Genomic DNA, 59,083 nt, shown 5'->3' with positions numbered 1-59,083 from the left:
CTCGAGTGACTGAAACTTGACTTATACTTGTCTCAAATGCCTAATCCTGGACTGAGACTTTTCTGGAATTACTCGAACATGACTTAGACTTGTCTCAAATTGCTTTATTTAGACTTGTCTTGAATAACATACAGTCTATGCAAATTACTCGACCCTTGACTTAGACTTGTCTCCAATTAATTGAACTTTGACTTCTTTTAATTGACTTGACAGTTGAGTTGAACATTATTGAAATGTCACTTGACCTGCAGGACCAAAACAATTCAACCGACAACACGCTGCAACATCAACCAAGTGTCTTGATTTTAATTTGCAGAAAAAAAAATCTCATGATCTAATATGAAGCAGTTGGGAACAATCTGTGTCCTCTAATTCAATTAAATATACGTCTCCTCAAGGGTTGTTTTTCCAGCTGAATGTGAATTCCCAGGTAATCCTTTGCTATACATATGCTTTCTGACGTATTATCGGCCTTTTCTCTTTACAATTTACTAAATATAGTTTTTCCTTTCACATTTTTGTACAATTCAGTAAATGACACAGGGGCTTGAATTCAGTGCATTCATTATGACTCAATGTTCTTAACTAAGCTACGCATACATAAATGCAGGATTCATCATTCATATTAAACACAGCCTTTTCTACCAATCATCTTGACACATGAGAAACATACATACAAATCCAAGCTGTATCAGACAAGTTAATCTGATATTTTATTCAACTTTTGTCATGATCACAGATTACATTTCAATAATTAGAAGTCACTCCAACAGAACATTTGTCATTTAAACGCCAACGTTGCCCTCCATTTTCCAAGAGCATTTGGCACAAAGTAAAAAGTAAGATCATGTTGGGTAAGTGTGGGTGTGCTTTCGAGTGTGCTGTGCTGACGGGCAGGTAACAGGTCAATGAATCTATAAAGCAAAGAGAGCATTCAAAAATATCAATGAGAAAATAGTTCACGCAGCGCACTGTTCTAAACGGAGAGATCATGAATCAATAAAACCTAAGGTCCATGATACACAAACTATGCTTTAGGCAGTGTTCAGCAGAGATGTGCATTGGCTAATCCATTGCTTTATGTTCTCTCTGTAGTGAGATTTGTGATTTTTCTACTGTTTGTTCTTTTTTCTTTCTTGGAACATCCTCACATAGCTGCCTAAATTGAATTGTTTGGATAGTGTCTTTGTATATGGTAACAAACGTGGAAAACAGAAGTGTGTGAGGAGGCAAAATCAGAAACACTGTGATATTTTTGGGTTAATTAACTGTCTGTAGTCCCCAAACTTCTACACTTTTTATCTTGGCCTTCATAATCTCTAGTAATCCACCTGTGTGTCTGCTGGCAGTTCTTCATTTTAGTTTCCCTGGTTGTGGAGGAAGAAAACTGCCATCACAGGCCCTCCAAATTGGGGCCTTGACCCTTGTGTAGCGACAGTTCTTTCTGTGCCGTGCTGTTTCTTCACCTGTATCTCACACCTGCCAATCCTAAGTACGTGACATCATTATCTCCTGCATTTTTCCATGAGCTGTTTCAGTTTGCAATATGAGAGAGAAACCTGCCTCTGTTTTCAATTCAGAGGGAGGCTAAGCTCTGGGTATGCCTATAGATTGAGGACATGATGGTTCTGATGAGCAGAGGAAATGAAATAATACAAAAAAAAAAGACAGACTGTTCTCCCACTGTAGCTTGAATGTGTGAATATAAGCTGCATGATAAAGATTATATATTCTGAATGTAATGCACATATGTTAAAATGGGGTATCTTTGCATGACATGGAAACACAGAATTTGCATCTGAAAGAAATTAATTTAGTGTAATATATGGTTTCTTGATGCTCTGTGTTAGAAAGACATTCTGACAATTCACTGACAGATGCATCTCTTATTGCACACACTGTGTATATTTACAGTATATGTACATTTACACATACAATCTGATTTACCTTGGTTCCTTTACTGAAGCTGGATTAAATGTCATTTTGTAGCCTTTGTTGTGTAGTAGGTAACAGTTACTTTTCTTGGTCTCCAAAAATAGTTGTTTGTTTGAGTTTTGGCATCAACACCAAAGACAAGATTCTTTGAAGCAGTGTGTTTCAAAAAGTAATGTTTTACTTCATACTTACAACCTCCTTCCACATCAGATTCAAGAGTACAGATTACTTCTTCTTCGCTTGGTTATCCAAAGAAATGGTTTAAATCCATGTCACTGATTTTACATTTATCTCGACTGGATCCATTTCCAGGTACATAGTGAGGTGATTCTGGTCCTTTTGAAATTATTTCCTCCAAGAAAAAGAGATTCTTTGGCCACTGAGGGTTGAGTATGACGAAACCTTAGCGACAATCAGTACCTCTTGTGTTGAGTTATGTTACCATGGCCCCCTTTTTCCCTTCCCTACACAATCCCTTCACTGCGCTTGCTCCTCCACACCACCAAAGCCGTCATGAGGAGGGTGACCAGGATGGGCACTACAATGAAGGGGCCCAGGATGCGATTTGGCGGGTCCTCGAGAAGCCGTCCAGACAACGAGCAGTCGTGGAAGTAGTGCTTGTGGACTCGGATAAAGAACTCATCCACCAATCTGTTGGGCCAGAAGCAGTCCAATCTTCGCGCCACCAGGTATGTGCAGTTTGTTAGCTCGCCGTAGAGTCTGTTACCGACAGAACAAAAGAGGGAAATAGTTACACAGTGAAGATCAACTGAAGGTTTCCACCTCCACTTATCTTTGTAAGTTTTGTAATGTCTGTCAAACTGTTCAATCTCACATGGCAAATATGAAGGAGCTACTCAAATTTCTTTGGTCATTTTTTAAACACAAAAAGGACCTTAGACTTTCAATTTTTAACACTGAAACATAAGCTAATCACTGGCTTTGGTAACTTATAGCTTTTTAGCTCATTAAGCTAACGGCTAATGCCTCTGGTTTACTTTTTAACATTAGCACTAGTAAGAATAATAGGTAAAAAAACCTGACTCTTTTTTTCAAATGTCCAATTGCCAATGGTTTGGAAAGGCTCAAGAAGACAGTTAAGATTTAAGTGTCATTTACATTAATTTTCACTTGGAGAGGACTGCCATGCCTAGTTATGGTTGCTCGATTTGACTATTCAGAGGAGAAGTTTATCTAACGGTCAACAATAACATTTGCTGTAAAAAACAACTCTTGTTGTTTTATTTACTCAAACTACTAGGTGTTTGATAAGATGATGAACTCTACAACCGTTCATTTTATAAAACCTTGTCAAGCCCAATGAAGAGTATGACTCTTGTACCAGATGGCAGATGGCTCAGATGCAAAACACTTGTCCTTCACTGTTAGAGACACTCACAAAAAAAAGCCAAGGGAGAGGTTGTACCTATAGTCCATTATTGTGTGTGTATGTGTGTGTTTGTGTGTGTATGTGTGTGTTGCTCCTCCATGGTGAGTCGATCTTCATCATAATAGAGGTAATGGCCCATGATTATGTGTGAGCACACAGAGAACACTGTAACTGCACAAATTAAGGTCATCACACATATAGTCTATAAGGTACAGGCAGCATTTCAGACTTATAGACACCACACACAGACATGCAGGACTTCCCTACATATCTTTTAGTTTCAGATTTTTTAAAGTGACTTCCAAATCTCCAATGAAAAAAATCAAATACTATCATCTTATTACCGCACATGTTATTTAGCTGACGCTTTTATCCAAAGCGACATACGTACACTTTAATATAGTAGTCAGGACTAAGTGAACAATTTGGATGTTGAGTATGCCGAAGGACATTACCCAATGTTGACTGTAGGGACTGGGGATTGAATCGCTGACCCTTCGATTGTTAGATCAGCGCATAAACACCCTGACAGTTCCCTACTTGCACTTCTAGCAGACTTGGAGTAACATAAGCACTTATATGGAGTTGTGTCTCTGGCAACCTGACTAACTAAAGTACAATATTCACTCCATTTTTAGTCTCCACCAATTCATGAGGGAAATATGTTTAACCAATAAATGCTACTATATTGTCAAACTAGATGCTTACTCCATTTTCCTGCCATATGATGCTGGGATGGAGGCATAGACTAGAAACAAGTTTAGTAAGAGCAGTGAGTGTGAATACATTTATGACCATAGAACCCCGAATATGTACACTACTGTGTGATAACTCTGTATGGGGTACACAACACAATAGTTAGCGTTGCCCTCCCATCCAAACATTATATGTTGTGTAGAACGTCTCCTCTACCAGTCCTCTGTTATCAGCAGAGCTCAGATTTAATGTTTGTTTAATATTCTGACAGATTTTGTTAGTGCCTCCCCACACAGAGTTTCTTTGTGGAAGTTTTGGGGATGTAAACAGCTTAGGGCTGGTTGGCATAGGACCAGCACTGCAGAGCACTACGGTAGCTTTGGGTGGCAAACTCAGTCTGTCTGGGCGTGTTTTCTTTCCTCTGCTATTTCCTTGAAGTTCTAACTCAGTTGTAGAGGAGAAAAAAAAGAAGGCTGGTTTAATGAGCTCTGAGTTTTCTGGGAATGTATATGAGTCAACGAGTAAAAGAAGTCACATCAGAGTCGAGGCAGGGGTGGTTACACAAAGAGGTGTCAGTTATCATTTCACCTCAGCTAAGGTCATATGGAACCTGACAGGGCGCAGATTTTACAAGAAATGTAGTGTGTATGTGCAAAATGTAGTCCACTGTCATTTTCATATTTCCTATTAATCATCTAACTTAATTCAAGAGAATACATGAAGAGAAACAGCCTGTGTGACACAAAGTCATGGCAGGTATGCGCCCTTCTGGTGGAACTAATGGTATTTTTAAAGAAATATTATACGTAGAAGTTTCAGCTGGATCTTAGGAGCAGCCTTTGTGCCACGAATAAGAAATGCAGTGCTGTGCAAATGGGGACTGGCTCTGGTTTCAGACAGAGGGTGAAAAGAGTTGCTGCAACACAGGCAATATGAGTAGAATAATTCATTTTTGAACATAAATGCATGTCAACATGTCAGAGTAGAGGCACAAAATACACATATATACCTGCAAATGAACAAATATGTCTTTAATTTATTATCCTTTCACAATTAAATCACAAGTATAAGCTGCAACAGTTAACCTGAGGTTGGAAAAAAAAGAGAATGAAGATAAATTCATTTTTCTGAAAACCGCAAAATATATCTAAATGTTGTGTCGTTTATCTATCCATATATGTGTAAGCAACCTAAAGAGTGGTAACATGATTACTGCTGGCTGCTATATGTGCAATTATATTCCGGATGTGGGCAGTTGCCCATTTTAAAGTAAAAAAATGTATTTATGACCTAGCCTTTAGTTACATCACTAGGCTGAACAAAGGCCAAAGCGATCCGTTTACCCAGAGAGCTAGACACCCTATGCTGGATGCTTTTGTTAGCACTAATGGATGCTCGGATAAATCTTTATTCAAGTAGTCTACTCGTATGAGCACCAGCAGCATGGCATACATTTGTATCCCAGTTAAGATTTGCCAGATTAAATCTCAGGACAGAGAAGAGAACATTGAGATGGAAAGACTTGGTGTATTTATACAAAGACGGAGAAGCTTCACACAGGATTTGCTATTCCAAACAGTAACAGAGTTTGTGGCCCTGGCTCCTATTCTAAATCACTTTAGATGTCCTGATAAACTTATGCTGGCCTTTTACAGCACATTTCTGTTTAAAGGTTAAAGCAGTCTCCAAAGTCGAAAAGTGGGATGGTGGTTGTATAAAGGAAGTGCATAACTCCACTGCAAGAAAGAGAAGAGAAGTCATATTTCGAGTCGTCTATTGGAGAAAAGGCGTATTTACATTTTGACTAACTGTTCAAAGCCTCAACATAGATGTATTAAGTATAGAAAAACATAAAAAACAGTTCCAAGATGACCGCCCATGGGAGGGAAATCATCTCATGCTGTGAGTTTATCAGCAATGTAAAATTCTGTCTGATCCACTAAACACATGCACCGTCCATAGTCTGCCACAAGCAGAATCCTCAAAAAGTGATTCTGCATTATGTGCCAAAACTTCTACAACTTTAATGCAACCCTTTTTATGACCCCATGCACACTTATATTAGGAACATGATAACACATGAGCAAATTTAGCATATCAAGCTGTTTGTTTGAATACTTAAAGAGGCCCTGTTATGCTTTTTGGGGTTTTCCCTTTCCTGTAGTGTGTTATATAGGTATTGTGCATGTAAATGGTCAGCATAGGCTAAAATCTCAAAGCTCCATCCAGAGGGACTTTATTTCCCACACACACCCCCTGCCTTAAATGCCTCCATTGGACTCTTTTGTTTACTTCCCTGGCATAATGACATCACTAAGTAACATTCTATTGGCTAGCTCTCATTTTAAATGATAGGCTAATGGGTGTGACATCTCTAAGCGGTCGACCAACCACAACAGAGCCGGCCAGCTAACCAATCAGAGCAGACTGGGCTCTGGTTACAGACAGAAGGTGAAAAGAGGTGCTGCAGAACAGGCAGAATAATAAAACTAAAAAGCTTTATACATTGTGAAACGTCAAAGTAGAGGCAAAAAAATACAAACCTCACTGCTTACAGATGTATTCTCCTGTTGTGAGTGCAGTTTTTGTTCTTTTATTACTTGGCTAGGAGAGTTGTCAGATTGCATGCATTGTGAAGTTTCTGCATGGAACTGTGCCCACTCTCATGTCAAGTGTTTGTTCGATTTTGAACAAAAATCCCAACAAGTGTGTGGGAGGTGAAGTACGCAATAGGAGTGATACAACAAAAAGGTGTAGGAGAGTTCTGTGAAAAGATATTTGGAAATGACTTCACAGCCTGTGAATATATTAGTTTTCAGGTTGTAATCTAAAGGTGCAAACATCAATAAAATACCTTCATAGAATGAGTAGGTATGTGAGCGGAAAATCAGCTCATAACCAGCTCCTAATAAGGAGGAAAAACAGAGCTTGACACATACATTTATAGAAATAAAGAGATGCTGACATGCATATCAATGATGATTTAGAGACAGGAAGCCTAATTGACTATATATGTAAAAGATGAAGGACAGAGGGCTGGATGCTGTTTGAGGTAGTTTGATCTGTTGACTGAAGAGCAGAGTGTGAATAAATAAAAGCTGCATAATGAATAAATAAAAAGTGACAGAGAGCAAAGCTGCTCCAGTGACTTGAGAAATGAGAAAGGACTGTTCCCTCATTCTACTAACGGACTATTAATGACAGGGATGATAGGATATGCACGGAGGTTACCTAAATCAGCACACATGCAAGTAAACCACATTCTCAATTACATTTACAGGGAATCACATTTTTGCTCACGGATAAAAGTCGCTGTTTATGACAGGTGCAGTCAACGTTAGAAGTAAAACAATACAAAAAAACGTATATATATTAGTGTGTTACAGTCCTTATTTAGTCTTTTTCTTAATAAAACATATAAAATCACACACATTTCTGACTAAACTTCTTGAACACCAGCCTTGAAATATCCTTGACTAATTGCATGCTGTCACCTCTGTCATCTGCCGGCTTTTTATATGTCACATTTCTCTGAAAAAGAAATGTGGGAAGCATAATTAAAGCCTTGATGTTATGTTTGATGTTGCCCTTTTTACAAGCCTTGAGTTGTTTTATATTCAAGAGTAGTTCATATTAAGCAGTGTTAAACCTGCTTTGAAACAACCATCAGAGTGGCAAACATCTATGAGGAAGCACAGGGGATTCCAGGAAAAAGAAATGCAGTTGTCTGAACAAGGCGTTTACCGCATATACCTGCAAGGACGAATTGTAGATTACTTTTGAACAATAACAGCATATTACTGCAGGGCTCTCACAACTAGCTACTGTTGCATGTTAATACAACTAAACACTTAAATACTTTTCTGTCACAAATCATACTTTCTACATATGAATATTTGTTCCTATAGTCTTTATTATGTTTGCAGAGTAGTAATACAACTACTTATCCCAAGTCAAATCTGAACTTTCAGAACTGCTGTTAATGTGTACAGAGCTTCAGTGTTGTGTATCTTAGGTGGGTTTTTAAAGATTTGATGAAGATTTTTACCTGAAAATTAAAGTTAACTAAATATGTTTCAACAAAATTGTCCGAGTATAGAGTGATGCAGGGATGACATATTTAGCATCTCCCCGGGTTCCCTTGACAAAATGCCAATAGGACTTTTCTATTGGATTTTGGTATATTGCAAAACAATTGATCCGTGGTAGACACGTTTACATGTTTACATGTCACCTGTTTAAGATACTTTTCAGCACAGATTATGATTTTTGAATTGTAAATGCAATCGGCAGGAATAAATAGCTAATGTAAGGATATAAACAAACAAAATTACAGCCCATTACTTAAGGTCAACAACGCTAAGCTAAACGTGGCTAATGTTAGGCGTAATGAGGTTTCGCAGTCTCATTTCGATACTTAGTAGCAACCGCTCATTTTTAGAGAGGTATTAGCTACAGACAGTTCGGCAGTTGGGTATTTACTGACATATTTGCTGTCATAAACTAAAGTTGAAAATCTCATAGGATTGCATTACCACAGACCTAAAGATCTACCCAGAAACGTATTTAAAACAAGTGAACTCCGAAGTGCTAAAATGCTAACTTCCTTTTGGGTTCAAGACTCATTCCTTCAGCTCTGAGGTCAGGGCTCACATTAGATCCCCTCTCTGAATTATTATCCCAGGCTTTGCCTTATTTAACGTTTCATGAACAATGTATATCATTTTTCTAATTAAGTGTATGCTGATAATGAAACCTGACGCTGATCATCCATTCTGCAGGTCTTAATGAGAGCAATTTACTTCATTACAATGTGGTGTCATAAACATAACTCGGCTCCACACCCCCGGGAGCTATATAATGAGTTTGTTTGGAAGTCATTTTCTTTTTTAATCTACAGCTATTAGTAAGTTATCGCTTCTCCTTGTTTAATAGCTTGTGTAAAGATCAGACAGATGGGACATTTATAGGTGATTACATTAAAATATTAAATAGTGAGTGCTGCCATCCTGAAAATACAATAATACCATTTTTTCAAAAAACAGCAAACAGAAGAACCAAAAGAAGGGTCTAGTATTTTCCGAATAAGAAATGTAGCATTCCCTGTTACGGGAAAACCTAATGTCTATGTATGACCAATTCATGGATTATGCAAATATAGTGCAAAAAGCGTATGAGATTATAGGAAGTCTTAATCAGCAAAGATGTTCATTATAAGTGGGAGGAACATTTGATAAGGGATCCCTGGGAAAAATGGGCCAGGCATCAAAGAAATGCAGGCCAGCTAAGAAGAGGATAACACCTACAGATATTAATCTGCTGAAATCTAAATCTTCTTTACATGTTTAGGGCCAGATGAGCACCATCACTCACATTTGTTTCTATAAAGATTCCTGCACAGAAAAAGGTAGGGATTCCTCCGTCTGAAAACAAAGAAATTATAAAAACCAAACAACAAAAACTGTCACTACCAAGCACATCAGACAAAATGTTCCCCCTTTTCTTTCTACTTTGTTATTCTGCTAACTTCCCGCATCTCTTCTCCTTGGGGGGAGATAGAGTTTGTGCACAAGTGTGTGTGTGTGTGTGTGTGTGTGTGTGTATGTGTGTGTGTGTGTGTGTGTGTGTGTGTGTGTGTGTGTGTGTGTGTGTGTGTGTGTGTGTGTGTGTGTGTGTGTGTGTGTGTGTATATTTATGAAAGTCTTTCTCTTTCCTACAAAAGAGCAAACGTGATCAAACATTCTGCAGTTTGAAAGCTTGAAGATACTTTTTTCGAATGATGTAAGACCCTAAAAAACCCGCTCACAAACACACATTTGGTCTTCTCACTGTTCATATTTGTTCTCACTTTTCTTCTCTCATTGTTTATCCATATCAAATATTTCATTTATCATTATGTGAACAGATGGAGCTTTACGTTTGTTTTTGACATGCATGGGCTTGTGTGAATAATTGCATATGTTCTTTATTTGTATTTGAGGGCTTTGTGTGTGTTTATATCCTGATATAAATTTGCTCAGGTTATACACTTTATATGTGTGTGTGTGTGTGTGTGTGTGTGTGTGTGTGTGTGTGTGTGTGTGTGTGTGTGTGTGTGTGTGTGTGTGTGTGTGTGTGTGTGTGTGTGTGTGTGTGTCCAGTCAGTGACCTCTACTGTTTATGTTTCTTCAACAATACTGTCTGATTGTTTTACTTGTAAACCACAGTAAGGGTGGTCCCCAAAACGGATGATCTTTCTGGTACCGTTTAATACCACAAAGACATGGCTGTGTGTGTGTGTGTGTGTGTAAATGTTTGTTCTGCTTGTACTGAAATATCTCCCTGATAGACTGGCACACATAAACTGAAATGCTGCAGCACGTAATTTAAGTCAAAGTATTTACAAATGCTGACCTGCTGGTGCTACTTATCAAAACAGACATTAGTTCAAACTGTCAAACAAGAAGCGTGACACATGTTTGCTTCCAGGTCTTAGAAGCAATACACTCCAGCCTCAACACCAGTTCAAGGCAAACATGATGAATCTTGCAAATCTCCTTAAGCTTAAAAGGTGTTTCCTCAAAAGCATAGTGTCTTAAGATAAACCTTAGGAGGTTAAGAGCCTCTTCAAAAGCTCTGGAATCTGCAGTGGGAACCAAAACTGATTTATGATGTTTTATTACATTTGTATTGCTTTTGTTACATTTGTCCAGTTTTCTGTTATTAAGTGAGTCATACTTTTAACATTGAATTACCAATGTATTTGCCAAGTTCTATTGGGATAAGTTCAAGTTCTTCAGGTTTTACATTAGCTTTCATTGCTATTTATGTTACATTGTCGCTGTTAGTGACATGTTTATGTACAGCAAGTCCAACAGAAATAATTATAGATTGACATTCACAGTAGATGAAGAAGATAATACTGGTTTATTATACACCATTAACTAAACCTAGCGGTAACTCCCAGGTAACATAAAGGACAGCAAGCTTTAGAAACTTCACTGAACATTTAAGGTAGTAAAGATGGACGTTAATAATGAGGACGGAAATACGTTTGACATGTATGCAAAAACGTTTGCGATATTCATTAGTTAGACAACTTGTGTGTTTGCAACTTGAATCATAAAATGTATAGCAAGCTAATTTTTTTTTTTCTTAAATAAGGAGCATTTTTCTGTACTGGCGGAACATGTTAAATATTATAAAACTTTCGCAACAAATTCTAGATAATAAGAGGTGAGTAAATTGAATGTATCTGAATTTGACTAACTATAAGAGGAAACATCTACAAGACGTTTTTAAAAAGGAGGAAAAAAGTGGGAACATTTCTTTATGGTGCAATAGCATATGTGCATGAGTAGAAGAAAACTCCCAAATTGCAAATTCATTTTTTCTGCTACGACTGAAACCCAGCAGGAGCAATGAGAAGTGAATGTTTTAAGCAATGATGCAAAGGAGATGGCTCAGTTAGAGCAGGAGAACATCTTCTTCTCCGCAATATATACTCATCATATTTGACGTGTTCTCAAATACGACGCTGTGTGCAAATGCCATCACACTCAAAGCTAATAATACAGGAGGAGGAAAATGATAACGAATTTTGACAGCAACTAAGTAAGAGAAAAGCAGAGGATGTGTTTGTTCTCTAGAAGGAACAAGAACAAATTCAGAGGTTACTCCTTTCAGTAAAAGAGAAGTATGGAAGGAAATGTGTGCCATGTGTTTGAAGATCTTCAAGAAGGGCTGAGTATTCCTATCAAACTTTAATACATAAACCTCCCCAACCGAGGCAAATATGCAAATCATTGTCCTAATGCTATTATAAATGCATTGCATAACAGCTGAAGCAGCGCGACAATCCAGGCAATGCTGGATTTTATCCCGTCATTATAGCTGTAAAAACATACAGCGTTCCAATTCCAATCACAGAATAATCGGCCGTTTAATCACAGGGCTCTAAAGAAAAGGGAACTTCAATTAGCTTTCCAGACTGCTGAGCTCCCAGATTTTTCCGGCTTGGGTTCGCACGTCACCTCGATCTGAGCTCACTCACAAAAAGGTCTTTAAATTATTACAGACGGCTGACAGGCGCGCATGACTGACCGACTAAATTACCCTTCAACAATCACATGCTAAAAAGCCCTTGTAAAACTAAGAAACAAAGCTATTTTTAAACAAAGAGCCTGCAGTATGCAAAACAGAAACAAAGGCCAAAGGAAAAGAGAAATGGATTTTAATTAGGATTAATCAAAAACATAATATCCGTCCTTGGAATTATTGTGCTGCTGTATTCTGATTCTGCATAAACCAGGACTGAGAGCAAGTTAACTTAAAATAACTACTTGGTTTAAGATGTGACCAAATCCATCATAGCTCATTGTTCTGAACATTCTACACGGCACAAGTGAGAACATTGTATATTCATCCATCCAAGTCATCAGGTTCGATAAGCAGGAGATAAAAAACGCTTTTTGGAACTTATTGTTTTAGCTCGTCAAGAATTTATAGCTAAAGGGTTTGTTTGATTATAAAATGTTAATGAAATGAAAGACAGCTTAAGTTGTTCTTCCTGTTTTTATCAACTATGCATAATGTTGGAGGCTACAATGAGCCAGTAATGTTATAATGTGCAATAATTACTTAACCAACCTAACAGATGGAGCGATGGATGAGAAGATACAGCCTGAAGGGTCCTGTACTAAGGTTGGCCAATGGATGGACTAAAGCATATTTAAAAGTTCCTATACATATTAAAGGAAGCCGATTATCTCGAGTTGTTGATGTTAAAGTTTTAATAAAACTACATTTGATTCTTTTTGCACACACTTTTATTAGATTTCCATCTCAATGCTTTTAAGTAAAAAAGGTCTTAAAGACACAAAACTGGCTCAGCAGTATTTACCCTTCATCATAGCATATCTAAGTTAGCAAACATAAGCTAACTTTAGCTGCATACTATATTGTTCCAGAACAAAAAAGGTATTTAATGTATCAAATTTGTGATGAAAGTATTGCTTTCTCTGTTAAAGGAATATATTATTTTAGTTTTAAAGCACAATGACATATTTAAAGCTTTTAGCTAGCATTTCCTAACTTTTTTGCTTTTTGCTAACAAGCATAGGCTATTGTTTTTTTTTGAAGATCCAGAGTTACTACTGTCAAGCTAGTGGAGCACACTGACAATTGTTGTAACAGTGAAGTTCAAGAGTAAAGTATACTCTCTAAAATGAATAAAAATAATAATTGTATTGGATCAGAGAAGCTGTTGGCACCAAGTAATTGGACAAGAAAGCTAAATACAAAATCCTTTATCATTCTCTATTTTTCTCACTTATCCATTTTCCTTTCACTGTTTCTTTAATGTGAATAACACCAGGGTATACGCTCTCTTTGCCGCAGAGGAGTCTTTACAAACCATCAGCTTTACAAAGCTGACTAAATCTGTGAACATCCTCCCGACGTAGGCAGTGACCTAGGTGGCATGTGCATTATTGAGGAGTCTGTGGTATTCTGACCTCATATAGCGGCTCCCAGGCACCAAAAGCTATGAAAACTTTAGTGAGAGATTTACCAGCTAAATGAGGGGGAAAAAAGCATGAAGGAAGTGCAAGATGAAAAGTGGAATAAAGAAAGGGAAAAGTGTTTATGGGATGAACTGTTGGATACTTGTGGCTATAAATGGCCAAACCTCAATTAACTGAGCAGACAGTTCAAACGCTTTGATATCTGCCTCCTCACCACAGATCAGCTGCTTCAGTGAATTGCTGCTGTCTAAACTGTGAAAAATAATGGTTATCGGGGATGTATACGTTTATGATGTAAAGATGTACAAATGTATTATATTGTTTTCATATATTTGCTATTAAAATGTTGTTGTATACACAGTAAATCCAGATAATAAGAAAGAAATGATGAGGTGATGATCATTTTCTTTTCAAAATGCTCTTAAGCTATCGATGACGTGCATTTTGGCATTACAGATCTGTTCACATGCTTCAAGTAAGTACGTCATAGCCTAATATGGTTTTGTAAAAAGGACGGGGAAGATGTTCAACCTCTCATTCATACATCTATTCGTTCACGTGCTGTTGAATCAAGTGCCAGGTCATTTCTTTAGATGCATGCCCTGAGAGCTTTAATTTTCAAATCAACATTCTGGAAGTACAAATTGAACCTAGCTGGTGACATGTTATTATTCCAATCTCGCGCTGGACGTCAATGTCTTTCCATCTGCCTTCCATCTTTATTGGCAGACTTTTCATATTTTCCATCTGCCTTGTGTCTTGTACATACATGAGTGCTAGCAGACCGAAATGATAAATTGAAAGTCTTCTTTGAATGATCACATATCTAAACATATCATCAAATACATGCAATCAGGGGGTTAGAAAACCTCACATGCTTTTCACAGCACAGCACAATGTCCTAACCCTGAGGCAGTTTTGACAATATTAAAAATAACTATTCATCTACAATTTTCCATGTTATGCTTGATGTATGCTGTCATTAAGGAAATTAATATATATATTAATTAATATATTAGTATTTTTTGTCCCATTGTTTGCTAATTAAGCTCTCTTTTCTGGGTAAAGTGTGAGGAGAGATATTGCGGAATGGATGTAGAAGGTCATATAGCATTTATAAATGAATGGAAGTCCTACTTTCAATCATCTAGACATTTTATTGATATAGTTTATTTGTGTTCGTAATTTATTTTTGGACATTTAATATGTCACAGTAGCCAAAATCTACATTTAAACACATGTATCACAAATGTATAAAAGGATGTCATATTCTCAAATTGTCTGCTGGGAAAAGCCTATCAAGTAAGGATACTATTTTGAAAGTCAATTTCCAATTCATTCTATTTTGAGTCAACCTGATTCAAAATGATTTGATTGTAATAACTGTGATTAGGACAGTTACTGTTTGCTTGTATCTCAAGTTGACTACATTAGAAATAGAAAGGACGGGATTCATTTTCTGCTGATGAGCTCAGAGATGTTCGCTCTCACATAGAATTTAGACAGACATCACATTCATTTCTTCATCAAGTCATTTGTATTGCTCCTGAATTGCTTCAAGACTTAGTAAAGGTGTCATTAAAGGCATTTCCATGCCTTTTTCTCATTGCATAATGGGATTTAATATGGACACAAAATATTGACTGATAAACAAACTGCACCATCCTAATAATAACAACAATTCTGCTTAAAGAGCTGTAACGAATGTATTAGCAATCTCACTGAATTCAAAGGGGACAGATAAACATGCACTATCTTAGTGTAAGCATCTGTGGGAAAAAAGGGTTTACTGAAAAATAAACCTGCAGCTGTAACTTCTCAAAGCAGAGGAGTTATGATGTAAAACAATGAAAGTCAAATTGGCACTTATGTGAAAATCTTGTAGGTATAGTGGAAGAAGGTCTGTGATCTGAGTAGTATACACATATGCAGTTTATAATATATACTGCAGTCTACAGTACTTTGGTATCATAAGCTTGTAAAAAATTCATGTAAAAATATACTTATGGCGTCTGCTTTAGCGGAAGAAAACGCATGAGATTTCACGCAGAGAGGTACAGATTTTAGAAGCTGCCCGAAGGAGGAGTGAAGGATAGTTGAGTTTCTGAACAGAACAATGTTAAGTGTTCCACTTTAATCAAAAATGCATTTGTGTTATGCTAATTTAACCTACAATGTCTGACCTTGACTATGCTGTCTTTTATCTGTGCAAAGTGTGTCGCTATAGAGGTGTTTTTCACATACTAACATTTTGAGATTCATGATTGATTTGGTTTGTCACACATTTTGAGAAAGATAATTGCTGTCTTATATGGTGTCAAAAAATACCTGAAACCTCAAAGGCAGAGAGAACTTGATAGTACAGAGAGCCAGAGTTAGCCTTAGAATACAGAAATTTTGGCAGCAAACATGTTGTGTAGTGTGCATGTAAACCAGACCCTGCAGTTTTTCTCCAATATTCATCAAAAAAAGATAATATTGTATGTTTCACAACCACTAACGGATGTCACCCAGTTAAACCCAGCGATGTGCTAAAAATGGATTTCCTTAACACACTGAATACCATCAGCAAAAAAAAAAAAAAACTACACCCTTGTGGCACTCCTAATTTATTATTTACAAGCCACAAAGGGTGCAGTGTCAGGTATGACTTTATCCACTTACTAACAGACTATTTATATTCACACTACAAAGTGCAAAGTACTGGCTGAATGACTGCTTCTTAACCCAAATTAACAGCTTGGCTTTTCCAAATCTACTATGACACAGTTGGATCTGACCCAAGACTGAATAAAAGGATTTCACAAAATAACAGTTTGTACCTTTCGTGAGAACAGAGACAAAGCTGCCCATGAGACAAGAACAACTCGGTCAGAGTCAGGCCGATCGAGACTGCCGTAATTGGTTTAGTCTTCCAAGATTTCTGATTCCATTGTGAGCGATAATATACCCAGGTAATTCAGGATGGGGGTGTAATTAATTATTTTATTGTACTAAATTATATTGCTGGCAATATAATCCAATGTGAGTACCTGTGGCGTCGGGAGTTTATTACAGTGAATGCAAAAGATAATATTTTCACACACACAAAAGGTCTCTGTTTATGCCCAAGCCGTACATCTTTTGTTCTTTCCCTCTGTATCCCTCCTGACCCCCACCATTTGCTTCCACTCAATCTCTTTCTCTGTTGCCTCTCACCCAGTATCTAATCAGCTGTTGGAAGGTGACCAAAACGTTGGACGATTTGTAGACATCCAGCCCGAAATAAACAATCTACTCCTTTTTCTCTGATAACAATGCATCTTAGTAGGGAGTTAACTTCCATTTTGTAAACTTACACTGGATCAAAGACGCCAACTAAGGGTAATATTTATGTTGTGTGGAGATCACTGTGCTGGCCTTTAATCGGCTTTTGTTGTACACTTTACGATCGCATTTATGCATTTAATGCTCTTACTGCATTACAACTAGCAAATAGAATTAAACTGCTGATTCAATGCCTTATGCAAATTTAAAATGGAAAGCTCATTATGTCATTGTTTGTATTAGTGAGAATGTTAATCTGTTTGCGTTTGTATTTGGACTGAATCCTTGATTTGTGTGTGTGTTTATCCAACTCACTCGACTGTGTCCTCCCAGCTACACCAGTGTCCCTGGTCCAGTTCTTCCATGTCCAGTCTGAATTTGGCCAGGCAGAACTCTTCAATGGCGAATTCGTAGTGGGGTCCACACCCTAATGTCGACACACACTGACACACTGATAAGAGAAAGAAGGGGGGAGGAAACAGAGATGTGGATGAGAGAAAGGAGAGACAAAAGGGCGAAAACTCCAAACTGTGAGTACCAAAGTACTTTCGCAATGTATTTGTTCCATTGTTATTGTGTCATCCTTCAACGACCTGGTTTTAAGTTGTTCCAGGGTGAAAACTCAAAGCAAAGCATTTGGGATTGAAAGCAGTTACGGCCTGAAAATGCTGCCCTCCCTTTTTGGTTCACTGCCATTTAAGATGTTTCTATGGGATATGACACTAAAACACCATCTGCTAACCCAGTGTGAGGTATATCACGGCCTTACAAGACCCCAACAACAGCAAACACACACACACACACACACACACACACACACACACACACACACACACACACACACACACACACACACACACACACACACACACACACACACACACACACACACACACACGCAGCGTTATAAACAGAAACATTTGTTCTACAGTGAGTTCTTGATGGATATTTTTCAACTTTTCAATGAGCAGGAGAGCTTTATACATTGAAAAGGTCAAAAAAAGAGTCTTTGGGGGCTCATGGAGGTAAAACTAATGAAGTAATATCATGTTCAACCACGCTTTGGTTAAACTCATCTATACACAGCACCAGACTAATATGTAATGGAACATCTTATAAAACAGATTAGGCCTTATAATAACAATAAATGCTTTTTTTAGGACTGCACTTTCTCCCTGAGCGTTAGATAAGAAGATTATTCACTTTCATGTATTTGAGCATGGAGCAAAAACATGCTCAGTGCAGAGGAAAACAGTTTGCTTGGCTCCACCCAAAGTTGAAGGGATCCAATTACCAGCATATTTACATAGCTTTACACTAACAACTCAATGGATATTTAAGGATTTTTTTTTTTAAATCCAAAGACTCAGGATAATACAGCCAGGTAGTAAGCGGCTGCGTGAGTATTAATATCACAGCAAACTGTTTTGAAGTAAAGAAACCCTCAGGCTTTTAAATGATATGCATATGCAAATTAAGCTTGCATTTCGCTGTAAACACAAGTTATGCACAAGCAGAATCTGCTTTCACTTAATTTGTGTTAATTTATTTAGAATCTCTAAACCATAGGTCAACAAAATAACCAGATGATAATGACAAATATAGTGGAATAAATACATATAAATCAAGATGCTTTATCACAACCGTACCAAACCTCTGGGATTGCAATAATACACAACTTTTTCTAAAAATAATACAAATCATGCCCCTGTAGGAAGGATTTGTATTATCTGCATTAAATATTCATTATTAATACAAAATACAACAACCAAATACAACACTTTTTAAAGTAAAATGTATGTAAGCATGAGTTTGCTTAAAAACGTTAGTTTGCTCATTAACACTTATATAAGTCTATCTAGCAAACACAATATCATCGAGATCAACATAAATCAACAATAATGAAATATGTTGACACAGATGTGACTTATATACCTCATAAGGCTTTCACATATTAACCTCTATCACCCTTCACTTATTGTATCCTTATATGTTCCCTCCTTCTGATTCCCTGCAGTATACACTTATTTAAAAGCCTCTTTTCACTTTGTTCATGTATTTTTCCCTTATTCCCTTAACACAACCCTCCCTCTCATTTCTTCATAACCTGCTGTTTCTCGAGAGAAATCTGCATTCATGTATTTGCATCTCTTTTCATCCTTCCTTTAGATGCTTCTCTCTCTCTCTCTCTCTCTCTCTCTCTCTCTCTCTCTCTCTCTCTCTCTCTCTCTCTCTCTCTCTCTCGTCTCCTGAGAGTTTCCTGGAGATGTAAATACATGCAAACTGGTTTATGCAAGTATGTTATGGTGGAGAGCTGGAAGTGGGCAGTGCCCCTTTCAAAGAGGGAAAAAGGTAGAAAATGGAGGTAGAAAAAATAAACAAAACCTTTTTTACATTCCCAGAATTCAGCTAAATGAACCTGAAATAGAGTGAAACTCTTGCATTTTTTCTACATTCCAATTTCGCCATGCTCACACTCTTTTTAACAGTAGTTCCAACAGTGTATACGAGAGATTTCTGATTGGGTGTCCCTATCATCATGATTACACTTTCTAAAACCATTACAAAACCAATTCACATAACTTTTTTTTCGGTCTGCCAGTGTTCTGCTTAACGTTTGGTTAGGTTTAAGCAACAACGCCTACTTGATTTGGATTGGTAATGCATGTTTAGACAAACATTTGTTGACTTTTAGACAGTGTTAAAATCGGTCAATTCCTACACCCTACCAATCACATTGACATCCCAACAGGGTTTTGCAGTGGTACAACAATGCAGTCTGAAAACTGGTGTTCCCATATAATGATGCTACATTTTCAATTATGTTTTAATGCAGTTTGGATGTATGGCAATGTAATGTTTTTTGTACACTTTTAATGATTAATACAATGCTAGTTCAGCAATTACTTCTCAGAGACTATTGTAATTTCTCCCATTACTCATCCAGACACTATTTAGACACTGACCCTATCACCAGAAAAAAATGGATATTGGACTGTTTACACAACATTACCGAGATATAGATTTACTTCTTAAGAAATCAATTATCTCAGTGGTTACAGTATTGTTACTTAATGCCGTAAGACAGTGGTATCAATTTCTAAGCAGTATATTGCCCACCTAAAATGTAACAAGGAAGGTATATTTCAACACAAATATAACACATCAAATATACCTAAGTAACTAATCTGTAGTATAAGAATGAAATAGGCTAATCATATAGTAACCTGATTAGTGCATTAGAAGCATTTGGATGCAAAGAGTGCAAACCAATCAATGATTTCTGAAAATACCACCATTTTTGAAATGCATCTTAACTTGGGTAAACTTTATCACATTTAATATTGATTTAGGCATGCTGCCCTCATGCTGATCCTAACATCAGGCATGTTTCACTCTTAAAAGTGTTAAATCATTGGGTAGGGCAAATGTGTAGGAAAGGAATCATTACAAACATTCAATGAAACACACCCATACAGTAAACAGTTCTAAAAAGAATCAAATTCCCTGGTGACTGCAGAGCCCTCAGGCCGGCTCTGAACATTCACATAATAAATCCATTGCATGTAAGTGGACTAATTGAATCATGCTAATGATAGCTTGGTTGCATGTACTGTATGCTGAAAGCTTGAAGGACACAAAAATGACATAATAACTGCAGTAACCGCATCAAGTACAGAACTAAATAATAGTGCAAGACAGTGTTCACTGATGGAGACACTGTAATACTAAGGTTATCATTGATAGAAATGGACCACAGCAGCACTTAAACAATATTAAGGCACATTGAACATCCAGTGGTGGAAAGAAAAAAATTACATTTGCTAATTTAAGTGTTAAGTCATTTTTTGACATATTTGTATTTTACTAGAGTATTTACATTTACAGTTACTTGGTAATGTGTAACTATAAAAACACATACAACACTATAGTTCCCCTAAGAAACTGGATTTAATGATAACTATAATTAAAGCTGCAAGCAGCGATGATCAGTCCCTCAGATGCCCACGCACTTCAGGATACATCCAGGATGCAAGTAGGCGCAGCAGTGAAATGCCATTACCGCTTGAGACTGGCTGCATGGATAAATATTAAGTATTGCATGGAGTGTGATGTGCTGAAAATGATGTTTTTCAAATCTTGCATAACCCCCGGAGTCCTTTATGTTGAGCTTGAGAACAAAGTGTGTTGCTCTTCACCACGTGTAGACCATACATTGTAAGGGTCCCGGGTTTGCAGTGGGTGGGGATTACAGTGGGTGCTCCGCTCCGACTCTGGTCCTCGGGCCCTAATGATATATAATACAGTGGAAAGATCCATTCTGCATAACAAGTACCTATATTTTGGATAACAATTATATGAATCTGAAATGGAGCATGGTGCAGAATAAGTGTTTTTACTTTATGTACTTTAAGTCAATCTTTATATTGATACTAAAGTAAAGTAACATTTTGAAATCAGGTTATTTACTTGTAGTTCAGTATTTTTAATACTAATTAATAATATTCACAGTATTTGTATTTTTCTCAAGTAAAGGATGTGAGTACTCTCACCTCTGGAGAAATTAATGATAAATATTACTGAGAAGATGTAATCCTGATAAAAAACAGTCACGACAAGCTGAAGCACTTGGTGAAGGTTCAATCAAAATGCACACTGTTGACATGTTGGAAAATTGACATATTGCACATAGATCAATAAGTTGCAGCATGAACACGGAGCCAAACTGACTACATGCAGCAGAAACTTTAACTTTGTTTTGCCAGTCATCTTATCACATGTTAAAATAAAGGCATTGCTGCCAGTACACAAAGTGGGAAGGCAGCAATATCCTGGCCAATGACTTTCCATTAGGTTGCCTTCAATCTAAAACAAAGTGGATTAGTCGGAGAAGAAACAAAGTATATTTAGGGCTCCGGGTTCTGGGGAAACAGCACATGAATCCATCAGCAGTGGAATGGGAAATCTAAATTGTGTTGCAAAGGAAAACAGCTGTCTACCTAACCTTTAGGTTAAGATGTAATATCCCAAACAGTCTGTCACAAAATGAGTAACTTTCTCCCGTTGCTAAAACACGTGTTACCAGACTTCCTCTGCTCTCACAGTGAGGCGTTACATGATGAATCCGTTGGCAAGGTCATGATTGACTGAAGATTTTCCCATTTCCTCCTGCAACTGCATATCGATTCGGATCTAAAAATAATACAGTGATGCTTCCGTCCAACCTGACTATAACTGTGAGTGCATGTGTTGTCTGCAATATGTCTTGTAACTTCCTCCTTCCCCCTATCTTGTTTCTGCAAAATTACATTTCATATACTTTTCCAATTATGTTGGATTCAATTGCTGTCTCATTATGTTCACAGGCTGTTGTTTCCTTTTTTTTTGCTTCCATGTTGATTAGTTTAGGTTTCCACAATGAAGATTTTGTATTTGATTTAATGTTCAAATGAAGAAAACATATCTTGTATGTCGTGAGGTAAGTCACTGTAGCATTTTCCTTTTTTAATATCAACTGCCTAACATTATCTTACATTTAGTAAAATGTCCGTATTGTCTATAACAAGAGAAAGTTCACTGAGGACGCATTTTATCTTTTCCCAAAATATTTTAGGGATTTCAAAATGATCATGCTCTTTTTTTTCAACGATGACCATGACCTTTCTCAAATTTGGCCACCAAACCATGAAGAAAAATGCTCTATTGTGCTTTTTGGGGGTTTCCCTTTTCCTGTAGGGAAAAAATACAATGCTTTATCTGTCCACATGGTCCACATACCCTGACACTGAGCAGACCAACATTGGGTTACTGGTAAGATTAGGTTAGGGATGTAATTTTTGTCTTTTTTTTTTTTACTTTCAGGGTTAGGGTTAGCCCACTGACACACTGTATGTAATTCTGGAATGCATAAACTTAACTTGACCTATGCTTAAAGTCTGCTTCGGTAAAAACAAACATGCTCTTATTCAACTTGTCTGGTTGAATAATCTTCAAGTACAAGAGAACGCACTTGAAGTCAATAGCATACTTGTTCTTGTAAATAGACATTAAATGACTTTTGACCCAACGCATGCTGCCTCCTCTCTCCTCTCTGTGGAGTCTCTGCTTACAAGCCTATCCAGCAGCTAGCTCCAGGGGACTTGTTGTGTGTGTGTGGTGTGTGTGTGAGATGGAAATGGACTATATCTATTTATAGCATGTTTTGCTCTCTCATAATCATCATGCACAAGAAATTAAACTCAGAATGAGGATAATATAAGAACCTTACAGCAAAACAAATAGAGCTGCAAAATCACATGTAATTCCTTAACCCAATCACTTTCTTGAACGCCTAAAAGCCCATATTTGCATATTTAACATTTAGACCACACACAAACTCCTATCTGAAAGTTTGGTTTGACAGCTGTTGATATGCTGCTGCTTCATCACACTGCAAGCCAGTACTTATAATCTTATCTGGAGCTTTTCCAAACAAAAGCGCCTTAGGTTATGCATGTGGAGATGCTCACAAATAAACAGAAAGAAGGACAAAATGTTAAAAACTCAAGTAATTACGCAAGCAAATAGGATAAGATGGATGGACTCAGGTATTACATGAGTATTAAAAGGGATTCTCAGAGAGAGCAATGCAGCAGATGTTGAGACCTAGTCAGATGAAATGAAAGTCTAAATATGATGATGATGCAGGGGAAACAAATGTCACTAAACAAAGCATTGAGACTCTGTGCAATTGTAATGTTTCTTCTTTTTCCTGACTGCTGATGTGTTTTAGTGGGTTAGGAAGTCTTTCTATAGAGTTCAATTTGTCACAGAAACATGTGAGAACTGAAAACATAGCACAAGGTGGCAGGAGAGCAACTACTGTCAAAATGTGTAGGTTTTAACATTATACATACTTTTTTGATTATGTTTATATGCAGCAGCATGTGACCAAAGTATTGCACATAATTAGAAATAGAGTAGAAAATAAACCATTTTCAAATAGAAACATCTCAAAATAGAAAATAAAACATAACTTAAAGACTAAAAAATATACAAGTTGACTGTAAAGATGAGAATCTGTAGCTATTTGTCAAATACAATATATTGAAAGGCCAAATTACAGTTTAGACAATATAAAAGTAGGATATTATTTACATTTAGTGTGCAAAAATGGTGTATTGAATTAAATACAAATGTGTAATGTACAGTGTGAACACAAGAGAAAATATGGAGCAGTGAGTTTCTCTGCCAGAGGTTATTGTTGTTCAGAGTTACTGCTGTTGGCAGGAATGATTTCCTGTATCTGTCCTTTATTTGTCCTATTTTCTTTGTTCAAAAAACAGCCATAGAGGAACAGGAACATGGAAGGAAGGGAATTACAGCAAGTGCCATGTTTGCTAAAAAAGCCCCCATAATAAGGTTTTAACTAAAGTTCAGGGCAAAATATTGAAATTACCAATTGGTAATTTCAATATTTATTTATTCAATATTATTTGACAGTCTTAAGACTGCAGCTGCAGTAGCTATCAACACGTTGTAGCAAAACAGGAGAAATTATAACCTTGGAATCAACCTGAAACAATAAAGTCCTTAGACATAGGAGACAAAGAAAGCTAAGAGGGGTAATGAAAGCATACTTTGTACTCAGCTACTCAGTCAGTAAGTAACACATCTGCCTACTGATTATCTCTTCTCCGTTTTTTTCTGGAAACTCTAGTCATCCTTTTCCACTTTAAATGACAAAAGCACTAATTTATATGCTAACAGACATACACATTGCAATTTCTTTCTGTGTTATCTTCATTGAAGAACAGTCTAAAGCAGGTTTCAATAACAGTTTTTTCTTGAAGGGACATTTTTAACTGCTATCAGTTGCTACAATTGCCAAGTCACCATCCATTCGTGCTAGCATGCCACTCACAATCTCTGACAAACATCATAATTAATAAGAGGAAACAAGCTTTTATTTTCCTGTGAAAATGGTTTAGACTACCTTGTTGTTTTGAGATAGCAAAACTTCAGATAATAATTTTTGAATAATATGTTATTTATCTGACACTTATATCCAAAGCAACTATACACTTTAATTTGGTAGACATGCCTATGGGAGCCACCTAAAGTATCTTACCCGGAGACACTTTGACATGTCGACTGCAGGGGCTGGGGATCAAACCATCAACCCTCTGTTTGGGGAGATCCCTTTAGCCCATGAGCCATAGTCTCCCTAAATAATAAACTTGGGTTCTCTAGGTAATGGCAATACAATAAAAATACAATTATTGCAAGTTGTTCTCAGCTTCCTGTCTTAAATTCAGTTAAGTCACAAGTCGTTTCTCTCATGAATTTCTAACGTATTCCTCAGCAGCATGCGTCCAACAGTAATAAACACAGCATCAGGGGTTTGGCAGTAGGGAAGCTCCTGAGAGAAAAATGCAAATATCAATGTGCTGCATGATGATGCCTCAGGGATTGGAGGCGTTTTGAAATATTTCAGTTGTTGCCTCTGCAGTAGTCAACAGACGAGTCGTCCGTGACAGAAGCAAGTGTATTGTGACTAAAACGTCAGAAAGGAGGGACAATTTATTCCCCTCTTGCCCTGACTTGAGTGATTATCCCAGTTAATTTTGTCATTGGCAACCATCTCACTTTCCCTACAAATCCCATTCCAATCTTGAATAATTATTTCCCTTGCCTTCTATGTTACAGCTCTTATCTAAAGAACAGTATCACCTCTAATGAGATAGGCTCTTTGAATATGATATTTAATTATACTGAGCTTTCACTGAACCTCACCCACCTCTGATGATTAAGCTCCAATTAGTAAGAAACAAACAGTATGTATAATGACAATCAGATTATAACATTCTCAAATTAAAGATATATTATTCTTTCTGATTGCTCTCTACATCCAGGAATGGATTTCCAGTTCCATCTTGAAACACGATGTAACAGTAGTCCCATACAACATGTGGTTACATCTCATCCTAATTAACAGCTCTTTGTAGTCAGAGATCTAAGAGATCCATAGCTTGTTTAAACGATAAAAAGCACCATGTATTTGTACATGCTCATTGCTGTAACTGGTCTTTTGTAGTGTATAACCAATGAGGAGGTATACAGGAAGTGAATATGTGAATCCAACAGTCCAAGCATACAGTATAGTGTAGAGTATGTCAACATCACCACCATTGAACCTAAAACCTTGCATTTTGCATAAATGTATGTTGTTGCATTGCATTTTTGGGTGTAACGGTACCAAATTCCAACTCTTGCAAAAGCAAAGGTTCACCAAACTTATTTGAAGGACAAATAAAAAGTTCAGTGGTAAAATTGTTCACCCCACTGTAGCAACGAAGACATTCGATGGAAAAACTTCCAAAAACCCAACTTCACATCAGAAAAAAGCTACAAAGCTAAAATCTCTTTCATTAGAACTGCATGGGGGGAACGGGGTGCCTTTTTATGTTTAACTCACCATTGTAAATTATATTATGGCTTTGTGTTATGCCTTATAAAAAGCGTGGCCATTTTAAGTACCAAGTGGGTGCTATCACAGGTCGCTAACCGTTAGCTGTGTTAGCTCATTTTTGGATTAGCAGTTGACACTGCCAAATGGAGACTTTCTAACAGCTCATTCGAAAACTGTTGGGTGATGTCACAGTGACTGCATCCATATTTTACAGTGTATGGTTTCCAATTGTTTAGATACAAAACAACAGCTTAAGCCTCTCGTGCTTGGCGAGTGCGTTTGACATGACAATGCAGGTGTGTTCACTGTCAGGCTTTTGGCTTAACTATTGGCTTGTAACTGTAACAACCTTTTTCTTAGAGCTGTCGCCCACATCTCAACTATAAAAAACAAGTCCCAAGTTGTTAAAATGAAACTTAATTAAAGCAGTAAATGCTCTACAGATAAACTAACTGCATCATAAATTATTAATTCTACCTGTGCATGGTCTGTAGCAGCTGTTCTGGCATCAGATTCGATGAGGACAAACATTCAGTCTCAGAGTAGCAACAGACCGTTGAGTCTTGGTGATCCTGAAATTGTTCACACATTAAAGTCCATGACTCCTTCCAGTTGGAAAGTGACAAACTAGCAACAGGCATGCAGATGCTTTCTGTCAAAGGCTAAGACTAATTAGGCAACAAGATCTGATGCCCACAAATGAACCAGCATCCTACCCTCTCTTGCTGTCGTCATTTTCTCACCGATGATTCATAGCGAAGGAAATCTTCATCTTTGGCTTATGATCTGAATTATTTTTGACCACGCCTGCCCTATCGCCCAATCTAACATCAAAAACACCCACTTCCTTGACCTTTAAACAGTCATGAATCATCTCAGTCACTGCATGGAGTTGTAGAGGGGAAACAGAAAAAGATAAATCTGCTTCTCTTCCCACCAATCTGACGGCTCAATTTAGATCTGTAAAGTTACACAGGTTTTGTGCATATTTTAAAACAGCCCACACATTTCAGCTCTTGCTGTGCAAACATTGTCTATTTGATATTGAAAAGTTAGGGTGAGTCTTTGTTTGCACTTCATTTAACATGATTTTACTTTGCATTTTAGTCTTTCCAATTGGTCCACCATGAATCAGTGCATTTTCCCATTTTATGCATCGTAAATTCTGTTGTGAACCAGCTTGATCAACTTCAGCAACTTCTTTCCAATTTTCCTCTGTGTACCTCTACCAAGTGCATGTGCTGAATGTTAAGCAGAATTTGTATTGTTGTATATTTGTCTTAAAGAGACAAATAATAATTTGTTCTCCCTCTTATCTTGATACGGTATTTGCTCCAGGTCAACCTTCCTTCAAGGTTTATAAAATGACGTTTTCAGAGTGTTTAGCGGTCAGGTAGAAAATATAATTAAACCATGACCCTGTCTGATTCGTTTTATCTCCTGTCTGTTGTATATGCACACTTTTTTCTCTCTACTGATAAACTTTCTCTATTTTTGTCCTCTCACTGTTCTCTCATTGTACCCATCTCCTGTCATAAGTAGTGCTGATTAAATCAACGGAATGTAATGTTCTTTTGTTTTTCAGGGGGAAATGGGGTTCCTTTACTTGTGGTATGTTTACTTCGAATGAGTGCACACTTTGGAAGCACAGGTAAGATTTTTCCTCCTCCTCTTCTTGCAAAAATGTTTTGCAGTCTGCTGCCTGAAATGGAACCAATTGGAAGGGAAGCACATTATGAATATAAAGATACAAAACCAGGGTCACATGCTCACAGAAATAGGAGTGACACATAGATTTTATAACAGTAGGTCATAAGAATAATCTCAAATAAAGACAAAGGGAATTTGTCAGAGCAGAAGGCTTGTTAGATAATCTTAGGACAAAGAAAAGTGGAAACAGCTAGCTGGCATCTGTCTTCAGCAAACAAAACACACCTACCAGGCCTCTTACATTCTTACAGTGGTTTCCTTTCAACTTTATCAAATTCAGATTCAGGTCAACAATACTGTCACATAACATATATTTTTGGAAGGATTGAAAAAATAAGATATAACATGCCAATAGGCTTTAGAACATCTGGTAGCTTGTTTACAGACCAAGGCAACCTGTTTTCTATTGTTTTTGTGCTTACGCTAAGCTAACACAGTGCTTGCTGTAGCTTTATATTTACCTTAAGAGACATGAGAGAGGTATCAATATTCTCAACCAATGATCATTTACATCAGAATCCTTTTTTCCAACATGTTTTACTTTTGCTTTACGATTAGATTTTAAAACATGGTGAATATACCGATAAGGCAGCAGCATTAGATACAAATAAAGTATTTACAAGTAAAGTAAATACTTTACCTTAAAGGAATGATGTGCAGCCAACTAAAAAACGTGTATTTGGTAGCCCTCGGGGGGTCTGTGGTGCCGAGGCAGGTGTCCTCTTTGCCTGCTGTGTAGTTTTCTGGCTGAATTAATGTTTAAAGAGTCTTATATTGCTGAAAGCTCCAGCTTCAGTGCTGAAGTCTTTAAACAGTGTGAAACATTAAAACTGAATTAACTACACAAGAATGATGATTTCTGAGCAATTAACATGTACCTTTATCAATGAACCCATTTCCTAAATATGTGTTTTAACAAACTGCTTTGACACAAAATAAATAAAGGCAATGCACACAACAACAAATGTCAAACTAATTTCCCATCCATCGGCTACGGTGTAGTGGAAATTCGAAATGTCAACTGCTGAACGCTGTCTATGCTATCAAAGCAATTCAACTTCAATCTTTAGAGCTGATTACCATAAGACCAAACAACCTTAGTGAACTACTGATATGTTTATTGGCTGTTTATCCCAGTTGGATGCAGATGAGTTGAACCAAAGTGAGTCATTCTTACTTTTTCTTTCTCTGTCTGTCTGAGATGTGCATGTCTGATGAATTAGCGAAGAGGAACGCTAGCAGCGGTGCATCAGCTACACCAAATTAGAGTTTTACCTCGTAGCGCTGTCACTCACACTTGCATAGACACTAATGAATGCTTTCCTCAACCTCTTCTGTCCTTATCTGACAGTTGGAGACCCATCGGGTGACTTCCACTTAGAAAGAACACCCCTGAATTTATTTGCTAATTAAATAGACAGACGGAGAGAGCGATAGGGGAAACATTTCCTCCCAAAGAAACCTCAAAATGAGCCGATTACCCCGTTAATCTTTCACTTCTTTTCTGACGTTATTGCAAAGTCTCACAATCCACTATCAATGACATTGAATTTAGAGGGCCGGGACGCTTTACAAGCCACAGCTGGCTTCACTGCAACTTGTCATTGGCCCTTAAAAGGCAGCCGCATAAGTAAGTTGTTGAATAGGGAAACAACCTGGAGCTACCTGGTTGGGCTCAAGATCAGAGGAGACACAGATCACCAGGCAGGCAACTAAAAGTGTGAGAGGAAAAAAAGTCAATATTTGGTATGCCCAGGGAGTTGGTAACTTTTCAATTAATTATTTATGTAAATTCATAATATGCATGCTGTCACTTTTCATTCTTACACTCCAAAGTTGACTTTTCCTCATTTAGTTGTTGGTTCTTTAGCGGCAGTTATGTAGTTATGTTATGTCATTTGTTGTTGCTCATGTTTTCCATGAAATACGATGGAATATATATGTCCTTGATAAAAAAGCAATAGTTCAGTAAATGTCAGAGGTCTACAATTAGTTACAGATAGAGTGAAAAAACTATGAGAGGATTCCTTTTCTGTGCCTTTGAAGTTCACAATGTTACAACAACCATGGTAAATGCACTTCATTCATAAAGTGCATTCATACAGAGGCAGAGGCTGCTATACAAGGTGCTACCTGCTCAGGGAGACTAATATTCAAACATATTTGTTGTTTTGTATCTTGCTCAAGGTCACATTGAAATGTTGACTACGGGGCTTGAATCGAGCCCCTGACCTTACGATTGGTTGAAGAAAACATTTGCAAAGTTTCACAAATGTTTTCTTCAGAAAGTTACTTTATTAGGCCCTCAGTGTCTTCCCTTGTTGCAGCTTTGTTTTTAGAGTGATACAAATAAATCTTAGTCCCATTCACTGTCTTCGGTGTGCAGGAGTGCACTGTTGATGGGCATTGTACACCACTTAAAACTCCTGAATTTGCCATTGCTGCCTGTTAGCAATCGTTTAGAGGAGCGTGAGAACAAATTCAAAGAAACAGTGCAGTGTTTATTCAAATTTCCCCAAATTGATTCCCTCAGTATATGGGTTTAAATAATTTGTATCTTGTCCAAACAAACTTCTTGCTATGTGCTATCAAGTGACAGAAATCTTCTTAAATGTGACCACTGCTCATATGTGTGTGCATATGTCAGAAATGGGTTACAGCGTCAGTGCATGACATAATGCAACAGCTACATCCAAAGATTCTGTCATTGTTTAGTGAACAAGGTTGTCTAAATAAATTACTACATTTCAGAAGCATGTCATGCAGTTTACATGATTGCATATGTTTCCATCAGGGTATACAGTAAAAATTGAAAGCGGGAATGCTCAATTTTGAGTTTTTATTGAGAAGCACTAGTATACAGAGGACTGGATGGAATATTATAATCACATAAACAGAGGTAGGACAGAATCATATTCTACTTTTGAACAGATTAGACAAAGCTAAGCTAACTGGTTCAAGCTACATTTAAACGTGTAAAAATATATTATAAACTCAACAAGCGAGCCAATGAGTGATTTCCCGACATGTCAAACGTGTAGTAGTGATAGAGAAGAAGAATATTCTGTAACAGTATCACATCACAGCCTAAGGCGCTAAAAGAAGAAAACGCTCCATTAAGCTAAACACAAAGAACAGCTACCAGGCAGTCAGACACAATACAGTCTTGAAATAAATGAATTGCGTTCAGAGTCACAACCTTTTAGCTCTGAGCTAAGCTTAGCTAACTAGCTGCTGGTTCAAGTTACATATTGATGTGTAGTTACCTTTTCTCATTTGAAACTCATAGTGCTAATGAGCGACTCTCCCTGCATGTGAAATGTTTGGAGTTGTGAGATAAAAGTATAATATTCCCCAATGCTTCACAGTCAGCTGTAGCACATATCAGCCTCAGGCACTTAAAGAAGAAAACGCTACATTAAGCTAAGCACAAAGAACAACTACCAGTCTTCCAGACACATTACAGTCTTGAAAATGATGGCGTTCTGAATCAGACCCATTTAGCTCTCAGTGGGGACAATAACAAATGATTGAGATATAGAAAGAGGAAAATGAGGGACGCATTATCTTACAACACATATTTATGTCTTTTTCCTTTATGAGAGGAGATGACTATTAGGCTATATCACCCATTATACAAGTATGATAATAAGAAATGTGGAAGATATAGCAAGGCAATTAAAATGATTATGGTTGACTACGAGGGGGACATGATGTGTGTGATTTGTATGAATAAAATTGCTATCTCCATAGCTATTAAGAATATCTTATTAAATATTTAACATACTTTTTATTATGAAAGAGGATTAGGGCCACATGTGAAAACATTTTTTAAATCTGACCAAAAGTGATTTTCTTTTTTGGAGAAACAGTCAGAATTTTGAGAAAAAAATTATGATTCTGAGATAAAAGTCAGAATACTCAGCAATAGTTCAGAAATATGATTAAAGAGTCAAAATGCTGAGGATAAAATCTGAATTCTGAGAGTTTATAAACTCTGTAGTTTATAAATCTAGGTATGACCGTGAATATTTCTTCCTGGAATCTCTCGTTCTTCAAAAGTTTCATTCATTTACATAGCATAGCATAGTATAGTAGAAAAAAAAAATTCAACTTAAGTTGGGCTATGGATGTAGAAATGTATTTCTTGTGACTATTTCTGGTGGAAAATATGATGAATCATTGCCTGAATTATTTAATCTTATCTGTGTTTGTAAATGTTTATACAAGATTGAAATGAAATATAACAAATGCTCACACAGGGGAAAACCAGTAGAAATAAATGGACCTCTCACGCTTAAAATAATCACAGAAATGTGTTGATAACCATGATGCTTGATGTGATTAGATAACCCCTCTCTGAAGCTGTATTTATAGAGTTGTAGTGGTGGTACGAGTGTCACGATAGCTATGAAGAGGTTTCAGAGATTTGCATCACTGTGTTAAAAAGTGCTGAAGAAATTAGATGTATTTGTGTTCATTCTAATTCATATCTGCCACTATCTTTCTTACTGGAACTAATAGTCCCTCCTGGACTCATCAAAGCACATTACTGACCCAGCAACAAGGCATGGAGATAACTGATAGCATGGTTTACCTCATATCAATATGATCTGGGAGTAAATTAGATTTTTATCACGGGTATTAGGCTTTAGGGATCGTTAGCTAACCGATGTAAGAACACTATAATTGGATTAATAACTGATTTAGTATTTAATTAGGATGGAACAGAGAGGGAGCGAGAGTGAGGGAATAAGTGTTTACTCTATAGTGAAAATAAGAATCATTCAAGTACATATTTAGTGCGTTGTCAGTATTTTACAATACTATAAATAAATATACACACATTTACAGTAACAGTTAGTTTATTATTTAAGCACAAGGTACCGGTATGTTTTTTGTTTTTTTTTAAACTATGGTCATCATTTAGTATGAGTGGTCCTTATTACTATTCATATTCATATTATTGTAAACCTCACTTTCATGATTTGTTGTGTCATTATACTGTTTGGCTACTGCTGCCAATATGAGAGAAGATTTGAGCTGATAAAAAACGTAATTACTGTAACTGTAAATGTATGTCATGATCTTGGTTTTTGAGGATTTGCCCCCGTAATATGTTTGTTTTTACTTCCTGTCTTAGTCTATTCCTGCCTGTGTGATTGTCTGCCCCGCTCAGCTTGGCAATTGGGGCATGAGTCGGGGCAGACAATCACACAGGCGGGAAAACAGAAAGACAAGAAGTAAAAACTGACCTAACATACGGAAAAAAGTTTGGAATAAGACATGAAAAACAAAAAACAAGATCATGACAATTTATCCTTACATAAACTACTTAACAAAATTAACTGGGTAACTTAAATTACGTAACAACCCTTCTCTTTCCAACCCAAACCATGATATACAGTAATACTAAACCCCCCAAAAAATAACAGGTGCCTTACATTGGTTAACTTACATCTCATAGCCATGTGGTAAAGAATCTACCACTAAAGGGGTACACACTGTTAAAAACTGACGACAAGTGATCTTCTTCTACTGCAACAATGATATACAGTAGTTTTTAATACATTTGGAGCACAATGAGAACCTAGCAGGCAAAACAGTAACATGTTTGTCAGAACTATCAAAAAAATCTACTTTTACGCCTTTACACCAACTTGTTTAGATGTTTCATTATTTATATTTTACATTAATATAATAAGGGCCCTGTATTTAAAGTATGTCTGTTGGCACTTTGTGTTGTCTGCTCTTGACAGGCAATATTAAGATACACTTATTTTATTTTTTGCAGCGAACCCTCATTAGTTCTTCTATTTTACAGGAACAATTTCACACCATCTCCAGTGTTTTTATACCATAGACACACTGCGTGGGTCCACACCCTCCTTTGATGCAAGCACGCAGGTATGAAAGCATTTTTTCCGCACTTCTTAAATGATAGAATAATGAGTGACAGACAGCTCACATTTATATCAAAAAGACACACCTTTGTTAACCCAAACCTCCCCGACAACTATCCAAACACAACCTACACATGCTATTCCACCCACACACTAACAGACCATACATTGTGACATTTACTGAAGAGGTGGTGCATGTGTTTGCCTGCGCCATCTTTCTCTGTCAAGCCGATGGCATTTGTCCCATCCGTCAGCAGATAATCATTACAGCGACCAGAGCTTTCAGCACAGAGGGAGGTCTACCCTGATTGTGACTGGGTCTCTCTACCATACAATTAATGTAAATAAAAGGCACAAGACAATAGGATGAGATGCAACACCACTGAGGCAAGTAGATAAACATTGTGACACGCAATCCTGTGTTTTAAGGATGAATTATCACATATTTTTGCAACAGTTTTCTATACTAAATTTGAGCATGTTTCACACTTAACATTCACAAACCAGTTGTATTGGTTGCAACAATGCCTTAGAGCTGGACAGTCATCATGTGCAATTGCTGAGATATTCAAATAAAGATTAAAATAACAATTAAAAGGAATGAAAAATATGAAATATACTTAAAATACATGGATTTTTTTGACCGAATTGTGAAAAAAACTAGAAAAACACATTGAAAAATACCGAGATTAAAAAAAAAAAGATATAAAGCTTACATTTCTTTGGAGAAGTTCTGATAAACATGAGAAGAAAACATGCAGAAACAGCGAAAAGAATCCTTAAGCTGTTCCTTCAGTGGGAGATATTTCCTGAAATTTGGCATTATAACGCCCAGAGACTAATTGAACTCTGTACTGGAGTTGTAACACTCTAGAAAAGGTGTTATATTGAATCGTCCTTATCGAGCAAAAATCTCCTCCTTAAAGTTCAATATATATAGACTGGTGACAAATTCAAGGTAATAACCTGAACAAATGAGCATGGAAACATAACTAGTACAGCTGCTTCCATAAAGGTCACAGAAGGTCATTTTTTGTTGAGTATGAAAATAACCATGACCTCCCCCGGACTGGGTAAACTGGTTGGGGTTAGTGCACAACCAGCTGGTTGAAAGGATTTGTGCGTATAATATATTGGATTTGGTTCTATTTGGAGAGTAACTACACTCCCCATAATGCCTTTGGGGGGAAAATGGAAGTCTTGTTTGCCAAGGATTCATAAGTTACACTGTGGGCCACTTTGATAATCCAAAATGTTTTGCTTTAATATTACTCCATTTTTTTGGTAATCTGGCACCATTATAAGTATGCTGATTAAATATTAGCTATTGTTTGCAAGTACGCATAGATAGTCATCCAGTTACAGTGGTAATGTGTATCATAACTCTGTGTTTGGAAGTAAACAATTCCTGGAGGCAAAAAAGGACAGAACATCAAGCATGTAGCCTATAGGCTGAGCAGATAGTTTGATCACATTGATTGGCTGCTTCTGAAAAATGTAACTGCCTACAACAAAATGACATTAAGACATTTCAGCAACATAGGGGCTGATGCAAAAAATGCATAAATTTGTGTACATGATATCGAGAGAGAGAGAAACTACGAGAGAGAGAGAAATACAAGGAGACAGAGGGAGTATGTAAAAGCCTAAATAACGTAGGAGAGCGGGCTTTAGTCAAGTACATTACACAACACAGCACGGAAAAGGTCTCTACTGCATTACACACAGACATTTATATACACAAAATTCAGGCACTGGCACATATGCATCCTGTTTGATTGGCTGTGATATGGTTGCATGCAGAGAAACACAAGTCTACAGAAAAGTGTGTGTGTGTGTGTGTGTGTGTGTGTGTGTGTGTGTGTGTGTGTGTGTGTGTGTGTGTGTGTGTGTGTGTGTGTGTGTGTGTGTGTGTGTGTGTGTGTGTGTGCGCGCACGCATGTTTGTCAGAGTAGGTTTCATTAGAGATGAGCAGAGGACTGGTGAGGCCTCTGTGATGAATGGCTTATTTAGGGAGGGAGAGAAAATAAAATAAATGAACCTTCTGGCCAGCTCACTACACAAACACACACACAACACACACACACACACACACACACACACACACACACACACACACACACACACACACACACACACACACACACACACACACACACACACACACACACACACACACACACACACATTATATATGGCCACATATACATACCGTAAAATCAAGGTGCTGTCAGAGAAAATTAGTTGTATACTCATATTAACTACGAAAACAGATGTATGTCACAGTAACATGGAAGGCATTTGAATTTCTATCTCATCTGTTGCCATTTAGTCTGAGTTTTTTGGGAAGGTTAGGTCCATGTCAAAAAAAAGATATGATAACGCAACATTGGGCTTTAAAAATTAAACTTCTCCAAGTGGATTAATAAAGGCATTCTTCTTTTTCATAGAGATGTTAATACATTAAGCTTAATTTAGATCACAATGTGAATTAATGGAATTGTTAACTATTTTTCTCTGAATGCTATTTTATTTTTATTTTTGAAATTCAAATTGTTTGACTGAATTTAAATAAAATCTCTTTTAGCATCAATTGCCATGATAAAAGTGTGGACTGAAAATGAACCAAAAAAAGGAACATCAATAAAACATGATTTGATACAGCAAGCTGAATAGCCAAGTGGGTAGTACGTATTTTAACTCATTTTACAAACGTTTATCAAAGCGTTCTAATGTATGCTATAGCAGACAATAAATACACAAATGGAAGCGTTTTGTTGAATGTGTGTGGACTTTGATACCATGAATGATCCTCAGCCACAACACAGTTTCTATTTTAACTGACTTTTGGACCCCATAACATGATTACATAACATCTGGTTTAGTTTATTTTTCCTGGACTACACACAGTAATAATGATAACACCTACTGACGCCCTTTTTCCCCATTTCTGGTCAAAATGAAAAATTACTATAGAATGAAAAATGACATGTTTATACCCAAGGTCATTAAACATAATATTCTGTGTTAAAGCTCTTGGGTAATGTACTGGGTTTCTGGCAACACTCTGCAACAGCCGCTTTTTTTGGATTAGGGAGCTAAACTGATGGAAAACTGCCATGTTTAGTTCATGGACTGATTAGAAGTGTTTTGTATGAGAGGGAGTTTAGGGGGGCTGATGATGGTTGTCTCGCCCCGTGTCAAAGCACTGCCTGCTGCCAAATCCGAGGCACTCATCCACTCCAATACTGTGTGGAGGACTTATCAAGTGGCCACAGTGTGTGGAAAATTACAGAGATATTGTTGCTACTGTTTGTGTGTATCCTCTTATTGATGTTATGTTGTTTTCCCTATGACTAATATTTTTGAATTAATATCTTTAACTGTTTCTCTCTTTTAAGATACAGTTTGGCTTCAACACCCACAGACCGCAGCAAAAATTCTATGTTTAATCATGGTTTTCTGCCTACAATGAAACCTTTAAAGGAGACATATCATACTCATTTTCAGTTATTTTATTGTATTTGGGGTTTCTACCTAAACATGTCTATATTTTGTTGGTTATTTTTTTAATAGTGACTGTCTAAATATACCTGTTTCAACTTTTGCCTGAAACGCGCCGCTTTAGCTTCTGTCCATTTAAGGCTCTTAAAAAAGCTTTGATCGGTTTGCTAGAAAAGTTGCAATTGCAATTATCAAGCTGTTGATGTAGGGGTGCCAAATACAATAGGCTTATTGAATCACCTGCTTTTGAATGTAGGAATCACACAAAAAAAAAACGTGGTTCTTCTTCTTCACAGATTTTGGGTTGGTACTCACTTCAGATACCCAAATTATTGAACTAGCACTGAGTTGTTATGGTATGCCCTTTAAGATGCCTTGGAAATAAGTGTATGTTAGTTTAACCTATGTTCCATATGTAACTTGTTCCTGTTGGAAAATGTTTTAGGTTGACCAATCCATTCATGCACTCTTTCATACCATGTCACCTGAATTCCGCCTTTGCTCACGTTTTATTTCTGCGTCGACTACAGGCCGCCACCTAACAATAAGCATAAACATGGATCGTAATGCTGTATATACCCTATGGTGTGTTTTTTTTCTCGAAACAACCCTATATTATCCACATTTGTCTTTGAAACATTTCATTAAAACAACCTTTTCTTCACAGTTCAACAAGAACGTTTTCTTTGAATCATGGTCGTGTCGCCTCCCTGCTGTGTGCTTTAGGTGGGTACAGAGGCAGTAAAACGGTCAACTTTAGATTATGTTGAACAGAGAGACACAGACACCTCTGAACTGAATTCTCTGTTCCTGTTCTGCCCTTAATCCAAATACAGGCATAAATCCTCTACCTTTTGTTTAGTCTAAGTATCCAGTTCTACACAAGGGACCTAGAAGAGAGTAGAGAGTTTCTCCGGGAACTCACATTCCTGCCGAAGGGGGCCTAAACTCAGTCTCTCTCTTTCTCGTTGTCTCTCTGTTTGGTGGTGGTATTCCAAGCATTGAAATGAAATAGATCTTTACAAGAGTTGAATACGCCCAATATTTATCACACTGATCAGAGGTTTATAATCTGTTTCTTTTAACACCAATGGAGATGTTGGCTGTTCCTCCTCAAATCATTTCATTCCTCTGTGAAAACACAATAGGTAACGAGGAAAACACACTGCAAAACTGTTTTTTTAATCCCATCAGAGAAAAGTCCTGCAGCCAAGCCAGCAGCACTTTTGAGTCACCAAAGGGCACATCCATCTGGCACAAACAGCTGAGATCTTTAACTGGACATTATGTGAAGCCAAACTTTCAGCCAAAAGACGACCAGAAGAAAGAGAAAGACATAGACAAAGGGCTGTGTGTCTGCATGGCATTGACAATGTCTAACTTAGGCACAGTAATAACATTGGCTTACTTGCAATGGCAGCATGATACCACTTACAGTGGGGCAAAAAAGTATTTAGTCAGCCACCAATTGTGCAAGTTCTCCCATTTAAAAAGATGAGAGAGGCCTGTAATTTTTATCATAGGTATACCTCAACTATGAGAAACAAAACGAGAAAATAAAGTAGGATTTTTAATGAATGAATTGGTAAATTCCTCGGTAAAATAAGTATTTGGTCACCTACAAAGAAGCAAGATTTCTGGCTCTCACAGACCTGTAACTTCTTCTTTAAGAGGCTCCTCTGTCCTCCACTCGTTACCTGTATTAATGGCACCTTTTTGAACTCGTTATCAGTATAAAAGACACCTGTCCACAACCTCAAACAGTCATAATCCAAACTCCACTATGGCCAAGACCAAAGAGCTGTCAAAGGAGACCAGAGACAAAATTGTAGACCTGCACCAGGCTGGGAAAACTGAATCTGCAATAGGTAAGCAGCTTGGTGTGAACAAATCAACTGTGGGAGCAATTATTAGAAAATGGAAGACATACAAGACCACTGCTAATCTCCCTCGATCTGGGGCTCCACGCAAGATCTCACCCCGTGGGGTCAAAATGATCACAAGAACGGTGGGCAAAAATCCCAGAACCACACGGGGGGACCTAGTGAATGACCTGCAGAGAGCTGGGACCAAAGTAACAGAGGCTACCATCAGTAACACACTACGCCGCCAGGGACTTAAATCCTGCAGTTCCAGACGTGTCCCCCTGCTTAAGCCAGTAAATGTCCAGGCCCGTCTGAAGTTTGCTAGAGGGCATTTGGATGATCCAGAAGAGGATTGGGAGAATGTCATATGGTCAGATGAAACCAAAATAGAACTTTTGGTAAAAACTCAACTTGTCGTGTTTGGAGGAGAAAGAATGCAGAGTTGCATCCAAAGAACACCATACCTACTGTGAAGCATGGGGGTGGAAACATCATGCTTTGGGGCTGTTTTTCTGCAAAGGGACCAGGACGACTGATCTGTGTAAAGGAAAGAATGAATGGGGCCATGTATCGTGAGATTTTGAGTGAAAACCTCCTTCCATCAGCAAGGGCACTGAAGATGAAGCGTGGCTGGGTCTTTCAGCATGACAATGATCCCAAACACACCGCCAGGGCAACGAAGGAGTGGCTTCGTAAGAAGCATTTCAAGGTCCTGGAGTGGCCTAGCCAGTCTCCAGATCTCAACCCCATAGAAAATCTTTGGAGGGAGTTGAATGTCTGTGTTGCCCAGCGACAGCCCCAAAACATCACTGCTTTAGAGGAGATCTGCATGGAGGAATGGGCCAAAATACCAGCAACAGTGTGTGAAAACCTTGTGAAGACTTACAGAAAACGTTTGACCTCTGTCATTGCCAACAAAGGGTATATAACAAAGTATTGAGATGAACTTTTGTTATTGACCAAATACTTATTTTCCACAATCATTTGAAATAAATTCATTAAAAATCCTAAAATGTGATTTCCTGGATTTTTTTTCTCATTTTGTCTCTCATAGTTGAAGAATACCTATGATAAAAATTACAGGCCTCTCTCATCTTTTTAAATGGGAGAACTTGCACAATTGGTGGCAGACTAAATACTTTTTTGCCCCACTGTAATTGGAAGGGTACAAAGACAGTAAAACATTATGAAAGGGAGGCTGAAGTGGTAAGGTATTAACAGAATAAACAGGAAGCGTAATTTCATTGTACGTTGCGGTGGAGAGCAAGATTACTCAACCAGGTACTCGTAAATTAACAGGCTAAAGCCAGGAATCCTCTGCATAATGCATAATAGCTCAAGCAAGGGGGCCGTCATGTGTAACCTGTAATAACTCTAACATACCGCCTGCAATGCTCTCTCGCAGTGACTAAATTGGAACCAACCAATGTGACATACTGCTTTCCTATTCTTGGTCCGTCTCTTTCTTTCCGCCAACGGAACCTTTCCATCTTCTCGCTTGACCGCTCACACCCAACGGAAATAGGTCAAGTTTTAATGTTTCATCTAACTACACCAATAATCTATTCATATTGCACTGACAATTTCAAGTTTCTGAAAAGGCTTATTCCATTTGTTTTACAGTTGACTGGCAAGACATGAGTGAACAGATGAAGAGTTGAATATGGATGATCCAATTTAGTCGCTTCTTCCCATGAACAGGAAACATCTTTCCATCTGGTTGATAATTTAGCTTTTCAATTGCTTTAATTGTCTAAACATTGCTGGCAAACACTTTGAAAAGCCAGAAATGACAAAACAAAGACTCTCACTTGTAACTTCTGCTGCAAAGAGTGATATATGGTCTTATCTCAAGATAAACGGCAGGTTTAAATCACAGCTTATTTATTTGAAGGTCACATCATGAATGATGCGTTGTCATTCAGTTGTCGGAGAAGAGGAGTGAATAGGGGAAGAAAATAGGTGCTTTTATTACCTACAGTATGCAGTCAAGTGCTAACACATCTTAGTAGAAAAACATATCCTCAAACAATCCATGATACATGAACTCACAATCACATAATTATGTCAGTGACTGACCATGTATACCTTGACAGAAAATCTGCTATTAGTTTCATGCATTTAATCCAGGCACAACAGAAAAAATATGCTTCTTTTTAAAAGTCGGTAGTTTTAACTGAGACCTTTTGCTTTGGGTTTGTCACTGTGCCTCTTAGCACAGCTCAACTGGGAATCACTGTCCAAGGAAACATAAAGGGGGAATAGTACACTGAATAGACTTTTAAAGATACCCTCTCGAACTCTGACTGCTGATGTCGCATTTTTGCACAAAATGATGACTGCAGATTTTCTCGCCCCTCTCTTGCATTGACAGCTTATTAGGAAGTGGATCTTTTAAAGGCCAGTATGAAAAGACAAACGATTACAGCTAGCAATAACTGTAGAAATGTTGATATCGGCGTCTGGTTACTTTGTTTAGAGTGGACTTAAAAGTGTATGCACCAATTTGATTGCATGTGGAAAATCCACGAGAGACTCCGGTTCTCTTTGTTAAATTACACCCGTTTCTCCCTTTTTTCATGTCTCATTATGTATGAGGCAGATTTTAGAGCCCTGTAATATAGGCCATTTTATGCACAACTGTGCAGAAAGTTATCGTGTAAGACAATTTGTTCAGGCGCATCTTTACCGTTAGGCCAGAAAAACTTGCATCTAACTGTGCCCATGCGAGATTCCATTGACTTTCCAAACATCACCCTTTGCTCTGTTTTAACAAAGTCTTAGCCATTTCAAGACATCAAGCCATTAGTCATAGCTGCATATTAGTCAAGGGCAAGTCATTTTTGATTTTCTGGATGATATGTCTAAAGAACTGAACTGAACCTGACTCATATTGTTTGGGAGCACTACACTTTTGAGCAGATGGCATGTTGATCCTAATAATTAACTTCCAGTCCAGTCCAGCGGCTTGACAACTGATTGTAAGAGACAGTGCCAATGGTCTGTGAGTGCAAGGCTAAAGTCTGTGTCCAAGTAAACAGTTTTTTTGGGTGTGCATGAAACGGTCCCAAAATCGTCAGATGGTGGTGATAAAGAATGGGCGCCAAGTGAAGTTTTTATTTATTGTCCGGATAAGGGAAAAGCATGCGGATGCAAGGTGTAGCCCTGAATAAATTGCAATTTGAATGTTATTGGTTTTAAGGGTGGGGAGGATTACTTTAAAAATGAATTCCGTAACCTTGTAATCAGTAACCAAGTATAACGATATAAAGTAATGTAACCTGATTACTTTCTGTTACTTTTGGATTACGTTTATATCTTATATATTTCAGTTAAGTACATTATGCACGACAACACAGCAACCAAACCTTAGAAACAAAGGAACAAGATATTTGCTGAAATGTGTCATAGTTTTCATATGCTGTTTTAGTTTAAATCATGAATTAAAAGAAAACACAGTATTTTTGTTTAATATAGCAGGTGTCCAACTACTGCATTAAAAAATATATATTTAAATTAAAGAAAAATAGAAGTCCAAACTAAAGTCAAATATAAAATGAAGGCAGTGCATTAACCTATAATATAAATCTTGCTAATTATCCCCATTTCTTTTTTAAGTGTACCAGTTATCTGATTACGTTTGTTTAAATGTATCTGTAAGGGAACATGTACGTAATGTAATGTACATTTTGGGAATATGGTTACCTTTTTTTGTATCTTGATTATGTAATCCTGTTTCATGTAATCCGTAACTCCCCAAGCCTGATCAGGCAGAAATCACCTACATATTATCTAGCCATCGGCAAAATGTAAATTCAATCTATAGAATTTAGCCATATTTATATAAAAAACATTCACTAAGCAAGTTAAATATTCTTATAGAAGCTATCAACAAACTCTCACTCCACAAATGAAAAGTGTTGAAAAGGATGACCCTGTTTTCGCCAAACTTAAATTGGCAATACAAAACAAAGGAAGCACTGGAATTCTACCAGCAAAACCTGATTTAGTTTGAACGTTGCCTTTGTTTCAGGGGACTCACTCAGAGTGGAATATATTGTGAATGAGAAAGGGATTGTGAAGTGACATCACCTGCAACGTAGGCACTAATCTTTGGCTTTTAAGTGCGTGAATATCTGAATTGTATATTTGTATAATGCCCTTAGGATGTGCCGAACAGTGCCGTTTAGCTGCCTTTGGTTGATGACATTTATGATGCGATGTGTACCCTTGCACTTAGCCCTTCTATTGTGAGCTCATGAATATTTTATTCCCATGTGGTCACAGCATGTAACAGTTTATGGCTGTATCAGAGTACTGGCACTTTTAAAGGTGCGGTAGTTTATGCTGACATTTTATGATTAGTTTAAACATTTATTGGTACAACTCACACATTTTTCATGTGGGTCTTAATGTTTTTGGGTTAAAGGGTAGAAAATGGCAGTATGTTTCTAAGATTATAGAGCTCGAGTCCAACTGGGATTTCACATGCTTAATTATGTATAAAGTTAAATGAATGTACAATAATGCACTTGAGTTAAAGTGTTAAAGCTACTGTCCCTTGGCAAATGGTAATACAGTTTAGGGCAACATACTGCTGTCTGAGGTAGATGGAAAATCAAAATGGAAATGTTATGTTCCATTTCCCTTTTCTGTGTTCTTTATGGTTGTATGAATGTGCTCAGGCTTGTTCTCATACACATTTTGCAGTTATACCTTCAGAAAGTAATTCTCTGTAATATTAAACAAAATCAATTAATATGTAATCCACCTAATTGTGAATACAGAAACATGACAAGCCAGAATGTATTTGTTTGTAACGTAACGTAGGTACTTAAACATACAACATGTAGATATGACTAAAGAATAATGTTTGCTCAGCTTGATGCTGATAGATTTAGACAAAGAAGTCCCATGACCAAAATCCTTAACCTGGTTGAAATAGGTAGATAATAGTGAATTGTAAAAAAAAATGGCTTAGAACTTCAGAATAAAAGTAAATATCATGCCCAAGGACGATACATCCTTAAGTTTAATATATTACAGATTTGTTTTCATTTGAAAATCATTGGAAACCTAAAGGGAGAATTAAGAAGCTAACTCAATGAAATGCATAGCGTGAGTCCAGATCTTTTTAGGCACATTATTGCGCATTTCTTGGCCATATTGTACTTTTAAGTAATGCCATCACCGTAGTTAATTCAACCCAATTCACAATCCTTGTAGAATGGGTTGAATTTGTAAAAGTGTTGTTGCCTCAAACTAACTGAAAGTTTATTTTGAAAAGACTACATGGATGGCATGAGCAAAACTGACACCTGTTACTGGACCTTCTGAATATTTCTAGAAAGATATCACAGACTGTTGTGTGAGGATACATTTATGTGGTTTATACAACCACCACGACAACCAACTTATATACAGATGCTTGTAGGGGTACACAAACACAGCTCATCAACTGCGCTCTGTGCGTCTTGCTCAAGGGCACGACAACATCATGGGTGAGCATGTCGGATTCAGTTAGCGCTTCGCATGAATGTGTTCACACATAGGGGATTTGTGAGACCTTTACTGTACAGTATTCTTTTGTGTTTGTGAGGTTATGTGAGGCGGTGCCATGTCTGCCAACATATGATAATGCATGTGTGTGTGGGTGTGTGTGTGTGTGTGTGTGTGTGTGTGTGTGTTCCACCACCAAGGTGCTGAAATGCTTGTTGGCTCCTTGGCGCCTGGGTAATTGCCAATAGCATTTCCACTATGGACAGGGCATACATTCACACATGCATTCACACCAGTCACACAGACAATACACATGCACACATGCTTCACTAACAAGCAGTGCATCCCTGATGCTCATTAGCTGCTAAGGCATGACAGTATCTGGGTTACTTCTTTGTAAGTCACACACACACACACACACACACACACACACACACACACACACACACACACACACACACACACACACACACACACACACACATGACACGAAATGCAGAAGCAAACTGACACACAAATCCATAGGCACAAACACCAGTCGTGACCAACTATAAAACTGGTTAATGGGGAGCAAAAGGGAGGCAGAAGAGAGCCTTGACAACAATAAAGAATAGCTGCTGGGCTACTCACCTTTTTATTGCTAATTAGGAATATGAAAGTGTGGGAGATAAAAGCATGAAAGACAGATGGAAAAAGGAACCTGCTAGAGGGAAATATACGTCCCTTTAATGAGATTAATTGATCTGAATTTAGTTACAGCGCATATTTCTGCAGATCAGTTTGTCAAAGAGATGTGGATGGAAGAGGATGAGTGCTTTTGTTATTGTCTTCATTTCCTTATAAGGTGTACAGGATGTGCAGCCAGAGCAGAAAAAGCCTGTGAAGGTGATGCTGCGCCTCGGTTACCTGAGGGCAAACAGATATACGAGGCAGGACAGTCGCAGACATATGAGCCGTAAAATCAGGTGATCAGTGTGGAGCGCGCTACTCTTTGCACTGTGTGGAGATTAAATGCCTCTCGTGTTATCAAATGGGATTTGGGGTTCTAGAGAAACTCTTGCTCAGATCTGTCTTTGACGTCGAATAAAAAAATGTGCAGTAAATAGGACACCTTTTTGCAATAGCTGGATGGTGTATTGATTAGATGATCGACACTGAAGCCTCATGCAAGGATTGATCTATGAACGAATGTTCCCTTAATTTTTTATCATATCCACAATTTTGTCTTATTTTGATATTGCTCATTGATTTCTGTGATGCACCAATGTTTTCTTATTCATGTAAATCTCTTAGTTTTGAGAAAAACTTGAACGATAGCACCTTACAACTATAAAATGGGAGGGCATTTATAAAGTCATGAATTACATGTAATTGAATTAGGATAATTACATGTTTTATTGAATAATGATAATTGGATTGCTGCTCGGCTAACAAAATGCTTCCAATGCCTCCATTGAATCCCAATTTAGACAATGAAAAACATTGGGTGATATTGTGTGTGTTCAGCTTTTGAATGGCAAACATAGTGCTTTAAGGTGCTTTTGCAATCATGGCCTTTCAATTTCAGGAAGCTCGGTCAAATTACATTTAGTTTCTTTGAGTTTATTTAAGGTTACATACATGTCACTGATGCCTACATTCTTCTGCTTCCTGTCTTTTTTGATGTCATTCTTACAGTTCTTGTCCATGTGCCACATTTGTACATGGCAAAACACCTGTCCTTATACACTGTGAAAAGGGCAATACCTACGCTAAAAATAATCATTGGTTTCACACTTCTTATGTCATGATCAAGTCGGATTTAAAATTTGGCACACCTGGTTAAGAGCAGATCTAGATGGTTAAGAACGTTCAGTCAATGATGCTGCATGAGGCCTGATTTCACACAACCCCTTATCTTTTAGCTATAGCAAGATGAACTGTGTTCTTGGCAGAGCTTTGTGTTTAAATTAATCAGATTATAAGTAGTTACTCATTAAACATTCCAATTCAAATGTCAATGTACAAATCCAGCGTCATTTGGTTCTATATGGTGTTTTTCCTCAATTCGATACTAATTCCCCTAAAGTTAATTGAAGTTACATCACAGGCGACAGAGAGAGGATCACTCAATAACGCTAATGAAAGACAATTCATCAGCGCTTCTGTGTGTAATTCTGCTGTAGTAGACCTTTTTCATTTGAAATCAATACAGATAATCCTGCATTTGTTTTTATAAACCGGATTTATGATGGAGAGGGTGTCCTCAGATAAATAGGCTGGGAAATCCCATCGGCTCTGTTCACAGTAGCATGGCACAGCATAATGGGGCTGGGTGTTGGGAATCTGAAGCAACTGTCACAAACAGAGCGGAGGAAATTGAGGTCAACAGTTCAAATCCCTGACCTCAAACAATCTTTAAGTATCTGCAGAATGCTACCAGTAATCCTTGCCTTCAAAGAGCGTTTTTATTATTTAAAACCTAGGGGAAGATTGACAACGCATTCCGTTTCCAGCTACCTCAGGCATACGTAATCCAAAGCATATGCAGCATACAATATTACTTTATCTTAGTAGAGTATAATTCCAATTAACTACTGATATTTTAGGACATGTTAAAGTGCTTTTTTTTTGTATCCTTGTCATCAGAGAACCTACAGTTTTTAGTTTAAGATCTGCACAACTAATTGGAAGTGTCAATTCCCCACCAAGAAGGTTTCACAGGTTGCAGGCCATTGACATCTTGTGCCTAGACTACTTCAACTCTTGTTTGGATAGTGTGCCTGCATGTGCCATCGTACTTCTGTAGTCCATCCAGAAAGCAACCATTTGGCTGATCATTTGGCTGACCCACCCAACTTCTCCCAAACTGGGCCACCTATTTGCAGACTGTACTGGTGGCCGTTGGCTAACCAAGCCACAAGACATTGGTACTTGCCTACCACTTTCTGTTTGCTACACCTAGTTCTGTTCAGATATCGCCTTGGCCAACAAATTATATGTAGAATAATGTTTTATGTATTATTGTCTCTAAATGTGGCACTTGTAGATTGGCACATTTCACAAAGTTGATTCTTGCACTTCTTGGGTAGTACCATATGTAATTATTCATTACTGTACATCAGCTAAATAAATGAAAATGTTGAAAGTAGAGAACTGTTTGTCTCAAACTTGAAAGAATGAGTAGCCTATACATTTTAAACAATAGTGTCCAGGAATTACATGAACTTTGGACGAATCTGAGCCTACCAATTCACCATCAATGCAATCGTTTGGCATAATCATTCAGTTTTTTGTCTGGCGGAAGAGATGGATTCAAAAAGCTGCGTTAGGAATATAATCTATCTCTGACTCATTTTAACCACTTCTGTGTTTTTAGGAATAACTTCAACATTGGACGTTTTTTAACCTATCAATTTACGTCCAATGGCAACATTCAGCAAAAGCATCCAATGTTCTTGTTTGGCAGTATGGAGGAATTGAGAGCCTACTGTTGGAAAAATATCTACCTCTGATCCACTGGGTTTCCAGCAGGTCCTGGCATTCAAACTGCTGACCCTTCATTCCCATACAGTCCAGCATAGCGTGCCTCCTGCTGTCCTGTACTGCAACCCAGAAGCGTCAAACTGCTCCAGCTGAGCAGTTCAGTGGACATCAGTACACAACTTTGATTGTAAGTAACATCCCTCTATGTGTGTCTATATCTCAGCCCTTCTCCTTCAGGTCATTGCTATAAATACCAATGTATCTTCATTTGATCAGTGTGGTTAGGTAAATGTGAGGAGATATCCCTTAAAGGCTCTTTGGTGGTTGTACATGACTGTGTGTCAGGAGCTCTTGGTGTTGTGGGCCAGTTTGACATGTGGTCATGTTATTTCCGTGAAGCATGGGATAAAAAATTCTTCAAAAGAAAAAATTCCAGCCTGATGCACTGGTCGAGTTAACTGCAGTGACAGGCTCTCTATGTCACTGTTTCGTAAGGTTAAATGTGATGTATGAGAGCAGCGGCCCAGATAAATTGGCTGTGAAATATGCTCTGTGGTTCTGAGTCAAACGCCTGATGTCATGGGCAAAGAAGAGTTTGGTGCATAGTTCTTATTATAGAAAAGAGTTACTAAATATTAGCCTAATACAGAGAAAATACTAATGAAATCAAAACACCAGTCAAATTTGGTTTGGGGCCCATGACAGTTGGTAACGTGTAGTGTTGCCACAGTTACCTTGAAAAAGTAATCTGATTGCTGGTTACTGACTACCCCCCTCCAGCACAGAGTGTACAACAAACCTTAATACTGTCATCTTTAGCTGACACAAACTCAAAATAGTGACTGTATTTCCAGCTAGAAAAGGCGCATCTCCTCCCTCCATTGTTGTTTACGTTTGTGTCGCTGCGTGGTATATTACACGTGAGTTGTCCTCGTGCTGAAAACGTGACTTAATTGTCGCAAAGACGTAACTCCCAGAGACGCAAGAAGAAAGCAAAGATATATCTTTTTGCTAAGGAAAATGACAAAAATAATAATGCACAGTGACTTGGATAACTTTAATCTGATTACTGGTTTGGAAATAGTAACGCGTTAATTACTCGTTACCGAAAAAAGTGGTCAGATCAGAGTAACGCGTTACCGACTTCACTGGTAACGAGTAGCAAGTTACCAATATGTACATGTACATGTTAAATGACTCGTTAAATTACTAACTTACTAAGATAGCAGTTTTTTTTAATGGGGATGAGTCAGTGTAAATACAAGTGGTGTGACGTTTTACAATTTAAATTAATACATTAGATCGTGAAGGACACCCTCAGCAGTATGAATTCGCTTCTTAGCATCTTTCAGTTCATTGTTTTAGTTTAGTTAGTTGCTAGTCTCAATGCTCTCTGTATTATTTGCAGACTAAGTAATCAGCAAAGTCCTCTGATATCCACTGCACATTTTCTACACCGCAACTAGAGCGCAAAAAGAGCTTAAATTGAGTAAATATTGAACTTGGATTCATCATGTGGACAGACACTCAACACCAAATGAATGCTAATGTTGCTCTATGTCTGCTCACTGAGGAATAGGCAACTGTTGAATGATAATGTTATGTCCCATCATTGACGTAGTCATTGAAAAATCAATGAATACTGCTTTAAACATGACAGCATTACTTCCCTGACCATATATTTTAATTGCTTAACCTTAACCTTTAACATTCAAGGATCTAAGGATAATTTATTGTTATGATGCAACACAGGGTTGCACAATGAAGTGCAGTTGTAGATCAGTCCATTTTGCTACACAAAGAGAACAAAACAGAATAGGACAAAAACAGTAGTAGTATTGGTGCATTCCTGGAGTGCATTTTACTATGATGTTGTTGCCATGCTTGGATAAAAAAAATACTGACAGAAATGTTGTCTAACATAAAAGATTTAAAGAGGCCTTATTTTGATCATGTTCAGGTTCATATTCGCATGCATATTCTGCCGTTTCTGACACATGTTTACATCCCTTAATGGCTCAGTCAGTAGGGACTTGGACTGGGAATCGTAGGGTCGCCGGTTCATGTCCCCAAACAGACATGACATATGGAAAGTGGACTGCTACTTGGAGAGGTCCCAGTTCACCTCCTAGGCCCTGCTGTGGTGCCCTTGAGCAAGGCACCGGACACCTCCAATCCCCCCTCCCCATTGCTCCCCGGGCGCTGCACAATAGCTGCCCACTGCTCCTAGAACTAGGATGGGTTAAATGCAGAGGACCAATTTCACTGTGTGTGCTCTGCTGTGTGCATGTATGTGACAATAAAGAGGGTTTCTGATTCTATCCATCTATCTTAATGTTAATTTTTTTTAATAAAAAACGTTGGGATTTTAGCCTTTACAGACTATTTACATGCATACAACCTATATAACACACTACAGGAAAGGGAAAACCCCTTAAAAGCATAATAGGGCCCCCTAACCCTAAAAGTCAACTGATGAAGGATAATGTTTTGACCCATAATTTACATGGTTTTTGAAAAACCAATCAATACTGCTTTAACCATGACAGCATTATTTCCCTCACCATGTATTTTAGTTGCTTAACCTTAACATTTAAGGTTTTAACCAGTTGTAGCATTATTTACTCACAAAATAACAGTAATAGTGGTAGAAGTGCATCCCTGAAGTGACTGCTATGATTGGATATTGACGGTATGTAGGTATTAAACATGTAAAACTATTCCCCAGCATTGCAAATGATCGACAAGAGTTATTCACAGTCTGTGTTATCAAGGGGAATGCCATCCAAACACTTCTATCACCAAAACTCCTCTATCCTCACAACTGCAGAGAGACACAAAGCTGTTTCCACTGCTAGCAAACTATGCCGGGGCCTTTGGGCTCACTAATCCTCTTTAAAAAGTATGAATTAGGGTCTTTGAAGCAAAGTTAGAATTGATCGTTCCATTGGTGAGGACGTATTGATTGGACTGCAGTATGCTGCTTTTGCTGCAGTATATTTCAAAAACACTGTAAGCTGAAACCCTCAGAGCATTGACCTTGGGTCATTGTATGCATGCAGAAAACATCTCGGTTTAACATGAAATGTTGTTATTTTGTCACATGTATCTATCTCCCCCAATTGGGACTCTCGCTAGGACAGGAGGGAGACAGAGCTGATGAGAAAGAGACTTACTAAAGACAGGAAGTGTGTGAGAAGGGTATCTAATGTTATAGATGAAAAAACACTCCATCAAATATGGGACATGGCTACTTTGCATGGCTTTCTTCTCCTCCTTTCACCCTTCGTTCACCATCTATCTAATTAGCCAAAGTCAAGTGGGCGGGCCCGTCACGCAGGATGCATGCAAACACATATGGGAACACACACTATACAAAACAGACACAGATATATATCAGCTCTATTTTAACTTTCACTATCCAGCCCCACCTACCCCATTTATCTCTCGCTGTCTTGTAAGACTCCCGCCCCCCCCTCCTTTCTCTGTCTCTCTTCACTGATTTATGGAGATTTTTAAAAACGTCCCCTTGAGTCCTTCACAACAGAAATAAGTGTTCCTCTGCCAAAGCGGAACAGAGACAGAAAGATCCCAGTGCTTTTATCAAATCCATGCATTTTCTATTCTCTAGACGGATGAGAGCTTAACTGGGGTAAAGATAACCAGGAGAAATTAGCATCAGCATCTCTGGTGGCACTGTCCAGATATGTCTCTTTCTCCGCCTCCTCCTCCTCCTCCTCCTCCTCCTCCTCCTCCTCCTCCGCATCCCCCTGCTGCTTTTTTGTGTTAACATTTTTGCCTTTAAAAAAATCCTCGCCTGATTGTGCTGCAGGATGTCAGCCAACCAGCTACAGCATCTCCCTGTTATTTTTTGATAAACAGACAAACTATTCCAAACACTGATGCAACTGCGCTTATCTGTACAAAAAAGCCTGTCTTGTGTCTCCTGTCCTCAACTTTTCAAGGATGGAGAAAAAATATTGGAAATACAAGGACTTGTGTTAAAAGAAATGCTGAGATCTTGATCCAAAATAACTTGTCATAGGCCATAAAGTGAGCCCTTTATAGAGTGACTTCACAAAAATGTACTATTTCTTCATAAATAAAATATTTTTTGTGCAACCAGCCTCTTTATTGAATGGACAGAGTTGAAAGGGGCAGACAGAGAGATGATACGGGCCAGATTCAAACCCCAGTCCTCTGCATGGGGACCAAGACCCAGAGCATTCCTGAAGCTCGTATACTCAATAATTGTATTTTGGAAAATTATAACAGTATTCCTTTTTATGCTTTTTTGGTATGATTTCTCTTTCAGGGTTGGTTTTGATTTTGTCAGATTATTTTATGACATTTCTTTTAATTGTTTATGACCCCTTGTTGTCTATTGCTTTGTATTGTTGCCAGATCATGCAAAAATGATAAATCAACTTTAAACAGCATTGAGTTTACTCACAGCAAATTGCTGATTCCAGTGAAAAAGCTCTGAAAAAATCCACTGCGCACTACCTGCCCAGCGGCAGACAGACTTAGTTGCCCAGCTTGTTAACACACCTCAGCATTTAGCAGAAACAGATATTTCCCTGAGGAGTTAGTGGAGACTAGAGCTAAATGGAGAGTGAATAATGGACTTTAAAACATTAGGTGGACACAAACACTACTCAAAATTAGTGCTAATTCTGTTCTGTGACTACTCGAAGTGCAAACACCATTATAAACCTTATCACACGATAATATGTCATTGTTGCTCGAGCTGTTGAAGCACATTTGCGCAGTGGCCAAACAACAGTACTACACCTATGTTCAAGTCTACAACATAATTTGGGCCCAAAAATACTTTTTCCCATTGCCTTAAATTAGAAAAGAGAAGTCTGTAACTCAGTTTTTAAAATATTTTTTTACTTAATACATTTCCCAAAAATGTTTTATTCCTTTTTTAGTTCATTCGGATCTAAAAGTTGTAAAATGTGCGAAACACAGAATCCAGAGTTATTTTCCCTCTCCATTTATTTGACTGGGCCTAGAGAGGGGGGTGAGGCCCTGCCTCTGATGCCGTTTCAAGTTCTCTTCATACATCCATATTTACAGCTCTTTGCACTGCCCCCTAGTGGCCAAAAAGGTGTTGTCTAATATACAGAAAGGCTTCAACAGTTGGATATAGCCTGATAACGTTTTTGTTTTTTTTTCAAAGTACCAGCCTTTTTAAACCAGAACTTCCTCTTTATTTTTCACTGTGCAGTGTGTTGTTGATTACATCAACCAAAACACTTAAACATGATTGCTACAACCAATATACCCACTACAACTTGGCTATCAACTGTTGTAAAAGTTAGTAACTAGGTTCACTTCAAACTGTGATTACAATACAGGCATGTGAGTATTTCATTCGACACAACTGAAAGAATCTGAAACCATGCTTTAAATCAGCCAGATTTCTATAAGCTTTGAAAGAATCCACCCAACCAAAATTAATCAACTTTAGCTTTCATTTTAATAACTTTCTCTTCACTTTGGATGAACAATTGATTCAAATAAGGCCCCAGTCTTATTAATAGAAGGTAACGGGCCACCCACTCTTGCTATTCTGTGACCTGCCAGAGATTGTTCAAGGAAACACTCAAACATTTTGGAGTGCAGTGCGTCAAACATTTAGATTGCTTTCAGGATATTCGGTCATCCCAGTCACACTGTCAGAATTGCCAGATGTTTTCCCCTGAGGCATTCCTCAAAGTATTTCCCTTCTGTCATTTTAATACCGACCAGTGAGTCGCTTGTGTATTTCAAACAGAGTCAAATTGAATCCTGAGCCGTTGGATGAAGGACGATCATGTCAGGGAAAGAGGATTAGAGTGTCTCTCATCCATTCACATCTCTGGGAAAGAGTGAAGACGCTTTTCCCTTCATTCGTTCTGCAGTCTTTACTTGGCCCAAAACATTACTAGACGATATTAAAATTTGCTACAGCTAATGGCACTTCATTTACATCGAATCTGTGCTATATTGATTAAAGTTTCTTTAAAAGTGCCGCAGACAGATAAATTGCCTGTCAACATTAGTATATTTAATCAAGGAACTTGAAAAGATTTTGGAAGGGAAGATTTTTCAGAGCACAACTTTAAAAAGGATGCTTTTTCAGGTGGTGAAACAGTAATGAGGCAACCTGGTGCTGCTGTGATGAGTCATAACTCTCTCTCGGAGTAAATACAGAACACCTACATGGAGCCTTTGTAACAGGAAACAAAGGGCAAAGAGTAGAGGAAGTCTGCCTGAACAACTTTGCTGATGAACGTCACGGCGTACTTGCACACACTGAAGTTCGGTGTATAGCCACTTTAAATGTGTGTAAGACAGATGTAAATAAAACTACCAAATTGAGGAAACTGAGAACTTTGCAGGACAATTTTAAGTTGGGTAAGCGGAACACATTTGTATTACAGTTCAACTGATGGTGAAGCATTTAGTGGTTAGTTAAATAGGCTGGGACCCAAGTCAACTAAGTGAGTTCATAAGTCTAGTATTACAGTGCTGTGGTTTTTATGTGTGTATTTTACAGAGAAAGAGACCAAATGAGAAACTGAATAGGAGACTCCTCACTGAGATGTTCCTGCATTTCATGGCTTTATCAGCTGAGTGGTCTTATCATACATTTTGACTAAGTGGCAATGCATTATGGAGAATATTGAATAATTGACACATTTGAAAAACATGCATGTCCAGCACTCATTATATTGTATGTATTTGGCGATACAGTCTACTTCACTTTGCTGATTACAGTTCCTTTAAGCCTAACCCTAATTTTAAGCCTAACCCTAGATCCCCAGACCCCTCAATGTGTCCAAGAGTCCTTAGGTAACATACAGAACAGAAATGACTCCTGATGGCATACTAAACAGTGTGAATGTGTATCTCTTCTGAGCATGTTGCATGTGGTCTTGGTGTATGAAAGAGTGTGAAAGTTGTGTCATAAAGTGATTGGAGTGGTGGCAAAGACTAGACAACTGTTCATGTAGTTGAATTTGAATTTAATAAGATATGTGTAGTTTGTTCATATTATGTTTCTAAGCTCAGTGGTTGCATTGCACTTCAGTCAAGGTAATTTACAGTACGCACACCACCTTTTATACCACCATCATATTCAGCGAGGTTCAAGCTGTTGTACACTTCAGTACAAGACTAGGCCCACGCAAACCCTGTTTATAAGGTTAGTAGCTCTGCTTGCAACAGAGTTATCACATCAGGAATATTACTGTGGCTTTTCAGTCTTTTAAAAAGAGGAAGGAACGCATTATGTATGAAATTAAGCTGACAGCAGTGCTGTTAGTCACCAGTGAGGGGAGCTCCACTGCTAAAAGCTGCTGATTCAGTCATTACAGTATGAATCATCAGTAGCATATGCTGCATTGAATCTCACCTTTGAACTTGTCACTTTTTCAGCCAGGCAAATACGCATACGTTGAGTAATAAATGCACAAATATAACTAATTTGTCATTTCAACTAGATACAGTGGTAAGCGAAAGTGTATTGTTTGAAACTTCTGCACCACAGCTTTTGCTAATTAACTTAAATCCGTGAGTTGGCCAAAGTACAAAATTAATCTCTTTGCCAGCCAATGTCTGTTTTATATTCTCACTGCAGGTGTCACTACTATTAATGTTCCTTCAAAGTTGTTTCCTCGATAGAGATGCAGCATGTCAATTTGCTGAATGGTGAGTCCATTCAGCAAAATGACACGCTGCATCTACATCTACATAAGCATCTTCATACTGTATATACTTAATGGTCACGTCACATTATTTTTAAACAAGTAGCTAGTAGTAACTACAAACATGTAATGGCACTTCTGAGTGTTGTGACTATTTATGAAGAATAATGAACATTTTGAAATAGATCATATAAAATCCTAAATGGAGGCTAAATGGGTAATTATTCCATTTACCACTGTTGGCATGTATTGCATTTATAAAGTGCTTATCCAGTCTTTGCGACCGCTTTAGGTGCTTTACATAGACAAATTAGCATTCAACCATTGACACACATTTATACAGAGGCAGAGGCTGCTACACAAGATGCCATCTGCTCAGGGAGACTAACATTCACACACATTCACACACGGTTGGCCATGCCATTGTGAGCAATTTGGGCTTAGGTACCCTGAAGACACTTTGACATTTTGACTGCAATGGTCTTTCAACTGGTGGACAATCACTCAAACTGAGCTACAGTTTCCCTTCACTTTAAGGTCACTTTCAATTTGAAAAGTACATGGGAAGATTCTTAACAATCTGAATCATAATTTCATAACCAGATCATTTTTGTTCTTCAAAGACATTTGTAATAATGCTTCGTGGAAGGCAAACATTTTACGAAGCATCATGACAGTAGAGAGAAGACAGGAATAGTGGATAATAGGGGGAGATGTGGAGCAACATGCAGCAAAGGTCCCTGACCAGATGTTAAATCTGAACTTTGTTGTCTGTGCTCGGTCAAAATCGTGATTATTCTACTCAATATGTTGTGTAGTAGAAGCAAAAAGGAAACATTTATTGAATAGCACTTCACAAACCAACAGGTCTACATTGACAGCTGCCTACAGATGTATTCATTTATTCTTCTTGTATCTGGATTGAATAGCAGAAGCTTCTGCTATACATGAATATTTAGATTCTTCTCAAAACCCCTCCAGCCCTACATCTCAGCTAGAATTAATGGATTCATTGGATTAAATGTCTTAAAAGTAAGCATGATTGCAATGACCTGATAATAACCTGATAATGTTGCATGACTGCACAAATGTAGAGAAAACACTATAAGAAATTACTGCCACACCAATGAGAGAGTCTTACATTTAGAGAAACCTACGCACCTAGCGATGAGATTAACATGGGGCTGAATAGCAGAGCCTACTTTAAACAGCAAAAACAGGAGGTGCTGTAATATATATTCCAGTCACTTTTTTTGTTCACTAAATATAGAACTAAAAACAAATGTAAGGAAAGCATGGCATGGTTTGTTAACCAGATTTTCAGATTTGTCAAATAAAGTGAACTAAAACATAAACTGTATTCCAGATAAATGACTGAACAGGTTTGTTTGCACACATTTCCCACCTGTGGAAAATCATTACAATGAATAATTGACTTGTAAGATTAGTGAGTGGGTGTAGTGGTATTTCACGAGTTTCTTAGAAATAATAAATTAACTGTTTTGTAAATTAGATAAAGAGAAAACAACACAACACCAACTTTGGGAAAAAAGGTATATAAGATTTGAAATAATTACATGTATTCTAACAAGTAATTGTAATCTCCTCATTAATAAGCAGCTTTGCATATACCCTTATAATGTTGGTTGTATAGATAACACGACTATCAGCTTTGTCTTAATGTCAAAAAACTATTTATAGATTTTGAAAGTTAGCGTGCTTAAATGTTTTCCTAATTATAGACACTACTGCTCTCAACATATGTTGTACTCATCCAGCTTTAACAACAACATCTAAGTTTACACATGGTGGCAGGTACTACTTATCCACAAATTAATTTGACAGCATATCATAACAAACTCAAAGGTTAGGTCAGCACTGAGAGCGAGACAATGACATAAAGTATGGCCTGAAGGACAAAGACAAGTATCCCCTCTGTGCTAAAAGTCATCAAGTTAAACCTCTGTTTAGCACCACAAACACAAAGTCCGGCACATAGTGTAATTGGCTTTTTTTTCAACATTCGACTTATCATTCATAAACCAGCTGAAATGCCAACATAATATTGTAGTGATGTCCCTCAGTTAGTCTCTGTATGTAGACGATAGCACAGTAAATCGTTCATACGGCTTAAACCTCAACATACATAAGATACATAATTTTTTCACTTTGTTTGCATAAGGGGAAATAATTCGTGTTATATCTCCCAAACAGATTTTATAATTTAGGTTATCACAACCTTTTTATCTCTTCATTGCCGACATGGGTGAGAGTGTGTGAGACTCACCTACAATGAACCACAGGAGCGCGTGTGTTGCTGCTGCCCCGTTCTGCGATCCCATCCTGCCGCACTCACAGTGATCCACTGACTGAAGTTTGGGCAGGAAGTGAAGAGGAAGAGCAACTGACAAGAGCTCAAAGAGTACTAGGTGTCATCATGAGTGACAGCAGGTGAACAAATCCATGTAATACAGCCGCGCGGTTAAGGATCCTTTAGCTTCTGTATCACCTTGCACAGACTGCCCATGGGGTGTGTGGGGGGGAGCCAAGACTCGTCCTCCGTACCTGAACTCGGAGTCTTCCTGTCACAAACCAGCTGTCAGACACATGTGAAACATACTGACGGAAAGTTGGAAGCTGTCTTTTCCACAAGGCGTCCTGAGGATTTGGTGGAATCCGGAGTGCGCTTTTGGAGTATGCAGAAACGGTGCGTAACGGGACGCACCAGCCTGGGACTGGTCAGCGGAGAGGCTGTGTGTGTGAGGGTTGACTGCTCCTCTCTGCGAGGACACGGTTGGGTGAGCTGCCGGGACACGGGACAGATTCCAGACAAGACAACTACAGCGCGGGGAGGGGAAGTGAGGGGAGGGGAGGAGGCTCCGGACTCCTAATGGTACTTTTCCATTGGTTAATCTGAGACAGCGGCCAAAGCAGCCTTATAAAAAGACACTTAATGACTTGATCAACTAAATAAACACACCAAAGTGCTGGATTATAAACATAACTAAATAGATATTTTAGAATTGTTGTGACAGCAAAGTATAATACGAGTAAATCACAATTAAAGCTAATTAACAACTTTAATTTGAAGGTACTAGATTGCTCTAATAATTGAGATAAGACACACAATTTAAAAAATACTATCCAGGGAACAAA

General features: G+C 37.8%; 1 protein-coding gene across 2 annotated transcripts; it reads right to left on the bottom strand.

Annotated features, from left to right (window-relative positions):
- Window positions 1–680: 680 nt before the first annotated feature.
- On the bottom strand, window positions 681–58,743 carry ramp1 (receptor activity modifying protein 1). Of its 2 annotated transcripts, XR_010166182.1 has the most exons (4): window positions 58,215–58,743; window positions 17,146–17,281; window positions 1,948–2,655; window positions 681–914 (listed from the first exon to the last, which is right to left on the bottom strand). XR_010166182.1 is itself a non-coding variant. In XM_063888598.1 (3 exons), the coding sequence occupies exons 1-3, from the start codon at window positions 58,267–58,269 to the stop codon at window positions 2,400–2,402; spliced, it is 447 nt and encodes a 148-aa protein (XP_063744668.1). In that variant the 5' UTR covers window positions 58,270–58,743; the 3' UTR covers window positions 681–2,399. The 2 variants fall into 2 exon arrangements, 1 of the variants encoding a protein (XP_063744668.1); XM_063888598.1 differs by having other exon boundaries at window positions 681–2,655.
- Window positions 58,744–59,083: the final 340 nt, after the last annotated feature.

Source organism: Eleginops maclovinus, chromosome 7, assembly GCF_036324505.1.
Source record: "Eleginops maclovinus isolate JMC-PN-2008 ecotype Puerto Natales chromosome 7, JC_Emac_rtc_rv5, whole genome shotgun sequence".
NCBI classification, from domain to species: domain Eukaryota; kingdom Metazoa; phylum Chordata; class Actinopteri; order Perciformes; family Eleginopidae; genus Eleginops; species Eleginops maclovinus.
Note: the sequence above shows the minus strand (reverse complement) of the source record. Positions and strands in the feature narration are given on the sequence as shown.

What these genes read in the sequence shown, in the direction of transcription:
- ramp1 (XM_063888598.1), bottom strand. Translation starts at nt 58,269, where the DNA reads ATGGGATCGCAGAACGGGGCAGCAGCAACACACGCGCTCCTGTGGTTC. An exon ending in GCTCCTGTGGTTCATTGTAG is followed by an intron (nt 17,282 to 58,214) that starts GTGAGTCTCACA and finishes TTCTCTTATCAG; the next exon opens with TGTGTCAGTGTGTGTCGACA. An exon ending in AGCTGGGAGGACACAGTCGA is followed by an intron (nt 2,656 to 17,145) that starts GTGAGTTGGATA and finishes TGTCGGTAACAG; the next exon opens with ACTCTACGGCGAGCTAACAA.